Source organism: Folsomia candida, unplaced genomic scaffold, assembly GCF_002217175.1.
Source record: "Folsomia candida strain VU population unplaced genomic scaffold, ASM221717v1 Fcan01_Sc010, whole genome shotgun sequence".
NCBI classification, from domain to species: Eukaryota; Metazoa; Arthropoda; class Collembola; order Entomobryomorpha; family Isotomidae; genus Folsomia; species Folsomia candida.
Window position 1 is genome coordinate 1,199,391 of NW_019091202.1, and position 72,089 is coordinate 1,271,479.

The 72,089-nt window shown below is 36.5% G+C and overlaps 5 protein-coding genes and 1 long non-coding RNA gene across 8 annotated transcripts; 4 read left to right on the forward strand and 2 right to left on the reverse strand.

Annotated features, from left to right (window-relative positions):
* Window positions 1-1,144: 1,144 nt before the first annotated feature.
* On the reverse strand, window positions 1,145-5,826 carry LOC110854765 (ovochymase-2). Its single transcript, XM_035855435.1, has 8 exons — window positions 5,772-5,826; window positions 5,417-5,702; window positions 4,982-5,091; window positions 4,734-4,908; window positions 4,491-4,675; window positions 3,958-4,168; window positions 2,245-2,598; window positions 1,145-1,674 (listed from the first exon to the last, which is right to left on the reverse strand). Exons 1-8 carry the CDS (start codon window positions 5,824-5,826, stop codon window positions 1,560-1,562), a joined length of 1,491 nt encoding a protein of 496 aa, XP_035711328.1. The 3' UTR covers window positions 1,145-1,559.
* A 3,410-nt stretch (window positions 5,827-9,236) lies between these two features.
* Window positions 9,237-14,647, forward strand: LOC110854766 (zinc finger protein 271). Of its 2 annotated transcripts, none has more exons than XM_035855213.1 (9): window positions 9,237-9,572; window positions 9,651-9,944; window positions 10,299-10,587; window positions 11,418-11,771; window positions 12,282-12,403; window positions 12,733-12,886; window positions 12,976-13,101; window positions 13,520-13,858; window positions 14,282-14,647. In XM_035855213.1, exons 1-9 carry the CDS (start codon window positions 9,482-9,484, stop codon window positions 14,322-14,324), a joined length of 1,812 nt encoding a protein of 603 aa, XP_035711106.1. In that variant the 5' UTR covers window positions 9,237-9,481; the 3' UTR covers window positions 14,325-14,647. The 2 variants fall into 2 exon arrangements, with proteins under 2 accessions (XP_035711106.1, XP_021958905.1); XM_022103213.2 differs by having other exon boundaries at window positions 10,320-10,587.
* LOC118436692 lies at window positions 14,620-33,097 on the reverse strand. The gene is made up of 12 exons (XM_035855211.1): window positions 32,567-33,097; window positions 31,239-32,029; window positions 28,251-28,510; window positions 27,891-28,178; window positions 27,133-27,804; window positions 27,001-27,055; window positions 26,136-26,902; window positions 23,860-26,060; window positions 22,957-23,786; window positions 20,849-21,348; window positions 15,636-20,763; window positions 14,620-15,563 (listed from the first exon to the last, which is right to left on the reverse strand). Exons 1-12 carry the CDS (start codon window positions 32,749-32,751, stop codon window positions 15,220-15,222), a joined length of 12,021 nt encoding a protein of 4,006 aa, XP_035711104.1. The 5' UTR covers window positions 32,752-33,097; the 3' UTR covers window positions 14,620-15,219.
* Window positions 33,098-33,863: 766 nt separating this feature from the next.
* Window positions 33,864-37,355, forward strand: LOC110854640. 2 transcript variants are annotated; one of them, XM_022103105.2, is made up of 5 exons: window positions 33,864-33,995; window positions 34,411-34,509; window positions 36,269-36,544; window positions 36,761-36,853; window positions 36,930-37,355. In XM_022103105.2, the coding sequence occupies exons 2-5, from the start codon at window positions 34,443-34,445 to the stop codon at window positions 37,211-37,213; spliced, it is 720 nt and encodes a 239-aa protein (XP_021958797.1). In that variant the 5' UTR covers window positions 33,864-33,995; window positions 34,411-34,442; the 3' UTR covers window positions 37,214-37,355. The 2 variants fall into 2 exon arrangements, with proteins under 2 accessions (XP_021958797.1, XP_035711392.1); XM_035855499.1 differs by having other exon boundaries at window positions 33,872-33,995; window positions 34,437-34,509.
* Window positions 37,356-42,413: 5,058 nt separating this feature from the next.
* LOC110854708 lies at window positions 42,414-43,316 on the forward strand. Its single transcript, XR_002548353.2, has 3 exons — window positions 42,414-42,607; window positions 42,788-42,904; window positions 42,982-43,316. It is a non-coding gene; the product is annotated as an uncharacterized LOC110854708 (long non-coding RNA).
* Window positions 43,317-45,161: 1,845 nt separating this feature from the next.
* LOC110854590 lies at window positions 45,162-46,111 on the forward strand. The gene is made up of 4 exons (XM_022103049.2): window positions 45,162-45,338; window positions 45,402-45,462; window positions 45,570-45,592; window positions 45,666-46,111. Exons 1-4 carry the CDS (start codon window positions 45,266-45,268, stop codon window positions 45,926-45,928), a joined length of 420 nt encoding a protein of 139 aa, XP_021958741.1. The 5' UTR covers window positions 45,162-45,265; the 3' UTR covers window positions 45,929-46,111.
* Window positions 46,112-72,089: the final 25,978 nt, after the last annotated feature.

The window sequence follows — 72,089 nt, forward strand, 5'->3', positions numbered from 1 at the left end:
CATTACCTAATCGGTCTATATACTATTGTCGCGATCTGGATTATTTTTGTAGGAACGATTCTGACGAATTGGTACAAAACTTGGTTCACAATGGAGATGATTATCCCCACGATTTACCATTCTCCTTGGACGAGTGTTATGGATGTTGAGGGGGTTCATATTCTTATGCCTTTCTTCCTCCTTGACGCACAAGGTCGTGATATGCCGCCTAAATCAGATTATCTCCGTTACCAAAACTTCTACTATGAAATTTTCTTACAATGTGGGGATATAGAACGACAATTTACAGAATACAAACGCCTAGCTGGGTACAGGAAAATTGCTAAAAGTTTGTTTGAACTACTGGGGCATCATCTTGGTCAACGGTACAATTCAAAACTTAGAAAGGAGGGCATCCTTCCCGCATTGGCTAGCAACAAGAATCTGCCTTACAATAAAAGTGTATTACAGGATTTTCCCATTCAGCCAGTCGAATATAATAGAGGTGACAGTTATGGGGTAGTAAAAACTTTGTCGAGTTGTGGAAAAGTTGCTTTGATGGAGACGAAAGAAAATATAATCAAAATGACTAAGTATTTACAATGTAGTAAATGTTTTCTTAATGATAATGATAAAAGGATAAGATTTGTGAGTGGAGACGGCGACTCTTTCTTTTCTTCGTTTCCAGGTTGGACAATACTTTCGGTGAGGGATAGCTACGTAGAGAAACGTCTCAAAGTGATGATCTCGTCTGGAATTTGGTCGCATTGGGAATTTTTGTATAAGTTATGGAAACCTGAGAAGCTTCGGGATCACTTTGCTAATTGGACCAATCCAAGAGTGGAGAGGGTCTCAAAATTAGATTTTAGCTCGAAAGTTATAACGGGTTTCTATGTTTGGGGGATTTGCTTGATCATGTGCGTCTTAATTTTGAGTGCGGAAGTCCTGAAATATTGTATCATGTCAGGTCGTAATGACTGGATTCATAAACTGACCAAATTCTTAAAAAAGGGGCAAGGATTATGCTAAATTATGCTAATTTTTAAAATAGGAGCAAGGATTACATATGCTAAATTATGCTACATTCAAATTAGAGCGCATAATTATCTTATTTACGTTTAGATACAGAGTTGCAAATAGATAAATATGTAAAATTTTTGTCATTAAGAACCACTTTGCGATATAAGCTAAATAGATACATAATAATTTCTACAGAACCATCAGAGTATATTGATAAAATTAATTTACCAAATTTCTTGCCTAAATTTTCGTCGATTAATTATCGAAATTAATTATCATAAGACCTCCTGGGTAGTGTTTAAGATTTGAGAATGAGATACGTACCAATACAATAAATTCAACTTAAAAGGTTACAAAACTTATGACCGAAGTTTGAATAGTACTGAGCTTATTTTATGAATGTACCCGCGGCCCATTTAAATGAAAAGTGTAGTACGTACATGTCTATGTATCTTGGCATGCTTGGACAATAAAAGTTGTAGAAATCGAAATACAGCAGAATTTTAAATCCTTAATTATTTTACATTTAGCTCTAAATAATTTCATAACCCGTGTGGCCTTTAAACCCATTCAAAATCGAATCCCGTCCCAACAACAGAACTATCCGACTGAAAAGTAATCAAACCCACTCCAGATTCAAAAGTGGTCAATGGAGGCAGTGATGTTCCGCAAACTCTGAAAATACAACAAAATATTTTTAAGGGTTAATAGATATATCTATATCTATATCAATGTATGATGAGGTTTGAAAGGCTGGCAACAATGCAAAATTAGGCAGATGGGTAAATTGTGTTAATCATATAAATTACTAATTATACAGGGTGGTTAAAATGTCACGCTACAATGGAAAATTTTTCGATGGGAAAAATCCACAAATTTCCATTAGTTACCGAAATTTTGTCTCTAAAATGCAACATTTTAAGAATTTTGTCATCAGTTTTGATAATAATTTATAAAAATCTCAATCCCAAATCTTGTAACTAATGGAGATTTTGGGACTTTTCCCATTGAAAAATTTTCCATTGTGGCGTGACATTTTAACCACCCTGTATATACCAGAGCTGTAATCCCAAAACTAATCAAGAATAAGATAGACTGGTGTATGCTTGTTATTTGAAATTTTCAAAATTATATAGAAATATAGGGGTTCAACTTTTGTTACTAATGGATACTTGGGAACCCTTTCTTTTTGATATATTTTCCAATTTTGCCTTCTAACCTCGTAGTACAAGACTTGAACCTTACTTAGCAACTTGGACGTATTGGTTATTAAACCAGTTGTAAATCGTGACAGCGTCGTACTGACAAACGGAACCATATTCGACATCCATCCTGGTAAACATTACTGTCCGCTGGGCCGGAACAATGGGATTGATTACAAAGAGAGCATTTTCATTAAGTCTGTAATTCCCCCCACCAACGGGGTAAGAAATGTTGCCAATGTTCGTGTTAAGGGGTTGAAGACTTGTTAAGTCTTGTGAATCGGGAAACATGGAGGAGTAGAATTCTAAACGGAATCCGCGACTTGGAGCGTTTCCAACGTTAAGGGTGACAAGCGCGAAGCCTGAAGTGAGAAAATAGTCTTCGCCGATAGATGTCCTGTGTTCAAACATGTTCAAAAAATATTTATTCGTTCAAAGCCTTGGTAAAAAATATTCATTCATTATTCACTCATTCATAGTTTTTAAAAACAAAATCATTAATTACTCAAAATTTACTCATTGTTCATCATTCCTTCATTTTACTCAAAATTCAAAGGATTAAATAGATGAATTTCTCAACTTTCCTTATGTATACTGAGGGTTAGGCAAGATTATAGAACGTGTCGAAACTATTAATTTTTGGGCGAAATATTCGTTGCTGGATATTTTGAATGATTTCATCGTATTCCTCATCCATTTCTCATGAGGAATGAAGTTATCATTTCCAAAAAGCCGGGCTTTTAAAGCCGACAGCAGATTTTCTTTGAACCACTGTTCATCTAAAAGTTTGCAAAATGCATAAAAAAAATTTTATGTCCATTTGAAAAAAGTGTCGATCTGAAGTTTCAAATCAGAATTAAAGCACTGGAGGCACATAACCGGACGTAACTAGTTTATCTTTATGCAAAATAATTTAAATTCCAAATATTAAAAAAATAATGGCTGCGTACTGGGCGGTAATCCGAGCGCGGTCAGAAAAAAAGTTTCGTGTCAACCTCATATCTCCTGATTCTCGCTGACGTTGTGCATATCTTGATGATTAATTCAGTTCAGTGTACGCCCAGGGATCTGAGACTTCGTTGCCAGTTGATTTGGTATTGATAAAAAAATTATTGCCTTGTCCACATCAATTTTTCTCACGAGCGTCGGGTTTCTTACAGTTCGGGGAGCATGCGTTCGACGAGTGTGGCACCATCAAATTTCTTGCCTGGTTCCTTTTTTCAACTGAATCCTTTATTTCAGACATTGGGCCATTAGAAATGACAATTGTTTCGTCCTGGAGTTGGTTTAGTATTGTTTTGTACGTCATTATTGGTTGGCAAACTATTTTAACGGCATGGAGCTCTTTGGGGTCAATTTTTGGACCCATCTTTGACCCTCCAAATTTCACAATTGAGCTTTTTGGTAACGGTGCAGCTTGAACGAAGCTTCCAGAAAAGTTTCGAATATTTGGAATTAGCGCCATTGCTTAGCGTATATGGGCAAATAGCTACATGTTCTATAATCTTGCCTAACCCTCAGTAAAGCATTGAGTAAAAAATGCATGATGACAAAAAATATTCATTCAACAATCATTTATTCCAAAACAAGAATAAAATATTCATTCAATTTTCACTCAATTTTTGAATATAGAATGAATAATTTATTAATTCATCGTTAAATGAATTAATGTGAACATGCACATAGGCCTTTGTTGCCAACAAATGTTGAAATCAATTATTTTTATGTTAAAGGCTTTTTAGATTTGATGGCTTACATTCGCTCCTGATCGCCTGGTCGATTAAGAAAAAATTGAGTCAAGAAAAGTCCATCGTTTTCGCTAAGGCCGGAACTAGTAAGTCGGAATCGGAGGTAGGAATATGGAGCTGTTATGATCCAAACGCATCTCTGATCGGCACGGATGGATGAGCCGAGTTGGAACGAGATTTCGGCCGAGGTAGCGTTAATATGGCCACCACAAGTCGTAACTAAGCAATTATGTGAAATGTCAAAAGGTAAATTATATCTACAGGGTGGTTTAAATATCAGGCTGCAATGGAAGATTTTTCAATGGGAAAAATTCGCAAATCTCCATTAGTTACCGAAATGTTGCCTCTGAAATTCAATATTTTAAGAAGTTTGTCATCAGTGTTCCATAAGTTTTGATAAAAATTAATAAAAATCGCAATCCCAAATCCGTAACTAATGGAAATTTACGAATTTTTCCATTGAAAAATTGTAACCGGACATTTAAACCACCCTTTATGTGATACTGATTCCTAACATAAAAAGACCAAATGCACAACTTACTCGATTCGACGGGACTTGGATCCTCATAAACAGGAATCATATTGCTTCGAATCCACTGGCTAAATTGAGAAACCTTTGTATACACCCCGGGAAGATTTGGCCGGCCACAGCCCCGGTTCCAGGATACGATCCCGCATAAAGTTTGGTTATCTCCGCAAACGAGTGGACCACCAGTGTCTGAAGAGCGCAGAATTTGAATTTTGACAAATTCAACATTTGCTTTTCATAAATTAAAAAATGTACCTCCTTCGCATGCATCTTTTCCATCCTCGCCATAACAGCATCGATGGAACAATGACGCCGGCATGATTTGAATTACATTCCTCCTCATCTACCATTGGAACATCAACCTTCATCAAGTTGGATGCAGATGGACCACCCTCTGATAGGGAACCCCAGCCAGCGACGGTTGCTACAGCTGAGACGTATTTATGTGGTCAAAATTAATTAATCCTGCATGCATCCTTTGGTGTAATAAAACGATCGATTACCGGTTGGTGCAAAGTTGATGTCCGGAATAACGACGGGCTGCACGTACTCGTTAAATTCGAAAGGTGGAGAGACGTACAGGAGGGCGATATCGTTCTGGTTTGCCAAACCGCTAAATAGATAACCAAATTATGTTAAGGCTTGAGTCACATACTAACTTTATTATTTTATTCACATTATGTATATTAGGGGCCAGAGCTATTTTGGGGCATCAAGAGACATTTCGAACCATATAATCTGTTCGAATAATGAACGCGCTGAATTTAATATTCAGGACTGGTCTGCTTTAATTTTAACTAGATTAGTAGCCCGTCTAGACGGGTTTGGAGTAAGTCCGTCCGGGGCAATGTGAGACCCCATCGCGAGGTTCAACTGGTAACACACACACACCTCTGTACAATTCTAATTATGATCAATTTGAACATGAATAAACTTACGATTCAAAATCTGGATGAATTAAAAACCCAGCGACTTGACGCGTTTGTTCGGTGCCTTCAACCTCATCAAGGTTATGATCACCGGCGGTGATAGTACTATTGTAGGCCCATTGACCGCATTGTGCCGCCGTGACGACCCAGTCCTCCCTTATGATGGATCCCGCACAGCAATTGTCTCCGAGACGAAAGTGGACCAAAAATTTGAACTCGTGACGATCGGCTTCAATTCCACCAACAATCCTGCCATTGTTCAACTCATTCCGGGTTGTGTTTGGTTTAGGCGCGGCTATTTAAAGAAAATTAAAATTTAGCTAAAATTTAGTTATTTTTTTGCAATTGTTAATTGTGCATTTACCATCTGCTACAACGGCTAAGGTGTACGCCAAACTTAGTAATGATGCAATCCTCATTTTTGTATTGGTATGTATTATGTTAACGTAGATAAGTTACTCATCCAGGTTAGTTTTATATATATTTACGGACACTTGCGATAAGGTGATGGATGACGTGATAATTAATTAATTACTGATGCAATGGTGCTGCTTTATTTCAAAGTCCATTCCTACCTACACTCTAAATAATCTGGTTATTAAGCAGTAATTAAAATGTAACTATGGAAACGCCGGAATTTACGTATTCTCTGCAAATTATAAACGTCGCCCTTCTTCTCTTTTCTTAGGTATATTACTTTGCTTCAGGTATGCTGGTTGGGTAATAAATTATTACCAAGTACATACAGATGAATCTGAACATACGGTAACAGCATGAAACACAGTATGGAACATACGAATTCGATAAAAACCATGCCATTTCGTCGAAATGATTTCGATTTAGATTTTCACCCAGTGTTAAGGGCCTGGGGGAAGTTGCTTAGAAATCACGTCAACTTTGACGATAAAATTCAGCAATGCACAAGAGGACAGATTTTTCAAATTATGTTTAACTAGAGTAGAGGCCCGTTCAAGAACGGGTTCTAGGCCCCCAGAGGGGGGTGTGCCTATAGCGCAAAATCCCTAAACTTTAAATAATTTCCAGTAGAGACTTTGTCCCTTGTCATAGCGCATACATGGATCAAAGTGCCCAAGTCATGCTGTATTTCAATTTCCCTGGTTACGGAACAATCTGATTTCCCCCTGTGGGAGTGGCTGGATAGCTAACCACTTAAATTCTCACGTTCCACGCTCCCATTAACTTCCACAAACCCCGTTGACTTCCACAAACCCCGTTGACTTCCACAAACCCCGTTAACTTCCACAAACCCCGTTAACTTCCACAAACCCCGTTGACTTCCACAAACCCCGTTAACTTCCACAAACCCCGTTAACTTCCACAAACCCCGTTAGCTTCCACAATCCCCTTTAACTTCTACAATTAACGCCAAGCTATTGACGGCGTTGGATTCAGCGTCAAAAATACATTCGAATTGATATGCGACATCACGAATAAGCAATATTTGAACCCCACGGTCACGGGGGCCTCGCAGGTCAAAACCATGGACGGCGTTGGATTCAGCGTCAAAAATACATTCGAATTGATATGCGACATCACGAATAAGCAATATTTGAACCCCACGGTCACGGGAAGGTCACGGGGGCCTCGCAGGTCAAAACCATGGACGGCGTTGGATTCAGCGTCAAAAATACATTCGAATTGATATGCCACTCGCTGTGGGTGGAGTTTCTCAAACTAAAATAATTAATTAATAGTGTTTATCAAGATTACTTATCATGATAACCACTATTGATGAGTGACGTATGTATGTATGTATACTGCTCACTCACTCAATTTACTTGCACACTGTGTTTATATACAAAGGCATTTAATTTGAGTTTGATGGCAAGTGTACGTACGTGAAAGTCACGTGCAGGCGAAGTTCAGACTCATGCAGTAGGGAGCAGCATTTTCATGCATGCAATTCACTCCGCGTCCTTCTTTGTCTTCTCTACGGGGCAGCTTGCATCGCATCACTCCTCGGTCAGTCAGGCAGGCAGCGACTTAACACTAACGCTTTATGGAAGTTAGATGTGTTAATCATATCTTTAGGTTTTATTTTAAAAAAATTTGACGATCTGTCCTCTTGCGCGGTGGAGATATTTGGGTATAAAGTCAGCACAAATTGGTTTAGAATTACAAAATTGATGGCATGAATTGTATTGAGTAGCCATGGAACCCAAGAAAACAACTTTGTTTACAAAACTTGAGGGCAAAGTGACCAAAACCAAAGCTTATGAACGTGAACGTGCTATAGAAACGGTGTCAATTAATCGCGGTCGTAACCTTATGGAGGGATAAATAATCTTGGATCCCTAGAAATTATTGTTGCTAACATAAAATCAATTTTCTAAAAGCAAATCTTCCCCCGGCCCTTAATAAGAAAATATTAATGATCGGTGCAAAATTAATATCAAAATTATTAACTGTCCGGATTTCTAAGTAACTCCATTGCCATTGAATTACTTAGAGTGTACGTAATATTCGTTCCAGAATAATGTCATGATAATTATTGATTGATTAGTCACAAGTACATATGATGGCAAATTGAAAATTTGGACTTTCCATTTCGCAATCTGATTTCTCAAACAACACGAAGCACTCAATTAAGAGCTTGTTACACAAATTGATCTGTCATAGCAAGGCAGAATGCGCCTGATATCAACATATGTTGATACCGTTTTACATATTAGACAGCTTAATTAATTAAATTAAGTACAGATGAATGTAAATATGTAAATGTCAGGCGCATTCTACCTTGGAATGACAGACTAATTTGTGTTACATACTCTTTACTGAGTGCCTCGTGTTGTTTGAGAAATCAGATTGCGAAATGGAAAGCCCACTTTTTCAATTTGTCATCCTACTTCTAACTAATCAATCAATAATTATCATGAAATTGTTCTGGAAGTATCTGGAACAAATATGGTGTATGTACACGGCAGTTTTAATTATCCTCTGGATAGTTGATTTATTGGAATTTAACAGTTGGACCGGCTGGAGATGATAATGTAATTTTTTAAATCAAAACTGAATAAATATTAATTTATTTAATATTCATGAAGAATTAATGCATAATGGTATTCATTATTCATTTTACATTGTTCTTAATACACGAGGTATATTAAAAAGTCGGATTTGAATTTAAATGCTTATTTACCTCAAATTTTACATACATAAATAGCTAATTAATGAATGGGCAATTTTTCCCAAAATGCTTAAAAACCTGCGACGATTGTGGCGTCGAACTATTCCTCCTTGACGCACAGGGTCATGATATGCTTGATGACATGTTTTGAAACATATTTAAACAGAGATGTTGATAACATAATGTATTTGCTAACTTAAACGCTTGAATCGCGATTGAAGTGGAAGATTAAAATTTGAAGTTAGACTTAATTCAGTTAACGTAAAAAATTGAGATTAAACTTCTTGATTAAAATTACTGAATTTGTTGATTAAGATTATATCATATAATTTATATGCATGTAGATTAAGATTAATTAATCTTAACCATTTCAATAAAGATTTTCCCCAGTCTGCGTAAATATGTACATTGGTATGTGGAATGCAAAACACACACTGTCAAATTTTTATTGGCGGTCAGCTCATTTGAATATTTTGCCGCATTTAAGGAGAGCATAGAGTTTATGCAACTAAAGTAAAGCCCTATCGCGGAGGATGGATATAGTGAGATTTATGCAAGTGAGGTGACCGCGACACGCCTAAATACGAGGAGAGTACACAATTTCATGAAAATCCCATGAAAACTGACGCGAAGCAGCGTGCAGAGAAAATGCATGAAAAGAGACGACAAAGAGAGCGGCAATCCACCACGTCATCTGCTCTCGACTTTCACTCCATCAAAAGTTTGTTTATATTATGTATTATTGCAGAAAATTAAATAATTTGCACAAATATTTGCAACATTGTGTTGTCTGGGCTTATAAAAATTTAGCAGATCTTAGAAACCTCCCAGATTATGTAGCTGTTTAAGATACAAACTACTTTATTTACACAATAGACAACATTATTTAAGGAGTAAGTTAATTATTTAATCAATTTTTGTCGAAAATGGTGCAAATTTTTCCCTCAACTAATTTATCCCCTTACGTCCACCTCACTCGGGACGACCGGGTTGAAACAGCGGTGCAAAATTGGCTCAGTAAGTCAACCATTATTTTTAAATTACTTAAAACTAACTTGAAATTTAGCCATTAAATCCTTTTTATTTTGCAATTAGGACAAGAAAGTGAGAAACAAGATGCCAATTATTGTTTCCTTTGCTCATCTTTAATTCAAGATTCGAGATTGCCCTTCTCCGCATCCCTCGTCGCGGAACAGATTGCGCTTTGCAAAAATTTCCTGATAGAGCTTGACCTCGCCAATTATTCAAATGAGATCAACCCTGAATCAATATCGTGCCAAAATTGTATCCAAGAAGTTTGCAGAGTGTGGAATTTACACGAGGAAATATTAATTATAAGGAGACAAATCGCAGAAATTTTGTCCAGGTTGGTACAGCAGAGAAAATCAGGTAATTATGAATATGAACGGTTTACTATAGTCATGCAAATTTGTCTGTACATGTGAAATTTTACTTCTAACAATAAGAAATTAGAACTTTAAAATTATCAATTCAAACAGTCCTTGGGAACTTTGTAAATCCATGAATTTTGTAAAATTGCTATGTAAACTTTTGCAACCGCGATCGGTGTAAGCTTGCCAAAAATTGGTGAGCTATAGCTATTTGTAAGAAATGTAGGTAAAATTTTGTAAAAGTTCGTATGCCTGCGAATTTTACAAGGTTACAAAGGACTGCGTGGTGAATTGCATCATTGTCAAAAATTCCTTTTCTTCCTGAGAAATTTGTTCATACTATTTTTTGCAGATTTTCTTCCTTCCATTTCAGATTCCAATAATCCCGTCCCCCTAAATGCTAATCATGGCTCGGAAATAAGCGCGTTTGACGGTGCGATCCAATTTTTTGGGAGAGAAGTCGAGGCGACGAGGGTCGCAATAAATGGCCCGACCGGAAATGAAGACATTGTTCGCAGCGTTTTTACCGGTGGACCCCCTGCAACTCTTGGGAACGACACGGTATCAAATAACCTCGTCGTCACGGTGAAAGTAGAGCAGCCAGATTCAGAAGATGTGTTGGCAGTAGAAGTTGAACCTGGGTAAGGGAACATACATACATTACGTGGTCTAAACTACGCCCTGTTTTAGACCAACCACCCCTTCTATATCCTACGCCTGAGCTTAAGTTGATAAAGATAGACGATCAATTTAATAACCACCCACCCACATTTTTGATGTAATATATGGATGTTCCCCTGAAGAGAATTTGAAAAGTTATTTGGGCGGGCAATTCGTAGGCCTTAGTTGGTTGCATTGTAAAATCATCTTAGAAATCTTATTGTTTAAAAAAGTTCAAATTTTTGACAAAATTATTAGGTGTTATCTGGATTAGTAATACATATTCATTGAATTTAGTATTTATGTAAGAGATTCTTTAAAGGTGGTGATACTCGTATGCGACGATTAAGTTATGTTTGCGATTTTTGCCAAATGGGCACTTAAAATACATTTTAATAGTAGTGTTTTTACATAAATATACCATGGTTAATTTGGCATTATTATGCGAGGGGTGATCAATAAATTATGTCGCGCATAAATCGCAATTTTCTACACTCCCCCCCCCTCCCCGCCGTTAGCACGAGGGGACAGTTAACCGTTGACACGTGATATCGTACCTATCGTACCATGTGTCACATAGGCACGATATCATTGGAGCCTTAGACCTTCCCTACCCCCTCTCACGTAACGTAATTTATGGACGGTCCCCAATACTGCAACCCAAACAATAAAAAAAAATAGAAACGAGTCCGAACAATCAAGATTTTACCGTGATTTTTAAATTTCTAATTGTCAACGAACTAAAAATTTGTATTATGAAGATGTATAAAACAGTAAAACTTATGCAATATCGTTGCCAATTGATTTACAGCCCGGCTCCAAACGTACCGATGTTCAGGGACCCTCAAACTTGCACAAATTATTCTCGTCCTCGCCTCAAGAACAAGAACAAGATCAAGAACAAGAAGTGTGTCCACTGCGGGAAAGCGTTTTCTAACAACACCCTCCTATCCAAGCACACCCGTGCCTTCCACGATAAGGTCAAGTACCCCTGTTCTGTTTGTGGGAGGGAGTTGACCACCGCGCGGCGTTGCGCGGCGCATGAAGCCATCAAGTGTGGCGTGGTCCATTCCCCAGCCGAATTGAAAAGGGTGGGCCTCAAGCTATGGAGGTGTGAGTTGGCCTGCTGTGAATACGTCTCTGCTACGGAGGGCGACTTGAAATGGTGAGATGAGATCAGGGCTGGGCAAAATATTTTCATACAGTGGGCGTACTCACGACAACTGTAAATATTTCGCATCGAAATTAATTTAGGAAAATTGCGAAGATTAAAGTATTTCTGTGTTGAGGGGGTTAGCAAAATATGACTTCGAAAATCTACTAAAAACACCTATATATTTTGATTCGTTTCCTTGGATTTCTGTATTTTTTGCGGGTGATGTTGGGAATGACTTTGCGAAATACTTCATTTTGCAAAATAAAAACATGCCCAATTGCTGGGTAAATTTGCGAAAAATAGTCCACGGTTTTCCAGCAAAATTTTTGCGAAATCTCCCATAACTTTGTGAGTTACATAATATGTTGCTATGCTTAATTTGCGAGACATGCGCACGTTGATGTGAGAACGCTCAGTATTTCGGAACGAATTATTTTAGACTGTACAAAATATCCTTTTTCACGAAGCTAATATGCAAATTTATGCATTTTTTTAATGCAAACTTTTTACTTATTTCAGCCACGTCTTAACCATACATAAGAACGTCTTCAGGTGTTCCTCGTGTGATTGTAATTACACCTCCAGTCAAGAACTCGCCGTGCATGAGAAGCTGTGCAAAATTGTGGAGACACTTAAAACGGGTATGTTATCTGCATATTTATGTAAATTGTGACGTAAAGTGTCAACGACATCACAAAGATAACGTCCTATACTTGGAAATTTACATTAAGTAAATTGTATCAAATCCAGAATAAAGTTTATTATGGATTAAGCATAGTTTATTTAATCTGGGTGCATTTAAATAGTTCTCAAAAAGGCAACATTATTTTTAGAGTGTACGTAAGCCACTCTTCCATTTTCAGGAATACAATTTTAGAGTAAAATGTGAGATTTTTGTAAAGATTTCTAGTCCGAAATTGTACCCTCAATCAAAGAGCAAAACGGTTACACGATTCCTTCAACTTTTCAGGCAGTCAACCCATCAAGATCGAGACGGAATCGAGCCCCAACTTTTACGAAAGTACGGAATCCCCCTCCTCCGCCATTGATATAGTTCAAAGTATTCTTGTTGGGGAACGTATCGCTGAATTGCGGCGCAAATCTTCGACCTCTCAGTTAAACGGGTGAGTCAATTGCTTTGTTCTCATTTGGTAAAAATACTAAAAGCAAGTAATTATTATGCGTGTTTCTGTATTAATTTTAATGCATGTAGATGCACGCTACGCGAAAATACGGAATCCTCCGCCACCTCCTCGATTGATATAGTTCAAAGTGTCGTTGTTGGCCAACGTATGATCGCGGAATTGCTGCGTAAATCGTCCACGTCTCAGTTAACTGTGTAAGTCGAATGTTTTGTTATCATTCTGTAAAAAGTAATACCGAGTAACACTAGGCAGTTATTTATCTACCGTGTTAGGCATATTCCGGTAGATTAGATTGTTTCGTTGGTTTAGAAGTAATGTTTGATCGGCAAAATGTGGCATGCATAGAAAATGTAAATTTAATAGAACTAACGAAGTCTTGAACCATGATTCTCCAGAATTGAACTCACGAACTTTACATTGAATGATATTTAGAAAAACTCAAAAATATGGGTCAATCGTCTACTTATTACATATTTAGTCATTAACAAACTTATTTAAAATCCATTACCAAAGTTTCAGAGCAAGATTTAAATACTTTTCTGGATTTATGTTACCCATAAATACATACGTTGTACGTTGTCCCAGATTATAAACTACTTTTCTTATTTGCAGACCTGAAACCAGGAAGAGCGAAATCCCCAATACCCCCAGGGATGTCCCCCGTAGTCGGGTCAGTCTTCTGCAAAGGGGTGAAATGTGCGAAGAACTGAACACGTATTACGCCCAGCACAACCTTACCGATTACAGTCGGGCAGCATATTATAAAAAGAAGTGCCCCTGTTCCGTCTGTGGGATGTGGTTGTCGTCCCCGAAGGATTGTGCGGCTCATGAGGTCGTCATGTGTAAAGTGGCCCATCCTCCCGAGTTGTTGGAGAAAATGGACATTAATATAGTCACGTGCCCTCTGGTGGGTTGTGAAGAGTTGTTTTGGAGGGAAAATGACTTGGACAAGTGAGTGTTTTTTTTATCATATTGAGGGGAGGTCCATGAATTTTGAGAATTTCAGGATAGGATCGTGTCAATCAAAAATTTCCTCAATTTTTTTTGTAGAATTTATGCTGATAGAGTTCGGTAACTCAAGAAAGATCGAGTACTCAGATCTACCATAAAATGCGAATGAATATTTTCAATTGATAAGTAAAATAGTTATCATTAAGCTAAATAGAAATGCTACCTAAAAATCCCTGGCTTTCATTTTATGAATGATCCGAGTATTTTATTTTTTCACTGATAACCTAACCCTCCACGCACTTTCTCAAATCTTTCAAAAAGAGTTTAGGATTTTTTTACTGACATTACCTTATCTAGAAATTCTCTAAGGATACAGTCAATGTACCCTGATAGCGTGGTTGTTAATTATTTGTCTTTATACAGTCATGTCCTCACCAGCCACAAAAATAAGCAAGCGACGACCTAATTTCACCAGGAACTTAGACCTTTACACTTGAGTAAAATGCCGCAATCCGTCACTGTTCACAATCATGTATTCGATATAGAATTAATACATAAATAATTAATCCATTATCCAATAAATTGGTTAATAGTTAGGGAATAATTTTTTCAAGATTTTTGAATCAGTGAATATTGAATGGATTTATTTCATATTCATTAAGAATGAACGAATAATTATTATTTTCACCTAATGCTTATCGAATTTGAGATCAAATTATGTAATAGTAAATGAATATATTTACTTTAAAATTTTGAATAAATGAATAACGAATGAATAGTTTATTCATGGAAATTTCATTTCATTTTTCGTTTTCATTAAGTAAAATGTTATCCTACGCAAGATATATATACATATTTAAATACACATGAGTAAGCATGACAATATGTAATATTTTGCTGAATCAATTCAAAGTTAATAAGGCGCCGCGATAAATATTTAATTAACAATAATCGTAATGGTGGTTTAATGGCAATATTCTTCCTTGTAATTCACGTTGAAATATACATACGTACCTAAATCGCTTATCCTTAGTCGGACCAGGCATTGATTGTTAATTGGGTTTGTATTGAATTGGGCCCAAATTGTTTAGAAATTGTGGAACGACATTTTGAACCAGGGTGAACATTTGGATATGTGTACATATTTTTCCTTAAAGGTATTATCCGCACTGAAAATATTACTTATTTCTTACAGTTTACAGTTTATACATGTATGTAATACATATGTAGGTAATAACAACATGCCAAACCATATATTTAAATGTATTATCATTAAACATTGAAATTGAAAAAAAGTAATACAAATTTTCAACTTCCCGTCGAAGTTCCGCTTTAATTACTACGTTGCTATTAAAGTTTTATCACAATTTAAACGTCCTGGCAATATTAATGCCCAATATTTCCACATGATTTAAAAGCGAACTTGATTCATCATTCAAAATAAATGCAGCTTTTTCCTCCAACTCGGACCCCACAAATTTGCAATGATCTTGAATTTGTTCCCAATTTTCCTCCCATCTTGCAAAATAGTTGAATGTTCCTTTTACAGGTTCAGTATCCCAAATATTGTTGCGGACCTTGTTGTTTTCGTCATACCCATTCCTGTCATTCGTTTTAATTGCATAGTTATTATTTAGAGCCTTCCAAATAGACGATTTGGACGAGTCGGGTGAGTTTCCACCAATGGCAGAGTAGTTTGCCTGACCTAAAATATTAATTGAGACGCATTTAATATTTAAAACAAGTTAATACTGTTTTTTTTTAATTTTCCACTAACCCTTAAACCATCTATTGCATTTCCCATGCAACCATCGAGCCCCCACTTGTTTCATTGTGGGTTCTAAGGTTTCGTATTGAAAAGTTTTCAGTCCTTCCTCGACGATTTCAGAGTCCAAATTACTTGTATAAGTTTGGATAAAAGCTTCACATCTTGTTGGGTCCAGTTGTTCTGTGTGGGCTGAAACATGTTCCCTTTTTTTCTCCAAGACAACTGCCTCGTCTTCGAAATGTTTTGACAGCTTATTCATGTACTCTAAGGTGAATCTTTGGATAGTATTTTCCAAGCTATTGCTTAAGGATGAAAATAATGTCTTCAAGATGTTATAGAGCTGAAGCACCTTGTCAATGAACCCATGGCCTAAAGCTGCGCCTAGTTTTTCTGATACTTTACACGCATAGAAGCTAGCCACCTTCTGTAAAGAATTCTGAAGTTGATGGTAGATTAGAGATGTGGTGGAAGATGTACCAAACGCATTCTTGGCATTTATCACAATATTCTCAGCCTGGCCTTTTCTATAACTTGATTTATAGAGTTGGCCAAGGCTGTTTTTCAATCTTTCCTGTGCCCTAAAGAATGCCTGACTAGATGTCTTCCATATGTCGAACGTTGTTTTAGCCATGGTAATCACGGATCCACGCAGCATATCTAGTCCCTTTTCTATGGTCATATTTAAGAGGGAAGTACCCACGCCTTGTACAACGTAACGACCAACTGTCAGTACAGTCTTTTTAAAAATTTCTTCTGCTATTTCTAAAGCAATTATGGTTGCCCACGATCCGCCTGTTATTCCACCCAGTCCCCCCGTCGCCAATGAGCAAGCGACACTGAAAGCCTTATGAATTCCATAACTTTTCCAGGAAAATGTTCCACCCCATCCGGATTGTATAGCGAACATGAGGTCACTTCCTCCCTCACTAATCAACATCATTGATAAGTTAACTAATATCCCGCCCGACAAGACGCCAACTGTGACACCTGCAGCAATTTGTAATATGCCCAAAATTGAGACATAAAATGCTCCACTACTCCACCAAGGTATTTTCTCCCTAAGGCTGGGAATTCTGTCAAAATCTTCACTCATGAGATCAAATAATTCTGGAGGAAGGGAGGAACTTCCGGTGTAACATTCCGACAAATGTTTGTACTGTTTGTCAATCTTCATGTACTCCAAGGTTTTAATTTTTCCCACGGAATTTATTAGAAGGTCTGAGATTTGGTCAAGGTATTCTTGGAATTTGTCATTTATTTCGTCCTGAGTAATTTTTTCATCTGGGTCATTTAGGTGAAATTTATTAAACGTCTTTCGAAGGTCAGATATCAGTACAGAATCCTTATAGATTTTGATGAAATGAAGGGTAGTCGTTTTCCATTGGAATTCAGCTTTGATTTCATTCTGTCGTTTATCTTCCTTTTGAAAATGAGACGACAGAGACCAATTGACTTTAGGACGTTTTAGAATTCCACTTGAGATTAGGATATTAACAATATCACGGACTTCATTGTCTCTCGAGTTACTTTGTGGATTTATTTTTAGAAATTTCGAATCCAAATTGGGACAAATTTTTCCATCAATAACAACCCATGAGAACAAAATGGAATGAATAGGTTGAAGGGAAGGAGGGAGGCCGGTAAGTTTTTCATTATCTAGTTTTAACGAGTTGCAGGCATTTGCAGATATATTTCCCTTTATGTGAAACCGTTTAATTAAATACCCACCCTGAATCAAATTTTTATATAATCTCTTGGAGTCTTCTATTGATAAAAAATTTTGGAACTCCGTCAATATTTCCTCTTCAGGCACGGCTTGCATATTCTTTTCTCCAAGAATTTTCCCAATGTTTTTATAATGTTCATTTGTTTCTTTGAATTCAGAAACAAATCGAAAGTCGTCAAATCCTATTTCAATAAGAATGTACTCCTCGGTAATGCATAAAAATTCCGATTTCTTAATCATCTCGATGACTTCATCCCGCGTGACGATGACATCCTTCAACTGCTCAATTTCCAAAACTCGGGATGATGAATTTATCAATTCTTGTAGAAGCGGCGAAAGTTTTGGTTCCTCCAGACTCAGATCGAGCACCTTGAAATCCAAAGGGTTGTCACCAATATACAAGGTATTTTTACACATTCTTACTTTCATGCTGAGTCTGAGTGGTTTTATTATGGAAGGAGATACATGACGAAGTATCACTTCTAAAATGTCTCTACTCTCTGCCTCATCTTGATGAACCATTGGTATCATTTTAAACGTGTTGTCATCGAAACAGTGGCCTAACGATGGTCTCAGAAAATGGTCAATATGTTGCTCGTATAAATGAATTTCCGCTTCAATTTGGTTCCTAAACATTGGTACAATGTTCCTCGATTCTACTGAAGATTCATCGCTGCTACATAATTTTTGCATCATATCAAAGAAGCCTAAAAGTTCTTCCAAATTGCTGATTCGTTTCTCAATCCTTACTTCGGCCTGTTTCAAATCATGTCTTGCCTGCTGCCTGGTCATGACTAACTTTTTGCTGCAATCAAGCTTCAAGTATGAAATTCCTCGATAGTAGTACAATATTTCATTGAACTCCTTTTCGTTTTGCAACCCTTCCGTCAAGATGTCAATCGACTTGGTATCTTCCCCAATCTCGTCAAACACTTTCGAGACCTTTACAAAATCTGAGGGTGACTGACAAAGCGTTTCGTTAGTTTTCATAATCTTAAATAGATCCTGGGTAAAGTGGTCAAATTTTTCAGTAATCACTTGTTTCTTCTCGTCAGGATTATCGTGAAGAAGTTGTAATAGGGGCTGAATGGAATCAAGCCAGAACGCCCAGCGATTGATTATAATGTGCAGCTTTGTTTCGATTTCTTCATTCGATAATTTATTTGCAAATTTGAATAAGTATGCAAAGCCTGTTTTGAAGTGAGCGGGTTGTTGTAATTCGCTTTTAATCTGCTCGAGTTTCTTAGCAAAACGGGTGAATAGCTCTTCTTCAAATTGGATTTGTTGTAATTCTCGCTTCCTGATATTCCTCAAGCGCGAATCTTCTTTGACGCGCATTACTTCTTTATAATTTTCTATCTTGAATTCAAATTCAGTGTCCTTAAGATCCTCCACAAGCACAATATATTCAGTTGACCCGTTTTGCCCACCTCTCGCTGTTCGCCCGAAAGCTTGCTTCTCAACTCGAAGATTTGGTGGAATAAACGTTAAGACGACGTGAAGTCCTTTGGCATCGCAGTCCTTGGAGATGTACACGTCAGTTCCTCTCCCAGCTAAATTAGTGGATATTATTACGTCTCCATACGTAATGGCTATGGTTTCCATTCTTCTTCTAAACTCGTCATATTTTTCAGTTTCATAAATACAGAATAGATTTTCCTCTTTGACACATTTCTTCAGCATAGAATATAACTGCTTACAACTCTTTACGGTTTCACAAATGAAAAGAATTGGCTGTGTCGCTTTCCTCTTGGCGACTGATGCAAAAATAGCACACTCATATAATTTCCGTTCAGATGACTTAAAAAGCTGGGATGATTCTTTCTTGCACAGTTTCGCTTTAAATCTTGGCATCTTGTAAAAATCCACAGTGTATAAATCGCTCAACAATTTGGTCGCATTTTCCTCGCCGATTGTCCCTGTTATTCCAAAAATTCTACCCTTGAATCTTGAGAAGTAGCCTACATTGGAGACAAAGACCGCCTTAAGACTTTCCGATGATAACTTGTTGCCTTCTTTTAATTGTAGGAATTGGTGGAGGCCGTATGAGTATTGTGTCTGCTTTTGTTCAACGCCAGTATCACTGTCAATTATAGTAACCTTACCGTCGTCATCATTTCCCGATGCCAAAATGTACGGAATATTTTGCTTCATTTCTTTTGCTTTCCTAGCATTATTAATCCAAATTGGAATCCTGTCTTGGACAAATTTTAGCAGGAAGTGAGGGAAGTGTAGATGTTTTTTGCTAAGTGTATATTTCATTTTGATTTTTCGGCTAATAGCAGTATCCGCACTATCTGATGTGTTGGATACCATCCTCCAAATGTCAATAAAGATAATCCTAAGCCATCTCAATTCTGGAATGGTGTGAGAAATATATAATACATTGGATCCTTTATCAAGTAGCATGGAGTCGACTTCATCCACTATTAAGTAGTCAGCATTACTTCCCCCCTTATAGTTCTTTTGGAGATAAGAACAATTTAAGTGATCCGCCTCGAATGATGCTGCGTCGCCATAAAGGACTTGATTTTTGTAGAGTTTTTCAAGCATTTGCTCGGAGGAAGTGGTCCCTTTTCTCGCCTCTTTTGATGAAATATTTCCCACACCGATGTTAAATAGAGAATAAAATCCTGACATGTTCTGAAAACCATCCTCGGCTAGTACGGATGAACTTGTAACCAGGTAAACATTATTTCCATCCAAGGATAAGCAAACGGCGAGAACGGCAGATATTAAAGTTTTTCCTTCGCTAGTTGCAATTTCAGCAAATCTTCCAACATTTTGCAATTTTGCGTCGACAAACAACAGCACGGCGCAGAGTTGAGTGTCTCGCATAGTGAATTGGTCATCGTTATTGTGAATTCTTAAGGCACGGCAAATTACGGCAAGTAGTTCTGATTTTATGTCAGATTTTAATATACTTGTGTCTTTCTTGCGTAGCTTGACAATATTAACCCATTCAGTAATGTCTTCCCGGGTCCAATCTTGAATTTTTCGCTCTTTTCTTGCAAGCTCCTTGAGCTGTGATTTCTCGTGGAAGCTACGCCTCGCTTCTCGTAAATCTTGATGTAAACTTTCGAACTGTAATTTCGGATTCGATTGATTTATAGCAAGGTTTTTCATAGCAGTTATTAATGCCTTTCCCCTCACTTCTTTTAGTCGATATGAGTTGGTGAATTCTTCGAGATATTTTAATATGGAGATAGTATCATGTTTTGTGTTGAGATCTGAAATGAGCTTGGAATTTATGACGTAGTTTTTCTCCAAGATTTCGTTGGCGATAAGATGCATATCAAATTGGCATATATTTTGTTTGACAAAGTGAGATACTAAGGATTCAGTGTCGGACCTGAATTTCTGGTCGATCTCTAGCAGCTTAGTAATAAGCGTAGGTTCTGCACAGGAAATCTATAAATAAAATTAATACAATACTCAAAATTATCCATCGTCTATGAGACATTATTTATGCATAATCCAAAATTTTGCAATTTACCAATTCCGTATACACCTTGGCTCGGAACTGAATTTTCCATTTGTTAATTGGAAATGACGCCCATTTACTAATTATGAACGTCTTAGTTTCATTATCAGAGAAGTTTTGTTCGTCAAATATATCAAATAGTAGAGCCATAGATGGTCTCTTATTTGCCAATTCCTCGATTAATTTTTGGAGAAATTTATCCCAAATTTGAGTCTCTTCAGAATATATCAGTTTATCCAGTTTGTGAATGATTTCTTTGGAATATGTTTTATCATCACCCCGGCTGTTGATTATTTCTTCAAGATACTCTTCAGTTTTTGCCAGGATACTGTATTTCAAATAATTACAGGGAAGGTGCTTGCCAACTATGTTTTCCAACATTGAAAGTGGCAGGGTAAGGCATATTTCCAGGAACTCAGCTAGCTGCCTCAGAGGAATTGGCATCAGCTCAAGTGCTTGGGTCATTTTGAAGGTCGTGTTAACCCAGGTTTTGTAATAGTGCTGATTTTCACCTGGATTAAAAATTAATAGGATATTAGGCTTACTTTGGCTCGTCGGTGTCGCTGTTCTTATGCAACAATCTTTGGTGTGGTTATGTTAAGCCACTTTAACCAATCACGCCCCCATGACACTGTGAAATGCACGATTTGATTCCGGAGGTGCAACCGTTGAACAGGCTATGCAAATTCTTTTGCATGAATTTTTGACCAATAATTTGATGATTTTGAAGTTTGGGACGGGGATTTCTCACCATAAGTTTCACCTGTGGTAAACACTTGACTTGGTAAAGGTAAAGTCAAATCTAATAGCCATGGTGAATGGGCTTAGATGTAGAAAACTTTGAATCTCGGTTATGGGCTCATCGTAGGTAAAAATTACGTTTGTCTGTAAATATCTGCCCCCCAACTGCATTAAATTAATCAAATTGTGGGTCGAAACGTCATGCAAAAGTATTCGCTTCGTACTTGCAGATATTTATCCTGCGTGGATGACCCTCAACCGGCAACCAAGCCATGCGTGCATACTTTTCATCGCGGTAACTTGAATGGCGAAAGCTGCCCGACCCTGCCTACCCAACGATGGGTACATACATACATACAAAAAATATGTACATATTTACATATTTAAGAACAGTGTCACCTAAAGGGTGGGCAACTTAAAAGTGGTACAGCACATAGTCGCAAATTGTTTGGTTTAGAATGTCTTAAAATCAAAATGGCTGGACGAATTTGAATGAAATTTTCCACACTTATTAACAACTACCTAGTTAGTCTTGTGATAGCACCCAGTCCTCTATTTAGTTTGATTTGACAGTAGTTAGATACGGTTTGATAGCATGGTGAATTCTGCCCCATACAACTTTTCGCATACCTCAAATTAAATAGTTCCCGACTATCGTCCTCCGGGGATTACGCTTCATTTATTTCACATAGTACCTCCCCACATAAGTTTGTGTTAACCAGGAAAAATATTGACCCTGTGCGAATAAATTTACTGGGTGGAGGAAATTTTTTGTCAAAACATTAAAAACGTTGCCTTTTTCAAAGCTTTGACTACCTGGGGACGACTTTTGTTTTGTTTTTAATGCCGAACTCTCCAACGGGTTGCTTTCTAGGTAACTCATGTCAAATTAGCTAAATAACAATTCGTTTGGCCTTTCCAGGGTAAATAATTTTCAACTTTCCGTGTCACGTAAGCATGGATTTTAATTTTTCGTCAATTTTTTGGAGAAATGTAAATTTTTTCAAATTTGCTTTTCTGCATTTGATAGCTTAACTTATCTGAAAAATTACAAAAATAATAAAGAGTAGAAATCCTTATGCATGCCGAAGGAATCCAACTTCTTTCCACTACCTAAGACTTTCGACAAATATGAATTCCTCGCAATGTATAAACGATTTTGAGCCCTTTTTGTACCAGTCATTAACAATTCGTATGACATGTCTAAAAAATACAAAATGGTAGAAATCTTAGCAGCGATACCAGAAATATGGCCAAAACGCCACTGTACCACTTTTAAGTTGCCCACCCTTTACATGCCAAACTACACATTATACACATTAACCAAATTAACTACACATAACATGCATATAATAAATATGTATTAGATATTGACGTACCAGCGCAAAATTTTAGATTCCATTCATTCAGGATTTTTTCTAATTTCGATTTATCATCAGAACCAAAATGACCCACTAATTTAGCAAAGCAGGATTGAATGCATAAATGTTGTAATTCAGTTTCCCAACCCGGCAATGTTTTGAAAGTGGATGAAATTGTGATCATCTTGGTTGGAGGCAATAGGGATTGGAGCTTATCAAAGTAGACCACTTCCTCTTCGGATAAAATATTGCGAAATAATTGTGATTCTTGCTCATTGAGGGTTGTAGCGCGGTTTGTATCCATAAAAACACGGAACAAAAATTCCTTAATTTCAGTTGTCCTAAATTTAGATTTTTGGAGTCGAACGAGCATTTTTCTCATGGAATTTGATCTGTCTGGATTACTGAATTCCGTCGGAATTTCTTCAGATTGTGTTGCCAATAGAAATTTTTTCAAAAATTTGCAATAATCCTCTAATTTGTAGCTTTCGCCGGATTCTCCTATTTTCACTTGTAACAAAAAATCGTACCTTTTTCTCTTTGAAATGTCTAGGTAATCCAACATCTCTAATGTAAGCTCAATAGCTGGCCAAACTCTTGCGTCAGCATTTGCACACGATTCTTGTACATTTTTGAGTAGTTCTTCATCTGAGATGGTGCTGCTACTATCTTGAGGTAAGGTATCCTCACACATTTCCATTGCCTCTTCAACGATATTGTTTACGACCACAAATTCTTCGAGAGCTGATTGAAAATGTTTCTCATCCAATTCTAAGATACAATCCCATCGGCATTCAAATTGAAGATTCCATTCTCTAAAGTAGTATGTCACGGGGTTATTCTTGGTTCTAGAATAACAATTATACACTTGTTTATAGTTGTAAAACTTCGTATAATAAAACTGTACAACAATTAATTTACCTGAAACTTGCTACAACTAACTCAGTAATCCTTTCATTCCCTTTCTCCTCAAATGATGCAATGACAGATTCCACCTTTCCTTGTAATTTTGACACATGTGACGTGAATAATTTGATATGAGTAGCGTCAAAATGATTGCTTGTCATGCTTCTCACAGCCTGTAGGAATTCCATAATTCTTTTGTTTTTAATTTGTTTCTTGACAAACTGTATCATTTCTGTTAATCGTGAACTGAGAGCGTCGATTTGATCTTGAGTTATAGCGTCAAAGGGATTACTATTTTCCACGTCAAATTGGGATAAAGTTCCAATATTCTTCCAATTCCGTATCAGACCCATTTCTAGTTCTGTAAGCAAGTCGTCAAGTTCTGTGGGATTTTGGGCTGAAAGTTGTTTGATGAGTTTCTTGTAGTCCGCTTCATTAACAAAAGCAATAAGATTATGTACAATTTCACTTATCTCACAATTATCTTCATGAACTAGTAGACGGCTTAGCCAGACTTGCAGATCCTTTGACAGCTTCGCAAATATCTGGGCCCTACTTGACTTCAAATAAGTGTAATCTTGTAACTCCTCAAGAATATGACGAATTCGCTCAAGCTCGTCGCCATCATCGGCCTTTAACTGGAGTTCATCCAATTGTTTAATACTGCCATGCTTCAGCCCAGCAAAGTGGACCTGCTCTAGCTTAAGTTTCATAAAAAATTCAACCTGGTCAAGGTTGAGGATTTTGTTTGAAGCCAAAAGATCTTGGACATCATTAAAAACATTACTTTTCCAATCAGCAAACTTTTCATGATGATGGTTGCTTCGAATGTGCTTTCCTATAATATTAACAAATTGTCGCTTCCAAAAAGACGTGACGCATATATTAAAATCTTCAAGAACAGTGGGATATTTGGATGTATTTAATGTGTGGTGTATTGTTCTGAAACTCTCCTCAAATTTGAAGCCAAAACAGGAAGTAAGTAATTCGTCCGCCGAAAACTCCGAATTTTGTAGAATCATCTGTATATTTTTCACGGCGGATATTCTTTCAATAATTTTCTGCCCTGTAGTAAAATTATGAAAATATCTCGGTAGTTGGGACTTGTTGATCAGTGTATTTTTTAAGCCTGTCAATTTGGCATCCCACTGAAAATTCTCATTTTGCTTAATTTCCTGCAAAAGATTTTGCAGGTGAAATTTTCTTGTTTCAAATTTTTCAATTGAGTTCACGATCTGCACGAGTTCAAATTTTATCCGGTCCGCTTCCTCGTTATTCCCCACTTTGAATATTTGAGATAAAATGGGTTCCTGAAATTTATATTTATATGCCAGTTCAATTCCAGCCTTTAAGCGAATTGCGAAATCTCCACGTTGTTTCTTAATTAGTTTGCAATGTACACGGAATAACTTGTCTAACGTGGTGATGTCGTAGGTGTAATGTTTCGTCATAAATATCAACAGATCAAAGTATGAAACGAATTTCTTGGATTCCGACTTAAGGTTGGAAATTATTTCATCCATGTTTATCCCAATTTCTTGGTTTAGAAAATTCTGGAGTAACTCTCCTTGGTTTTTAAATAGGCTTTTGTGTGAGTCGTATTTCCCAAGGAAATCTTCAAACATTTTTAGAAGGTTAATTTCACTTAAATTGGTCGGCAAATCTTGCTGCCATTTAAGTAGTGTAACGGTAATTATTTTGAAGGCACAATCGTCCAGTACAATCTCCGTATCCTGATTCGTCCCTTGGATTTGATCCTTCGTCCAACTTGCCATTGATTTTGCCATTGAGAAAGGTTGAAAAATTGAGTAGGTTGTCTTACTTTTGTTGTTCCATGCATTTTTAAGCCTGGGAATCCACTGAGTGCAATAGAAAGGAACAAGAATTGCGCGAATGTTTGATTTTTGAACGGCGTTAAAATGTTGGCGTTTTGAAAGTTCTTCACATTGTGTCATAACGGAAGGGTCTAACGTTTGTCTGTTGATTACGAGATTGGAGATGAAGGAAAATGCATTATTATATTGTACGTTGTCGATTTTAGGAAGATTCTCAGCTTTAACTGACTTCAAGGTGTGATATGCCAAAGGGATTTGTTCCAATAGCTGCAACGGCTGAAAGATGGTAATTGTACTGATCTCTTCTTGTCCCATTTTTAGGACATTGTTAAGGAAACTCGCTGCCTCTAATTGAACTTGATCGTCTTCGTGAAGAAAATGCTGAAATTGTCAAGTGAAGTTATAAGGATAAGAACCTGGAAATTCGCATGAATCTCAATAAATAATTATAATTACCATTAAATATTTCTCTCCCTCAAGAAAGATTTCGTAACTATTGGCCTTTGTTAAAACTTGCTGGAAAAATTTGATCGTGGGGGACATGTTTCCAATAAAGCTGTCAGATATTCCATCCTTGAATAATTCTATAACTTCTAAATTGTTAACTTCATTTGTATTATCCATCCCCAAGAATGGGTTTGTTATCTTATGCATTTCCTGGTGATGGGTGTGAATACTTTTGTGTAGCTTGGTACGAATCTCTTTGAAATCTGTGTTTATATCCTCCCTGAATTTATCTAGTTCCGTGATACTTTTTGAGTTTGTCTTTTTCTCATTTTTGAAATTATCCAGACACCTTCTTTGTAACAATTCTCCTTCCTTTAAAGAATACACCAGGCGCCTCCGCTTTCCTAAATTAGATTCTAGTTCAGTTAGTTGTTTGCATTTTCCTGAAATTTGAGCATGCAGGATAGAGTGAGACTCAATGTTGTCGTCTGCTTCATTGTGATCTCGGACATTGATCAAACTGTTCTTTGCTGGATATTTAGCTCTGGCTTGGGATCGAGTCATTGTGGACTTTTCGTTTCTTCGTATTCCATTGATACCACAGATGCCTGACGGTTTAGCAGAGAATCTATCAACTGTGTATCCTTCTGCCCAGAAACCATCATGGTGATCCAGATTTATTTTTTCCTCTCCTTGCTTTCCGACAATTCTTTGCCATGGATCATGAGGCCATGCACTGTAGGTAATCCATGCAGCATCGATTCCAGGCTTCCCCCCTGGAAATTTTAATATTTGGTTGTTACATTTATATTGGGCATCTTGTATTTGAGGGTATTTTTATAATATTTTATTTTGTACTCTTTAACTTTGATACCTTTGCCTCCAGTCCCAGCAATGCCAGGTTCACCATCGTCGCCTGGTTTACCATCCTAAAAATGTCAGAATATAAGAATAAAATACTTCATATGAAATTCACGTATATACTTATATGTAACTATTCATGTACATTTCCTTTTTCTTGTAGGACTTGATCCCCCATTCTGGTTATTATGTAACCGCCAACACCACCCAAACCGCCGCTTCCAACTCTTCCGGAATCTCCTCCCCTTTCCCCCGGTAAACCGACCGTACCTTCCCTAAGTAAACGTTTACCAGATTTTGGTTTTTCATCCGGAAGTTTTCCATGAGTCCCATCCAATCCATTTTTACCATCTGAGCCATCTCCTCCATCCTGGCCACGCCCTCCATTTCCACCATTCGACTTGGTAATTAGTTTTGCTTCTCCAGTAATACTCTGGGTGCATATTAGAAAAATGTTTCCACCGGATTCCCCAACGTTTCCGTGCAAACCATCAGTCCCATTACAACCTGTCGCAGCTGGTTTTCGTGGTTTCGAAATTTTGTGTTGTTTGGCATTATTTCCACTGACATCTAAGGTTACAGTCCGTTTGGATTGGGGCTCGACAAAAATCTTGTTCGAATTAAAGGTGACATCTATTCCGTGAAAAATATTTTGGTCTAAATCCACATCTAACGTAAGGGTTTCAACGCCATGAAATTCAATGGAAATTTGACTTTGGGTGTAGTTTTCCCGAAATTGGTCGAGATAGTTTAATAACTTGGGATCCTTAAGGCATTCACTCAGGTAGAGATGAGTTCCATTAAATTTTAAACTTGTCTGCAACATTAAATACAATATTTTTTTTAACTGTTATGATAAGTACATTCGAAAATTTTCAAAATGTTATTTTTTATAATTCTTACAGAATGATTTTCTGGGTGGACAAAATTATGCTGGGTACATTGCTTTAACAACTCAACGAGTTCCGTTAAGGTCGCCTTCTCTATTGCATTTTTACTCAAGAGGATTTGAGGGATCAGATTGCTGTCAAAATTTTTCTTCAAGAAGGTGAGATCAGTAAAGTTTGAGGGGACTGAATAGCTTTTAGTTAAGCTTAATGATTTAGGTCTTGTTTTCAATAAACGTGGGCGAAGTTGATTCAGGGCCATGGCAACGCTCAATTTATTGATTTCGTCTTCAATTTTACGTTTCTATAAAAAATTATTTATTTAAAATTTTTGTTAAGTAGAAAAATAGAAAAATATTAAAATAATATTTAGTACCATTTCAGCGGACATATTTTCGTGAATTTTGAGCTCCTTCATTGAGTTTAATTTTTGTTTAATTGCATCTTGATATATTTGTTCAGCATCTTCTATAGTATGGGACAATTTCTGGTCCTCTTCGCACTGTTTTTCCCGTACAGCAAGGACTAGTTCCTGAACGGCCTGCTCCATATCTGCCAGCAAAATTTCCTTCATTTCGTACGTAATACTGCGACAATATTCCTGGGAAAGCCGGGAGAGTTCTTGGTTCACAAATTCTAAAGAAATTGAAATATACAAATAAACAGTGTAAATTTACCATGTGTATATGATTAAAAGTTACTCGCCCTATGTAGGCATAATTTAAAGAACACACAATCTTCATTTTTTGCAGCAATAGTGCAAAACATTCTGGAGTTGTGTGTGTTAAGTATTGATATATAACATTAACTTAATTTAAAACCTGTCAGTACAGCTTTGCTTAGCCCGAACCAGGACTTAGTACACCCATGTTTGTCAAAATGTTATACTATTTTTCACTAATTCGTGCATTAACTAACGTCACTTGCTAGTATTGCTTGGCACCAAATACCACAAGCAGTGGAGGCTGTTCGTATACAAATTTCGAAATTCAACCCTCCTAAATTATAATCTAAGTTATTTTTCGACTCAACACTAAATTTTAGCTGAATCTATAAACTCTTAGAAATCGGTATGGATACGCCTTTAGTGCCCCTCTGGTTACTTTTTGTTCATCTTTGATTTCATATAATTTCATGAGAAGCCATTAAGTATCACTGTCCCGAATTTCAGCTTTTTGCGACAAGTTATGAAAATCGGTTTGGGTCACCCAACGGGTCCCAGCGTATGAAAATTTCAGCTTTCTACGACAATTTTGAAATTTTGGTGCATAATACCCCACCCACTCCGATGACCTCCACCGGTCAACCACTTGACCGATTTCGCCCATCTTCGAACTCGTTTCCTACTTTGTCCAATATGCATATGGTAAAAATTTCAAGTCAATCGGTCAACTCGTTCGAGAGTTATCGAAAGACAGACAGACGGACATGACAATTACATAAGCCCTGGTTCGGGATAAAAAATTAAAAAGTCATATATTTCCATGGATGTACTCGCTCTATATAACTTTGCACGAAAGTTTGCATGAAATTGTACTAAAACTTACAGTATCTACATATTGCAAGTTTTGTTATGTGCCCTATTAATCTGTATTGCACTGTACGTTTTTGATGCTAAATACTGGATACCAAAATCGAACAGATTCAGTGCAGGGGTTCTGCAAAATTGATGAACTTTGTGCGAATTTTTGCAATCTTTCTTTTCATAATTTAATTAGGAACAGAAAGATTGCAAAAATTCGGTAAACTGGTATTACCAGTTTACATTATTAATTGTTGGCAACTAACAATGGGTACACCAGCCTTGTTCCTTTCAGATTTTTTTGCAGCATGGATAATGAAATTCAAAATTCTTCGTTCTAAAGACGGACGGACAACACGTCTCCATAAAGTGATTTCGCTTCGCTTCACCCCTTAACCACTTCACCCCTGAGAGACGAATATTTTCATACCTTTCACCCCTAGTAACGGCGAATTTTTTCTTCCCTTGACCCCGAAATTTTCACCTACTGCATGACGTTAATTACTGAGAGATGAATTGAAAAATGGTGTTCCCACCGGAATTATTCTGGACACTTTTTTATGAACGTTGATGCGAATAACCATTTGGGAACGGATTTTGAGTTGTAATTTGCCTTTGTGCATTTTTGCGAACGACTAATGTTTATAGCCGAAAATAGCCAACACGCCGAATTAAAAAAATGATTGTAATCGCATGGAAAGTTGCACAAACATTGATTATTACGTGCATAATAGTACATATATTTCCAAAAATCGATTATCGCGCGTCAAGGGCTATAGAAGCCGATTTTGGCGGGAAAATTAAACATAGCAAATATGGCTTTCAATTCATGACATTGGCTATAAATAATTTTGTAATCAGACTAAAATGTGTAAAAATTGCTTCTTGTACATTTAACATGCATAGAATTTACGCATACTTAGGGAGGGAAAACAAACGTTTTCTTACAGTGACTTTAAATTGGTAGCAGTGGTAGTGAATAATTATAGCATCAACTGTTCGAAACCATACTTTAGCGCATTTTGAATATAACTCAATTTTAACTGGAAAATTATATGCTACTTTCCGGACAATCTTTTAATTTTTCCGCCCAACGAGATTTCATCGGCTCCAGTGGTTAGTTTTCCCGCCAAAAATTTCGTTGGGGCGTTCTAAATCCGAGAAAAACAATTTCACTAATTTTATCTGAAAGCGCTGTTGAAATATGTGACGAAAATTCCATGCAACAGCAGTTTTCAAAACTGGGCGTGTTAGCTAGAAATAGCCAGTTAGCTATAAATTGTTTTTACCTCCCGCAATTCATCTTCCCGCCCAAATGGCGGATTGTTGACTGAAAACTATATTTGGAAGAGCAATGACCTAATTTTTTTTTCTGGATACGACACATAGTCGTATGCCGGTGTGAACGGAAAATACGCCACATAGTCGTTTCCGTTGTCAAGGGTCAATACGACACATCGTCGTATTTCGGAGCCAAGGGAACTTACGCCACATAGTCGTATTCGGCGTAAAGGTCAAATACGCCACATAGTCGTTATAGGGGCGAAGTGGGTAATAAAGTTGTGCAAGGTTTACCCAAGCCTAAGTAAAAACTGGGGATGACAACAATTGGGTACAATTTGTATAACGTTGTGCAAGCACCTGTCCAACTATTGTACACATTGTGCACAAGTGTTGCCCCCACTAAATATTTTAGTCAACCTTGAGTAGATTTTTCACAACTTTATTTAGAGTGTAGCTCTCATGCAATGCACGGTGACCTAAGTTATTATGCATTACCAACCCATCTCATTATCTCATCAATCATAAATAGATATGCGTAAATAGATATGTGATCATTACCATTTTTCTTAAACATTAGTTTCGGATCTTCACATTCAAGCAGGATTTGAAGCAGCCGACAGTAAGTAATATCTTGGCCGAGTAGTCCAACCCTTTCCAAACTCACAAAAATAGTCTCCGCTTCTAGTAGCCTCTTGCTCATTTCGATACACTTCTTTCGTACCTCAAATATTGACAAGGGCTCAAAGTTTGTTCGGAAGTGAGACTGGAAAATGGTGGAGGTTCGTAAATATTCGATAATTGATTGCGCCCTGGAATCGGGATCATCTTGAAATTGCGCACGATCAAGAATTAAGGAGAAAGTTTTTTCGAGCATATTTTTGTAGAGGAAGCAATGATCTGGATTTTCCTCACGTGCGGCGTAAAAGTCTTTTGTGGTTTGTACAATTTTGAGATCAATTTTGCTATGAAAATATGTCTCAGTCAGTTTTATTATTCTATTTTGTGTCTCCGGGCTGAAATCGGTTTCAAATTTGTCTTTCTCTGCTTCCACAGTTTCACAGATTGTCTCAAAAAAATTGGAATTTGTTACGGACCCGGATGGAATATTTTGGCGACGCTTAGATGTCAAATGGTGCCAGTTTTGTAGGGCAGAATTTAGTGGGAGGTCATCAATGTTGAGTTGCGTCTCATAATTTTTGGAGGCATGTTGAAGTAGTGAGACTACAAAGGACGTAAGATAGGCGACACTTCCGGTTTCAACCAAAACGAAACCAGCCTCGTATAAGTTTTCGAGCTCGGTTGGGCCATCCTCTGATTCTGTTGGACTGTCGGACAAAGTATTATCGACACTGAAATTGTCAGAAATACAGAATGATCTAATTTGAAATGGTCCACTTAATGTAAATGTAACATTAGATAAATTACTTTAAAAGGAGGCTTTATATTATATGCGATATATGAGGTGTGCATTTTATTCTGAGATTTATGTACATAAAGGGTGGTTTATATGTCAGGTCACAATGGAAAATTTTTCAATGGGAAAAATTCGGAAATAAATCTCCATTAGTTAATAACTATTAGTTATGGAATTGGGATTGAGATTTTTATTAATTTTTATCAAAAGTTATGGAACACTGATGACCAAATTCTTAAAATATTGAACTTCAAAGGCAAAATTTCGCTAACTAATGGAGATTTGCGAATTTTTCCCATTGACAAATTTTCCATTGTCACCTGACATTTAAACCACCCTGTATGTACATAAGTAATCTGCGCTACATACCCGTTATAAAAATGTAAAACTACGCCTGGACTAAATAAATAATTGGTTACGATAAAGATAAAACAATACCCACGTTCATTCATTTAACATTTGTACATATTACCTTCTTTGCTGAGGGCCAGGATTTAACTCTACTCCACCAATTATTAGCAAAATTGCTGCCACAGTTGCACATAATATTTTATAAAGTGTGCATTCACGTGTCTTAAATTTTGAAATTGTTTTTGACGTCTTCTTGAACTTAAATCCATCAATTCGGGATCTCCAGCTTACATCGGTGGTCTTCATTTTTTTATTTCTCGGAGGTGCGTGACCAATGCGTATTAACACTTAATTGTTGGGTAGGAAGTTCCCCTGCACATGACAACCACCGTTCCAATCGGCCCACGAAACTAATGCTAGAATGGGTATTCCAGCTTTACATAGTAGTTTGTTAACCTGAGTTAAATACTTCAGAACGAACGCTGGAAAATGAAATATTTGTAAAACGTAAGTGCAAATATGCTTATGTAACTGCAAACTGCAACGAACAAATTTTAATGAAACGTTTTGAGCGTAACTTATAAATAAGTTGCCTTTCATATCTATGAATTGAGGTCTTATTTAACAAGGCTGTCGATAAACGAAAATCATGCTATCAATAAATGAACAGAGATAAAACTGGAGTCTCTTCATATCTCTGTGATGTGCAGGTACAGTATGTCAAAAGACTGTACATACATATGTATACTGATTCCTCCCGGTTTATCTGGGTGAAAGAGAAGATGCAAATTTGAAATTTTGCATGGATAAATTTGTAGTGGTTAAGGTACTATTCGAATGTCAGGATAAGTCGTACAGGTCAAAGATCACAATTAATTTACCTTGGAACAACGAGCCTTTTGTTTGTTTTGCTAAAATGCTCGACTCATTTTGAGCATTTTGACCTGACGATTTCGTTACACACAAAAATTTGAAAAATGAAATTTTTAAATTTTGCTGCATTATATGATGCCAAGGAAAGTACAAGTGTAGCTGGTCGCCGGGTTTCCAGGTAAATAAACTGTGACCTTTGACATATGCGAAATATCTTCCAATTCGAACCCCAACAAGTAAAAATTTCAATTCTACCTGGAAAATTTCAAATTTGTATCTTTCACTCTTCCCAAGATTAACGGGGTTCATGTTGCATCACCAGTTTTTTAACATACTGTACAGAAATATTTACACGAAACGTATACAACTGTTTAATATACGAACCTTTCATATGTTTAACAAAGACATGGACAAGTTTACTGTGCACATTTGTACATAAGTACGGATACCTACATATCTTTCAACCAAAAAAGGTCCATCCATTATACATACCTTCACAGAAATATTCATTCCTCTCTACATAGTCACAACAACCAAGGACGTATGTAACCAGTTTATTCTGTGCTCCCTCACAAGCTTCTTCCCACACTGTCCAGTGCAATCTTAGAAAGTTAAATAACGAGGTCGTACATTACGTGTGTGATCGATTATCGGAGAATTTTGACCCATGCCCCTAGGTCTGAAATAAATACTAACTGATATAATTAAAATGGGACAGATTGAACCCCTACCCCTTTAAAATCGATCACATTCTTTTTGCACGGTCCCACATGTACTTATTTGTCTTTTAAGCGAATGTAAAACTAAACCGGCTAAGCTTCTCATACCTTTTCCCATCCTTCCAACTATAAAAGATAGCTCAACACTGCACAAACTGGAGCCTGGTTTTAGAGTGGCATACTGATAAAGTATAATTCTTCTGTAAACGTTTCTAGAGAATTGTATGAATGCAGAAGTTATATAACATTGTGTTGGTTGACTACGTCCTAAATTGTGGTGCAACGTTATATGCAGAGACCCATTCTTTAATTTGTGTCATTAGGACTCGGTTTAAAATTCGGTGCATGATTGATTTGGTTTTTTTATCGATAGATTTGCAAGTTTTTCATCAATTTTAGAAAAAAATGAACGGGGAACAGCAGGATACAAGGAAGAACGTTGAGAAGGCCGGGGCTTCGACTGCGACACAAAGTAAATATTTACAAAACAAAATAATATTCATATTTCACCACAAACAAATTCAGACTGAAATCATTACCTACGTGGGTATTAATGTGCTCTACTGTTTGGCAACGATTAAGAGGCCATTCATAAATTATGTATCGAAAAAATTGGGATTTTGTACACCCGCTGTCATAATCTTTAACCACTTCAACCCTAGGAGACGAGTTTTTTCATACCTTTCACCCCTAGTAACCGCGAATTTTTACCTCCCTTGACCCCGAAATTTTTATCTACTGCATGACGTTAATTCCTGGGCCATAAATTAAAAAATGGTGTTCCCACCGGAATTATTCTGGACACTTTTTTATGAAAATTGATGTGAATAACCTTTCAAGAAGGAATTTTGAGTTGTAATTTGCATTTTTGAGTTGTGGCGAACCACCCATGTTTATAGCCGAAAATAGCCAACACGCCGAATTTTAAAAATGATTGTAATTGCATGAAAAGTTAGACAAACATGGAGTAATACTTGCATAATAGTACGTAAACTCGCAAATATTGATTATAGCGCCTAAAGCGCCTTAGGAGCCGATTTTGGGCGGGAAAACCAAAAATCCTTACAATGACTTTAAATAGACAGCAATGACAATGAATAATTATCACGTGAGAGGAAATTGCTTGAAAATAGACTATGGCGCATCTGGTGAATAGAAATCAATTTTAAGCGGGAAAACTAAATTCTACTAATTCCTGGAAATCTCTCAATTTTTAATTTTCCCGCCCAAAAGATATTTCAGCGGCCCGATTTACCCGATACGTAATCATTAATTTTGACGTAGTTTACCCTACCGGCAAGATTATTTGTGGTATATAATTAAATCCATGCAATGATGCAATTCATCAAACTTTTAGTTTTCTCGCCCAAAACGCCGTTTGTGCTACATGCGAGCAAAACAGTTTCTCTAATCTTATCGTAAAGCGTTGTTGAATTAAATCTGTGTCGAAATTTCCTTGCAAAAACAGTTTTCACAACTCGGCGTGTTGGCTAGATATAGCCACTTGGCTATAAATTTATTTTGCATCCCTTTCTAATGTTATTTCCTAAGAGACAATTTATCTTCCCGCCTAAAGGGCGGGTTGTTGACTCATAACTCTTGCTTTGCTTTGCTTGGAGAGGCAATGACCTAATTTTTTTTTCTGGATACGACACATAGTCGTATGCCGGTGTGAACGGAAAATACGCCACATAGTCGTATCCGTTGTCAAGGGTCAATACGACACATCGTCGTATTCCGGTGCCAAGGGAACTTACGCCACATGGTCGTACTCGGCGTAATGGTCAAAAACGCCACATAGTCGTTATAGGGGCGAAGTGGTTAACATGTGTCACATTGACACGATTTTTCTGTAGCCTTAAACCTTCCTCCCCACACTGTCCGCGTTACACAATTTATGATCGGCCCCTAAGCATATATACGTTTTATCACCAAAGGCAAATATGTGAAAGACTCAAAGACTGACGAGATGTCGTTATTTAAAGAATTTACCATTTTTATAATCTTAACAAGGTTTTCTGCATGAAAATAAGTAACAACGTCACGTGTGTTTGGTAGATTAGTTTTCAATATATCCTACTACACGGTGGTAAAACCTCTCTGTACTCATTGCCCAAAACTCGAGCACTATCTATATGCAGTACCTACGCGGGTGGCAATTTGTCTCGAAGTTATTTAGATTACAGTAATTAATAGTAAATTTAAATTTAAAATTGTGCATCCACTTCCAGTGGAAACAAAAGAACATCAAGAAACTGCCACAGCTGCACAAAATGCTCAAGGAGCGTCATCCATGGGGACGCAATCCGCCGCTGCCATGGCAACTTCGTCTCGAGCGGCGGTCAATATTAATCTGGACAACGATCAAGCCACCAACGTTGCACGGTTCCAGAATGCTTTAACCCAGTGTGCCGACCAGTTTAGAGGTCTTGGCGGGTGGTTGGCGATTCAAATAGAAAACGCTGCCGAAATTGTGGGGATTCCCGTGCTTTTCCAGAAATTCAGTGGTATGTAGAAATAAACCAAATCTGCATGTAAATGCACTCTTAAGAATCGTATTAAACTTTCGATGAGTAAATATGTACTAAATCTAGAGAGACGTTAACATGAGAAAGATTAAAGTTCACGCTAGATTTAGCATAGTTTACACAGAATTTGCGTCGATGGACATTTTGACATTATTTTTAAGTGTGCATGGCTAATTCTGAATTTCCTGAATATAGAACTTCCAATCTACTTGAAAGTTTTGGTGATGATTTTAATCCTTGGGCTGGTTTGGTTGCTGAGAACACTTGTCTGGGATGGAGTTTCGTACAGTAAATGACAAAATAAATGTTTGCACCTTGCATATTAATTTGAGAAACTTAATTTTATATGAATTTACATATCTAGTTTGGCCACACATAATGAATTTCATCAACTCTTCGTATGGACAATCGTTTCTGAGTACGGCGACGAGCTGGTTGGAAGGCCTAAGTAGCAGCGGAATTTTTGCTAGATTTACACAAATGTTTTCCACAGCTGTAAATGAACAATCGCAAGATGCAGATGCTGAGCCGGCTTGTCTTTCTCTGAATGATTGGACAACATTGGCATCTACTTCGGCCTTCCCTATTATTGAACTTATAAGTTTGTTCTTCAATTATATGTCGGAAAATATGAATAATAACAAGTGATTGACTTTTAAGAGAAACAATGCATGGAATTTTAATAATTTAATCCATTGAATTATGCCCGACTTCCTTACAAGTGTTCTTATCCTTTTGTCCAATTATCCACTAAATGAGATTTACAAATAAAACAAAATGCAAGTAGTTACGTTTTGACAACATTTCGAATATTGATTATTTTTTATCAATATTATTGGCCACATTTTTTCTGTAAGTGGGGTTTATGTGACCAGTAGTGAAAAATTCGTGTTGGGATTTAGATTTTACTCACAATGGAACCTTTTCTTAAGATACACCGGGATTGACTAACGAGTTATATCAAAAAATTAAGCCACAAATTAGGAATCATACATACATATAGCGCTTATAATTCTGTTGAATGGCTCCTTTGAAGAAAATTATTTGTGGCAAAATTCAATTTTCGAGTTAATTTTCTCTCCCTTTTTCCACCACGGGGCGAAAACCAAGGCACAGGCGGGTCCTTTGACTCTTTACATAGTGGGGTCATAAGTTCTCGTGAATGCCTTTCCGTTGATAAATCCCAAAGTATTAGAGCTATCTGTTCGAAATTTTTATGGATTAAGAAGGTGTTAATATTGTTTAGAAATCATAACTTCTTTCTCAAGATTTCGTCCAAGGGCTTTTAGACCAGACATAACTCGTGACGCCCACTACTCGATTGTGGTACGCGCCAATTGTCGTGCCAAAAGTATTTCAGACTTTTCACCGTTGGCGAAATTTAATAGAAAAAACGGCCAGATATTTGTTCTACGAAAGTCTGACATCCGTTTAAGTATGCCGAAGTCAATACGAAGTCACCACCGAGGTGTGAATGGGAGCAAGTTGGCCGGAAAAACCAAATCTCTGTTTTTTACCGCAAAGGGTAAAAGTTGGAGCCAAGAATTATTTTCAAAGTGTCCTAGAGCTAAACGTTAATAATCTGAACCCTGGACCCTCCGAAAATCAACATTGGACCTTTCAACAAGACTCTGCTCCTGCGCAAGGTGCAAAATTGTCCAAAACTGGCTTTAGACGAATTTTCATGACCTTTTTTTATCCATAGAACGGCGCTCAGCATTTGCAGACCTTAATCCCCTAAATTATGACTGGTGGTCAAAATTATAGGTGCAAGTACGCTCTAAATCTCACCCAAGTGTGGAAGGACTGAGGTCACACTTACTAAAGATCTGGGCGCTTTTCCCTCGAAATCCGTGCGTGCCGCGATCGAGCAGTTTCCGCCATGACTTATCTCTTGTGTACAAGCCCGTGGAGGAAATTGTGAAAAAGAAGTTATGATTTCTAAACAAGATTAATACCTTGTTCATCCACAAAAATTTCTATCAGATAGCTCTAATACTTTGCGATTTATCACTGGAAATGCATTCACGGGAACTTATGGTCGGACTATGTATATTTTTCTGCAATGGGACCATTTAACGGAATGATAAGCGCAATGCGATTTCTAATTTTGGGCTTGGTTTTTTGATATAACTCGTTAGGAAATCCCGGTGTAGCTTGAAAAAGGTTCCATTTGTCAGAGCATTGTTTTTGACATATCATCTTCCTCAGATTGAGCTGGAGATCCCTATCGGACAACTAAATTTAGAAACCACCCCCTAGTGGGTGTGTTTTGCAGTATTTTTGTCTATTTCATATTAGCATAACCTACTGATGTGATATGTTGTTTGTCCATATTATGTTGTTTGCCGGTCTCTAATTATAGTTGGGTGCGTGACCCGCACTTTTGAATTTTAGCCCCGTCTATAAATAGAGTATATACGGTACTTACAATGGAGGTCTCCCAACGTATGCTCACAGATTTGGATCAAACTAGCGTCAATCGATCACAAATATTTTTAGTATGAAATTTGCAAATGGCACTATCTGCCAATACGCAGGTTTGGCGGAGATATTTGCATAAAAAAGGAGAAAACGCACCCACAAGGCTGGCAAATTTTTTATTTTCTAAATTTAATGCGCATTTTTCCCACTTTGGATGCAAATATCTCCGCAGAACCTGAGCATTGGCAGATAGTGACATTTGCAAATTTCATACTAATTATATTTGTGATCGATTGACGCTAGTTTGTTCAAAATCTGAGAGCATACGTTGGGAGACCTCCATTGTTAGTTCCTTAATGCATATACATAAATTCTGCATATGCACATGCACAAATCAGTTTTCAACCTTTAAAAACAGTCTGTATTTTATAAAGGCGGTTGTACTAAAACACACACGAAATGAAATGAATTACCTATCATAAAAATATGTAGGTGAGACAGTTAGAATATTAGTTTCAATATGCACAGGCCTCATACATATAATAAGTATTTGTTGTCAAGCATGTCAACAAAACTGTCCCAACTTGTGTCTACATCGCTTTGTTGCTCAGTAAGAAGCATATGTTTGGAAATTTGAGACAAATGTACGATACGAAGAATAGAGTGATGTTGGGCAAACTTACAATAGAGGTCTCCCAACGTATGCACAGATTTGGACTAAACCGGTGTCAATCGATCACAAATACAATTAGTATGAAATATGCAAATGAAACTATCTGCCAATGCGCAAGTTTTACGGAGATATTTGCACCCAAAGCGGGAAAATTGTGCAGTAAATTCGGAAAATGAAAAATTTGCTAGCCATGGGGGTGCGTTTTCTCCTCTTTTTATGCAAATATCTCCGCAAAACTTGAGCATTGGTAGATAGTTTCATTTGCATATTTCATACTAATTATGTTTGTGATCGATTGGTACTAGTTTCGTCCAAATCTGTGAGCATACGTTGGGAAACCTCCATTGTTAGATTTGCACAGTAATTTCGCACACCTCAAATCAACATGTAAATATGTATGTAGATACGGCACTGGAAATTTATACAGAATGTGTAAAATCTATGCAACCTTGTATTATTTCTTTAGGGCTTTTAGTACAAAGCATGAACCTTGCCGAGTATGTACATAATCTGGACAAAAAAAGTTATAACGTTGCTGCATATTGACGATTTATGTATGTACCTACTACTGCCATATATTCTGTCTCAAGCATTCCGCGCGCAAAAAACATCAGTAGCAGTTACGTTAGCCAGTTGTACTATTTTTTATTGAATTCCCCATGCAATTGTCTATCAGAAACCATCTTCCGAAATTTTTTGTGATACAAGGTGCTAAAATGACAGATCGGACAAATCGACGTGTTGCAATTTTTCAGAAACATTTTTGCAAACATAAAAATTCGGCATTTTTCAATAGATCATTAAAAATCGGAACTAATTGCAAGATGGTCGACCATACCATAAAATGATCCACTAACATTGGCAGTGTTGATAACCGAAAACCGAGTTGAAGGGAACGGTCAAAAAGGTCACAAAAAATCACGAAGGCGCACAAAACCTGAACTCGGCTGAATTCACGCCGGATCCTAAGAAAAATGTCCCTACAAATGAACGGTCCAAGTAAAACTACGTCCCAGGCCCCTAAACTCGACCTTGGACTTATGTTTTTAAGATGTGAAAAGAAACACTTGCTAACTTCACGCCAAGTAAAAATAGGACCCTTGAAAGCCGCGCACTGATCATGCGGTACGGGCTTGAAAAATGGAAATAGGTATTTTTCAAAGATAAGTAAACTTTCACAATAGAGGTCATATAAAATTAGCAAAAGCACTTTGTCCACACCCCACCAGTCCATATTATTCATAAAATTTTTTAAAATATTAGTCGGACCCACCATCCAGATTCTGTGATTTTTTTATTCGGCGTAGATTGGATTTGGTCAAAAAAGTGAATTGTCTTCCTCTGGGGGTGAAATTTCTTGTCAAAAAGTATTTTTTGAAGTTATCGAGCGAATGGAAGAACCACTGGACCACACTCTATTAAAAAATAGCTGCTAAGTATTCGAGCAGGGCTCAGGACCTGCTGATAAGGCCAAAATAGTAAAAATGGGGTAAAATTCCAAAATTTCTTACTCCATTTCGGATCAAGAATAAAATGCACTGTCGCCGAACCTCAACCTTCTGGAATACGATATGTGGTCCAAACTGAAGCTAGATACATGTGCTAAACACCACACAAGTTTGGAATCCGAGAAAAAATCTGTCGCTTAGAAATGAGACTAATATTCCTTGGAATGAGTGCGTACCGCGAGTGAGATGTGGATATCTAGACTTTGGGCTATTGTAGCTTCGAAAGGAGGAAATTTTGGAAAGTGCCCGGTATATTTTGTAGGGAATTTAATAGGCTTTCTCATGATATCGTTCGTTTTTTAAAATTCACTAAACTGAGTCCGCTACATTAATTTGTTTAGTGGTCAAAACTTATGGCAGTAGTAGGTACGTACAGAACCTTTATGACCTGACACCGGCTTTGTTCTGTATCTAAAGAAGAATATTCTTACACATTAGCAAAATGCATGGATAAAGAACGCAGCAGGTGTCAGGCAAAAAAGGTTCTGTAAAACTTCAATAACAACTTTATACTTCTTTTGTCCAGATTATTAAGAAGGGTTCAGCTTTTTCCCTTAAAGAAATAATACAATGTTGCGTAGATTTTATACATTTCAGAATTTAGTGAGGGTATTCATTTAACCTTGGTAAGGAATTTGTCTTAATTGCTGAGGAATTTTTTAGCATTGCTAAGGAATTTTATCCTCATATGTAGCTTCCACGGATACATCGGTTAATGTATTATACATACAGGGTGGTTTAAATGTCAGTTTACAATGGACAATTTTTCAATGGGAAAAATTCACAAATCTCAATTATGTAGTTACCGAAATTTTGCCTCTGAAATTCAATATTTTAAGAATGTTGTCATCACTGTTCCATAAGTTTTGATAACAATTAATAAAAATTTTAATCCCGAATCCGTAACTAATGGAGATTTGCGAATTTTTCCCATTGAAAAATTTTCCATTGTAACCTAACATTTAAACCACCCTGTATATACATAGGTGTATAAATGTGTCCTCCAAGACGTCGAGTATAATATTGATGAAATGGGTCAAAAAGGCATTGAAAAGGGCAAAAATGTAGTAAAAAGGCTGACTTGTTGTACGCTATGTAGGTAAAGAAGAAAAACAAGGTCAAGGTTCGTAAAAATTGTACAGCGTAGATATAGTTCACATACTTTCTATGTAACCAGTGGGTTTCCTCAGGAGAACAATGAGGCAGCCTGGCCTTCACCTTTTCGCCTTTGCTCTCGTTTCATACTTCCTCTCCGTAAGGTAATTTATTCCCGTCTAAACTCTTCTTCGAACAACACATAAAATTTGTGGTCTCTTTCTTTAATATTTTTAAGCCATTAATTAAAATCAAGCCCTACAAAATATCTTCTTATTTAACAAGATCCCCCTTGTTCAGCCCCAATCATCATTTAACTGGTCTATCGCAAGTTAGAATCTGGTAAGTTTCGCTTTATAATACCAAGATATTTAGTAGCTTATCAATTTGCAAGTTTTGAGACAAATCTTTTAACGGGTAGTGGCCAATGTTACAATTTTAAAACCACATTATTACGCAATTTATTTACATACTAGGTACGAAAGTGTAAATTTAAAATTTTGATACCATTTTTTTACCTAGAAAATTCATCCACCATGAAGATCGCATTCGTTTTTATTCTCGTCCTGACAGGGATGACTATCGCGCAGGGTGCAGGGTTACCAGAAGGGATCAATTTGGACGATATTAGTGCAAAAGGTGGCAAATTTACGACACAATTTAGAATAAATGCGACTTATTGATACATAAATTTATAATGCGACGATTTCTAACAGCTTTCTGCCCGTCGATGATAGCCGCCTGTAAAAATGGTGATGACGACGGTGTCGAATGCTTGGATTCGGGCCCTTCGAAATATGCTCATTGCGAGAATCCACCCAGTCGTGAGTTTGACGACGCTTGCCTGGAATATCCTAAAGGCTGCAAGGTCTCCATTAACGAAAATTTGCATGTATGTCAATGTTAATGTGGTATTGATCTGCGGTATGATTTGGTTACACAAATACATATTGAGTTTAGAAAGTAATATTGATGTTTTTTTATTACAAAATTGTGTGAAGATTCATGCGAAATAAAACACGGCATGGTGTGCTTGAATTATTTCTTGAAATTTCGTTTTATTTTATTTTTTCATTTTCATTTTATTTACTAGAGTTGCAGCTTTTTTCTGAGGCAATTTATGGGCAAATTGGGCAGTTAACGGAATGCATTCAAAGTTTAAATTGACCCGCTTAGAGCTTAGATAAGTAAATAACGCCCTCTTGGAGCTATTGAGAAAAGGCGAATAAAACGATGTTCGAGTTTGGTATGCATGCACGCATGTTTCTTGGATTAGTGGGTTTGGAGAACGTAAACCAATACAGGTACATACGGTTTGAAAAATTGTAAATAAAAAGTCCACTTTATGTAAATTCCCATAATTTTTGCTGTTTTAGTTAAAAAATGGTGCCCTTAAAATGCATCTGTTTTTTATGATGTTGATTCATGCCTAACTTTTCCAGGAACCTTTATTCACTGTCACATTGTGTTTTCTTAATCCTTGTGTTTTGTTAATTTTTAGGAATAGAATATTGGTCCACCAATTCTATAAGTTTCTTGCCTCAGTGTCTTTAACCTTGAATGTCAGTCTATTTAAGACACGTAAAGTTAGCATTAAATACATCCATAGATACATATTTAGATACTTGATAATTATTAGTTCTTGTTTTTTTTATTTATTGATCTGTTTTATAATTAGTATTTGGGAAGAATATAATTAATTTACGTTGAATATCATAATTACATAAATGATGTAAATTTTTATTCCGAATTATAAGCAGTTTCCATAACGAGATCATGCACACTAAAAATTTGTAATAAAATATTTCCATGCGGAGAATTTATCGCCGCATATTGTCAATGTTAGGTAAAATTTCATCACCGACTGGTAAAGTGGTAATAAAAGCACATGGTTTCCAGGTTCAATTCAGATAGCTATGTCTAACGAGATACAAAATCTTACCATGTGGGAGATAAAACAAGTTTGTCTCCACGAGCAAACGAATTATCACCCGTCGTTAGAAAACTGCTCGCGGAGAAGATTTTGCTGACGATTTTGTTTAGAGTGTATGTAAAATCACCATAACCAGCAAATTGGTGAAATTGAGGAGTTCCTAAAAAATTACGAAAGGCATTGTGCAGGTCTCATTAATCTTAAATACATATGTATCTACATGTGTGTATGTATGTATGAATGTACACTCAAAACAAAAATTTGTCAAATCAACACCGCCGGTGTCAATATATGACTTAACCGCCTTGGTTAAAATGTTGAATCCGAGTTATGATGATTTTGATACCGGTAGTATATCCGGTTATAATGTTATGACCGGACGGAAAAAATGCATTACTACTCGGAATCACAATTGTAACCAAGGCGGTTAAGTCATATATTGACACCGTTTTGTTTTGAGTGTATGTGTTTACGTATCAGGCGATAAAAATAATACAAATTTCTGTTTTAAACCTTCCGATTATGCTTTTTCGCTTTAGTTCAGGTACGAAGTTCAACAATAGAGTTCGTCTGAAATTGCGTCAAGCTTTAATCAGTCTAATCCGACGGCTCTCAATATTGATTACGAAATGTAAAGTAAACATTTAAATGCGTCAAACAATTCAAGTGCTGGATTTTATAAACATTTTATTTAACATAAATAAAGTTGTAAATTATTGCGCACATTTACAGATTCCGTAATATTTATTTACTTTTCGTGGAATGATGACGGTACAAAGCTATAAAGATTTCAGTTTGAATGTGAAGGGCAGTAAATTGTATGCTGATTTCGCTCAGTCCGTTTCGAGTGAATTGGTTTACTTTTATTGGGACTATCTTTCCTTTGGATTACCGACAGAATGGTGAGCTCATGATCAAGCTATACATCCATGTAGCATATTGACGATGATAACTATGATTTCTGGAGAGCTATAAAAGACCGACGGAGTGATTTCTTATTCATCTGCTACTTTAAACCTTCCAACTAACTCACAATTTGCAGAAACTTGACAAACCCAATACTGAAAATGCAAGTCTTCATTATCCTTGGCTTGTGCATTGCTGCTGCCTCCGCTGGAGTCGTTAGCCATACTCGATGCGGTGAGTTTGTTAAAAATATAGTTTCACATATCATAATTTCACTAAAATGCATTCAACTTGTAGGTGGCGTGGGAACGTTCAGGGAAATTCGAATTCAAAATTGCGAAGGAGCCATTGCCAACATGTAACTAATTACATTACATTAGCTACTACTAGTTATTACAATTATGATAATCAGGATATTTAATTATGATAATTATAATTACATAATTTCATTATTACGTTAACCAGGACACCCGGTAGCCCTTATCCCTGTAAGAAATTATGCATACAAATAATACTTTGTAAATGGCCTTTGTTAACATTTTGTATTTTTTCTACATAAAGGCGAAGGAGATATGGTAGCCAGCACTGCTGCTTGTGCACTCCGCCTTAAGGTCACCGCCACCTACCTCGGTTTTCCAGTATCTATCATTGACACTGTCCTGGAGAACTCTTCAGTCCAACCAGGTGTCCAATACACTGTTAGGTTCACAATAACCCCCAATGATATACTTTCCGGTAACTGCATACCAGTAAGAGTTGAGGTGAGCAATGAATGCACAGGTCTTGTCGAGTGCTGCTTCAGCGTGCAAGTATGTATCGACTAAGTTTCTTTATAAAAAATTCTTTAAATTATTTTGATCGTGAATTGTCAGAAATTCGAAAGAAAAAGTTTTTACTGTTAATTACAGTCTGTAATATGAATTCAGTTGTATGCACTTTATTCTATCACAATACATGTAAAAAATATCCGGGATAAATAATAAAATTAGTACAAATTGACATTTCAATTACTTTGTCGGGGTGCACGAAGTATAATATTTCCAGTTTACTTATACAATAACTTCACCGATAAGTAACTACGTTATATAAGTAAATATTTCTGTATTTATGTGCAAATATTTTGAAAAATTTTTCATGTTGCCTTTAATTTTTTAAGTACATAGTCTTACCATAAGAAGTGATAGTAGAGCGTAATTTTTGAACCGGTCAACATAAAATTAAAAGGTCAATTGCGGTTTGTGCATACAGTCAGTGCCTATCATTGGTGCTGACCGCTTTTACTTGGCGTCACTAGGTCAAAAGTTAGAGAAGCGTAGCTACACGCGCGCGGCAATAATTTTTCACTTTTTGCACGAGAAAAAAATGCACGATGTTTGACGTAGTGTAGCAGTCCAAGTACAACTACGATCTGGTTGCCAAAACTATTAAAGTAATCCTAGAGACAGTGTCTATCTTTGGTATAAAGGTTTCGGTGGTCCAAGGTCAAGAAAGACTACAGTGATGTCCGAAGCTGTAAATACCAGAATAGCACAAAATCTCTATCTGATGCCGGAGATTTTAGCCACACAAATGACCTTCCAACTTTAGAGATCAGATTAGCACTGAAAAGTGACTCTAAGATGAAGGTCTTTTAGATTAGAAGGCGCCACATGCTACAGATTTCCAAGGCCTAAGCTAGGGTAAAAAATCGACCTCTCTCCCCAAATGGTACGGTGAAAAAACCAAAAAAAACTAACCCGTTTTATGTCAAATAGTCTAAGCGTTAGCTGATTACAAAATAGAGGTCAAAATGTTATCTTATCAGGCTCCATTCATGGTTTTGGTGGGAATCGGCAGAATTGAGCAAAAACAGCCCAATTTCCTTGATTAAGTAGAGGAGATAGTTTAAAAAAATATTTCATAAATGTCCTGGTGAAGAATGAACACCCCCTCAACTAGTCCATATTGGGTGAAAAACCACCGACCTTTGTGAAGGTGTCCACAGTAGCATTTACAGCGAAATTGGTGAAAAACTGGATTAAAATCCATATTTCTGACTTCATTTGCACTTTAGGTTTAACGTTGGAATTTTCGAACCGCAGACAACTTCACCACCAAATATTGACTAAAATTGAGGAAAAGATCTGGTCTGAGCCCCATATAAGTGTGTGGGTCACAAAAAAATTTCTGACCCGGGAATGATACACTTTGTCAATTAATTTCGTGCGTATTTTTGATGGAGCTTTCTCTTTCGTGACCAATTTTTCATGGTCACAGGAGGAATATATTTTCAAGTTTAAGACATGTTTTCTGCTTGAAATTTAACTGGCTTTTCAATGGAATAAGAATAAATTTGAAATTCCTTAAAACTAACCTAATATGGTCGTCTACTCTACTATCACTTTTTAAGTTGAGACTATGTATATAAAACTGGGAGTTGGGGCTAATCTTCGTAATTTGTGTAATATTGGAGTTCAAGCGTCGAGTAAAATACTGGTGACTTTGTTCAAAGTAAAAAATACAAAGATCGAAACATTTTTTATTTGTGTGAAGCCTCATATTTTCACTATATAGCAGGATTTCCAACAATTAATTAAGTATTTTATCCAAATTCTTAATATCGAGCCCCGGCAAGGCAATCTATTATAACACAATGGCCTATTATTAGTATCCTATATATTTACCTATATGAATATGGCTTATATAAATCACTGATCCATATCTTAACGAGATAAATGACTCGACTTCGTTTACGTCGAGGGGACGGTATGATTATTTAATACAAAAATTCTGAATAACCAAAGGCGTTCTACAATCGATGCAGTTCGAGCTAAACTTTAACTTAGGTAGGGAACTACCCATCACCCACCTTCGTAGCAACCTGTGCCCTTCAAACCCTATGACCTTGTTCTTCAATCCATGAAGTGCCCTTTGCTACGTGATGTTGATGCCGGACACGAGCGTAAAATCAAGGCCGTTATTTATCTCAGCATTCACACCGATTAAAGGAAATACCAAAAATCCAGGCATTTGTGTATCCTTGTGATGATTGATGCAGACGTACTGCACAAATAGTTGAAGTTCACGCGTATAAATTCGCCACTACGGACACGATTCTATGCATGAGAAAGTGGTTGTATTATTTTTCAAAAATTTGAATTCGTTTATAGAGACGAATGTATGTAGCCATTCATATCTCGACTCCGTTCTACATTTGAGGAACCCATACGGGCAGCACTTTAGCTATACAGGTGGCCAATTAGACTTACTGCAGACTAAATAAATTATTATAATTTTTAAAATTACTGAAATTCGTCTCTTTCCTATTCCCGTGCCAACAATAAATTAATAGTATTGTCAGTAATCCTTCCCAAAAAGTTAAGAAAATAATCCATCTCAATCCCATTCTGCATCGTTTTTACGGAATTTACGAATTCCAAATTGATTGAGTTTGGCAGAATTGCTTTCAAAACTCTCCTCCTATATGGATTCCTACCATGAATCTCTACCATTTCTCTGACAAATCCTTTAGATGCTGTCGAAGACTTCGCCATAAAGCAGATTGCAAACAATTCATTTATAAATCCCACCAGGATTAAATTGAGGCAAAGTGAGACGACTAGAAGCGACACCTTTGTTTCCGAGGTGAACTGAAGTATCGTGTAATACAAGGAAATCGTACAGAATGCAACAGCGTAGAAGTGATGCAAACAAGTTGACACTTGTCGACGGGCAGATTCTCCCAAAATTAAGGTCATTACGCGCAAACTTTTATATATTTTGAAGCTCGATGCGAAGCTAAGGGTCCCCTTAAGCACACCATCTGACGGAGAGATGTACAACGTCCATAAGTAGAGGGCAGAAATTCCGTATGCATTCAGGTATAGGATTACTTGGTAGACGGCAATTATTATGTTTGCTGTAAGGAAACATATTATGCACAGGGTGATCTTGATAAGCAGAGGAAAGTTGTCATCGGTAAGGTTAAGGGTTGATAATATTCCAACGTAGAGTGGATTATAGGTTGGCAGGGATATGCCGATACAAACGGTTGGAACGAGATATTCGAAGGAGAATGCGATTAACCGGAGTGAACTGCGGATTGAGGCGGTTGCTGAGATTACCCGAGGGCCAGCTTTGATCCCGCTATTCTGGAGAATTGTACCTGAAACATGTACATACATGCATAAATACACTATGCGGATATTCAGGCAGTCATTGGTTTTACAACTTACTAACTTGCAAAATCTAGAAGTTTTGTAAATTATATTATAAACTTTTACACAAGAAAGAAACGGCCATCATCTGAGTAAGTTTACGATAGATAATATGTTGGCTAATTTCCCATGGAAACGGGAATAAGAGTATGTGAAAGTTGGCAAAATTTACGAATTTTACATACATTGTTACAAAGGACTGCACAAATTGCTTTAATAAGGTAAGATAGGCGATTGATTTTCGACACAAACTTTTTGACTTTTACCGAGATTGAAAATCAAGATTTTTATCCTAAATTACCCATACAACACTAAATTTAACACTAGCGTAATTTATCATAGTGTTAAAGCCATAACTTCGCAATCTATCACACAGTAGAAAATCATACCATATTGCAAATCCCGTTCCATTTTCAGAATTGCTTCAAATATTCCCGCCACCTCAGCCACACCTTCCTTGCACCCCAGCATGTAAAGGAACGGCACCGCAATCCAGTACCAGAATGTTGCAGCGAAGGTGAAACACACCAATACCAAATTCTCCATGTTATCGAGATTCGTCGTCTTGACGAGGACGTAGCAACGCCAGGCAAGGAATGGCTCAATCATGGTGATTATAGTAAGAACAAAAAGCTGAAATGTTCTATAGTGGCGTCCCCGCGAGAGGGGAATGATTCGTCCCCGCCCGAAATTGCCATCTTTATTCCATTCAAAACAGAATGCGAGGTGTAACGTATTTCGTTGCATGACTTGTACAGTCCGACGTAAAAGGCGGAGAGCCTCATTGTGAAATAACATGATTATTCAAAGTTATGTATTACTTGTAGAAGTGTTAGAGAGGAGCAACCTTTTGGTTAGACTTGCCCAGCATGACTAGGACATATTACACAAATATGTCCCAGTTATTCTTGCTACGGGTACACTCTTGCAAATAATGTTATCCTTTTGAAAATTAAGTGCAGTCGCAATTTAACATTAAGTGAACTATGTATTCTGAATACAAGGCAATGCAAACTTGAGACCAACTCTGGATTTAGTATAGTTTATTTAATACTAAATTCAGATTGCAATTAATTTTCAAAAGGATAACATTGTTTTTAAGAATATACATACAACAAATGGAATACTTTATGTATTATTCACATGTATGTACAGTCAATGGAAAAAGTATTGGCAACCCTCACGCCAGCTAGGGTTGCCGCGGGTAACGGGTCGGGTACCCGTTACCCGCATACCCGCACAATTCTTGCGGGTACCCGTTATCTGCGGGTAGCGAGAGCTACCCGCACGGGTAACGGGTAGTTCTGTTTTTATTTAATTTTCGGCATAAATCAGTTCACAAAGTAAGTTAGCAGCAAATTAGTCCATTTACCAACAAAAGCGTCAATTTATTATTTATCCATTTCAAAATTTGCCATTTTACAACAGCTAGGGTGTATAACGAGCTTGTCTTTTCGGAAGCCACAGAAGCCTACGGCAGTCTCAAATACTTTTCACGCCCCGAAAATGCGGAGAAATTATTGTTTCTCAACCATAATTTGCCTGCTCTAAAATATGAGTAATAATTTGACTTGAATTTTTGTGTAAGACTGATGAGATTTTAATTTATACTTTAAAGGTGAAAAACCTGAATCTGATTGAAAGCAATAATGTTATTTGTATACAATTTTGTAATGAAAACTTCATTTATACCAAAATTTTAAAAAATCAAACTATGGATTGAACCTTGATCAAGCTACACCAAGATTGTCTAACGAGTATACATATTAATAAGTCAAGCAACACATTAGGAATACTTTCCGTTGAATGATACTTTCCGTTGAATGTCCACTTTGAAGAAAAATATTGTCGGCAAAGTTCAATTTTTAAGTAAATGTTCTTCATGTTTTTCCTCCACTGGACGGAAACCATTGTGGACTTTGAACTCTGCCCCCAATAGTTTTCTTTAAACTGGCTATTTAAGGGAAATATAATCGATAATTCCTAATTTTGGGATTTATATTTTGATATAATACGCTAAGAAATTCCGATGTAGTTTGAAAAATGTTCCATTGTAAGCCAAAAAGTTTGGTTTCAGAAACATCTAGTGACATTCCCATACCAAAGTATGGCATGCGTTACTTGCGTAGCATTGTATCAAAATATATATCAACCAAAATGAGCCAATAATTAATTAAATCGAATTTATTCTGGTGGCTGGTGAGGTTTTAACTTAATTCTCATAACGGGTAGCGGGTAACGGGTACCCGCACGGGTACCCGTGCGGGTAAGGGTGGTTGTGCTGCGGGTAACGGGTCGGGTAACGGGTAGCATTTTCGCTACCCGCGGCAACCCTAACGCCAGCTAAATAAAATTGGCTGTAACCTTGGAATGCATTATACAATTGGCATGAAAATGTGTTCGCATTTAGCAAATATAATCTAGTTTTTGATTATAATCATTATTTATTAATTAAAATTAGATAAAGACAGTTTTTAAATAAGTTATTGGAAAATTTGCAAAATTAACCCGCAAAAAGTATTGGCAACATGTGGCCAAATTAATTATGCGAAACAATTTTCGTAATCACCTACCACGTTTCATTACGGTAAGTTAATTAGGTGACAAAATATGACGATAGCTACATTTTTAGTCAGCAGTTGTGTTGTCTGGAACCAAAATGGCGACACCAAACGAACTATATTTGGCGCGGCGAGAAATATTCGTTTCTTTTCCGCAAAAAAAACTTGCATATCGAAAAATCAATAAAAAACATACTTTTTCATATTTACAATTGGAAATGTAGCCAACAAATATAAAATGACAATTTTAGTTTCTGCTTTTCCATGATGCAGAAGAAAAAAAGTCACCTAGGCCCAAACGTAAATGATGAATCAAGCAACAAATTACTTGAAATCGGAAGATTTCAACACCCAAAACCAATTAGAATTTGAGAACCAACTGTGGAGTCAATATTTCATACAATTTGGTGATCAATAAAAAATCATGCCATGGGGTTTCAGGGTCCAGTTACCCCATAGAAGTGAAAGCCCCCGAAACGAACCAACTTAAGGTATTTAAATCAGCTAAATACCACCCTAAATAGACTTTCAATTGATGAAGAAGGGTCTAGTGGTCTCACATAAGTAAATTTAACTTATTCGGTGCGGGTGGGATGGTTAGAGTTTGGAGGATGCAAAATGAGGCTCTCAAAAATGAATGCTGCCGTCTGGGAGTCAAGATCGGAATAGGATCGATTATGGTTTGGGGCTAAATGACTAGGTCGTTGCGTAGTTAGCTGGTCACTATCGATGAAGTTATGACCAATGAGGTCTAAATAATCATTCCAAGAGATAATTTGAAAACATTTGGCAAAAACCTGAGCTAGGAAGGAATTTAATGTTCCAAAAATGCAGTGACCCCAAGTATGTAGCCAAATTAGCAATGCAAGTTCTTGGGGATCTACGAGGTTAAGCTTCTTTCGTTGGTTGCTCAGTCTTCCGATGTGAATCTGATTGTCTGGGTTGAGAAAGGAGAGACTGGTGGAAAACCACTCGTCAAAAAACGAGCTGGCCAAAATTTCGAGCTAAGATCAGGCAGCCATGTTAAAAAGCGTTATAAAAAGATTTTTCGAATCAATTCCAATGCGTATTTCTGCTCTTATTGCGTCGAGGGGAGGGGATATGTGTTACTAGAAGCAGTTCGTCACAATAAAATTGGCGTTTCTTTGATTTATAATTTTTTAAGTTAAGGGTTGCCAATACTATTTGTGGGTTAATTTTGCAAATTTTCCAACAAATTATTTAAAAACTGTGTTAATCTAATTTTAATCAATAAAACATGATTATAATCGAAAACTACATTATATTTTCTAAATGCGAACACATTTTTATGCCAATTGTATAATGCATTCCAAGGTTATAGCCAATGTTATTTGGCTAGCGTGGGGGTTGCCAATACTTTTTCCATTGACTGTATCTAGTCAAACCAAGTATCTCTGCATGTATTTACATGTATGGCATTCCTTTTTAATATCTACATATATACATATATGTATGTGTGTGTAGCTAAACTTTTAACCGTAACCGTAAGCTTGGTTTGATTATAATTTAAGGTATAACGTAGAATTTTAAGAAATCCCAAAGGCAAAAGAAATGTGTTCCTCGGTTTGTTCTAAATACATATGATTCATATGATATGAATATAATATTCAGAATATTCTATGCTTCCTTCTTCGTACATACATATGTATGTAAGTATGTATGTCCTAGCTTAATCAGTACAAGTCACAACCTCTTTCATGTTTTTAAAACTTCAAAGAGATTTGGATACTTTAGATTTATTAAGTAGTTTCAGTTACTTTATGCGAAGCATTTGTCCGTTTGTCTGTCTGACTGACTGTCTGTCTATAAGTAGGATAGTACTGGAACAAATAGAGACAATCAAAATCGGTTATCGACACCATATATATTTCGCCAGGAGGAAGATCTACGTTTGGGGCAAATCGGACCACCCCAGTTGGCGCCAAGGGGGTGTGGTCGGGGCAAAATGCGATTTTTACAAAAATTGGATATATCTATCGATGAAGTATAGTGAAATTAAGAGTGCCTACGTTAAGTGTGCCTACTAAGTGTACCACACCACCTGGTGCTTGGGGGAAATTGAGATTTTCATTTAAATTGAATTTATAGATGACATATGCAAAGTAAAATTGAGTGTTTTCGCTTTATGGGAGTGGTGCATCTAGTCTGAAGCTACTTCCCTACGTGCGTTTACGACGGTTTATTTCAGACTTTCTTACACATGACAACTTATTTATGTATACACTAGCCTATAAGCCCGTCCTGAAGACGGGCCACATGAAACTTTTTAACGCTGCAAAGTAATTTTGTCGACTTGCTAAGGAATTTTCTTGAAGTTGCTAAGGAAGTTTTTTATGTTGCTAGGGAATTTTTTTATGTTGCCAAGGAAATTTTTTTAGGTTGCCAAGGAAATTTTTTATATTGCTAAGGAAATTTTTTATGCTGCTAAGGACATTTTTTTATGTTGCTAAGGTAATTTTTTTATGTTGCCAAATGTTGCTAAGGAATTTTTTTTATGTTGCTATGGAAATTTTTTAACGTTGCTAGGGAAATTTTTTATGTTGCCAAGGAAATTTTTTTATGCTGCTAAGGAAATTTTTTAACGTTGCTAGGGAAATTTTTTTAACATTGGTAAGGTAATTTTTTTATGTTGCCAAGGAAATTTTTTTATGTTGCTAAGATAATTTTTTTAACGTTGCTAAGGAAATTTTTTTATGTTGCCGAGGAAATTTTTTAACGTTGCTAAGGAAATTTTTTAATGTTGCTAAGGTAATTTTTTTGTTGCCAAGGAATTTTTTTATGTTGCTATAGACATTTTTTTATGTTGTCAAGGAAACTTTTTAACGTTGGTAGGGAAATTTTTTAACGTTGCTAAGCAAATTTTTTTATGTTGCCGAGGAAATTTTTTAACGTTGCTAGGTGAATTTGCTTATGTTGCTAAGGAAATTTTTTTAAGTTCTAATCATAATCATAATCATAATCATAATCATAATCATAATCATAATCATAATTATAATCATAATCATAATCATAATTATAATTATAATCATAATTATAATCATAATCATAATTATAATCATAATTATAATCATAATCATAATTATAATCATAATCATAATCATAATCATAATCATAATCATAATCATAATTATAATCATAATCATAATCATAATTATAATCATAATCATAATCATAATCATAATCATAACTATAATCATAATCATAATTATAATCATAATCATAATCATAATCATAATTATAATCATAATCATGATCATAATTATAATCATAATCATGATCATAATCATCATTATAATCATAATCATAATCATAATTATAATCATAATCATAATCATAATCATAATCATAATCATAATCATAATTATAATCATAATCATAATCATAATTATAATCATAATCATAATCATAATCATAATCATAACTATAATCATAATCATAATCATAATTATAATCATAATCATAATCATAATCATAATCATAATTATAATCATAATCATGATCATAATCATCATTATAATCATAATCATAATCATAATTATAATCATAATCATAATCATAATCATCATTATAATCATAATTATAATTATAATCGTAATCATAATCATAATTATAATCATAATTCGTATCTGTTCCCTTATTGTTGGAGCAGGAAAACCAACAGCCAATCAGAATGGAGGAATGTCACGGAAAATTTCACGGGACGGACTTTTCGAAATTATAAAATAGATAGAGGTATGTAACTACATATACATACATGTACATACATATACGGGATTATGGATTTAGATATCCATATATATATATCCATATATCCATAAGTTAAGGAAGGCAAGCTTTAAAACCTTCACTTTAAATGTTTACGAAATGTGACGTGGCATTCATGTACAATATTAGTTTTAAGACTGTAATTTGTAATATGTTCTTTGTGGTTTTCATATGGTTTCCTATCAGTTTTTGGGAATATCATGCAGCATAATTCATAATTACTTTCAAATGAGGAGTATCAGACTGAAGGGTGAATATGTGTGAGTGCAATATTTGCCCACCCTTCACTCACTAAAGTTTTTTATACTACACACCTTTGCCATACGTTGCAGCATATACGTTAAGCATTTGCATAGATAAGAATATTTACATTTGAAATTCAAATTTTGAATGTAAAAATGGTAAAGGATACATTTTTATCGCAAAGGAATTCTTCCATCGAACGTTGTACAAAACCTGTTTCTTTGGACAATACACTTTGTATGTCACATGTAACTATACCTTTCGTGATCATAAACACATATAACTAAATAGCTCAAACTAAATAATTCAAAAACAAATATCTTGACCAATATGACATGCATGCATAACTATCTACGTATAATTCAACAGCAAAAGGATGTTCAATATTTAGAAATCAATAAGCTATTAAGACAAATGCTCAAAGCTGCCATAAAACATTCGATCGGTCAAGTGTAACATATCACCATCCCATAATAGCATACCTATTTAGATTTTGGTACAACTTTCTCCAGTTTATTCGTTCAGGATAGCAGCCAATAAAATTCCGAAATGCGAAACTCCTTGACTTTTCTCATTCTTCTTTACGTCAACCTTAGTAACGCTTTCTTGTCGAAATTAGCCGAAGAGTTGGGCCTGGCTCCGGACCCCTTACTTTCGACATTTGAATGCACCTTGCACTACCAGCAAACTGGAAATTTTGAGGGGGGTTTGTCCCTCCTTGGTGTTATACATGGTCGACTTGAGTCTTCCCCGGTCTCCTGGCTTGTCTACACTAAATTGCCTGTTACGGAAGAGGAAATTTCCAGTGGAACGTGGAAGGCTGCTACAATGCTGAGGAAACACAAATTCTGGTGTAGTGTAATTTTCTATTCCGATTTCACAGGGGACGCATTACAGGAAGAGTTTTACGACAGTATTTCCTTTCAAATCTATCGCATGGAGACAATCTTAATCTTAATTCGGGACACGGTAGTGAATGAGTTAATTCGCGACAAGCTATATGCTGTTCGGTGCCTGGTTTTTATCGAATTGTACAGAACTAAACGGTTCTATTACCTGGAGAGGGGCAAAGCAGGAATACTTTTTCGTTCAATGCCGCATACTTTTTCTGTGGTCTCAATCCTTGACAAGTTTCCTAGCCGTGACAACTCCTTGGGTCAATTCTTCCCAGGAATTGTTCCAACAGGATTTACTGATGACGAGATAGGTAAATGCGTATGCAAACTGTGACATAGAGCAATATACCCGATGGCATATCTAGATTAAGTAGTAGCTTCGTATGACTGTGTATTTGTGCTAGTTCAAATCCTGCCCAGCTCAATGTTTTTTTCTAATCCTGATACTTAAAATATTGCAACCTACCCTAGATAAACGTCCCTCTGGAGACGAGGGATTTGGAGTGAAGTTGATTGTATATGCAAATGCTTTAAATAACTTAAGCTTTGTTAATCGTGGTGAAAATAATGAAGCAATCAACCGAACAGTTGCCCTTGTAGATAGTTTGACACCTTCCTAACCTAAGCATAAAGCAAGTGTCACATGAGCCTTGTAATACTAGAGGGAAAGTTTTATTCGATGCAAATGTGCAGTGCAAATACAGAGGGTTATAATTTTGTATAGGCACAATAGCTAATTTGACCATGTAAATAAAACTGCTGCGCGAATTAAAAATGTTGTAAACAATTTTAAAACTATAATTCAAGTCGAACAAAGTTTCAATTTACTCCATTTTAAAATTTCGAAATCTGGGTCCGAAAATTGACCCCCAAATGTACCATACCGTTAAACCACTTTGCATACCTAAAATGACCCCCAAAAAAACTACCTATATACTTTATCAATACAATTAATATGGTTTTTGATAGAATTGAGTTCAATGCAAACAATTTTATTCAAAAATCAACCAGAAATACAAATCTCAGCTTTCCAGAGTCTCCTAACGCACCACCCTCAACAATTGCGAAACCAGATGCGCGTGACATACATTGATCGTACTCTCACAAAAATAATTTTTTTAGTACAAAATGAGTCGGGGAAGAAAGAACACGATCCCTAGTTTATAAAAAACTTCATTGTTTGGTATTTTGACAATATTTGAGGATATTACACTGAAAATAGTGTGAAACCACAAACTTTTTCAAAATCTGCACCGTAAGAATCACCGCTCACTATTCATCAATGTGGTTGAAGTACTCGGAATTATAATTATTTTGTACAAAGATGCATTAGTAACTTCAACTTATGCACCATTTGTGTTTTTTCAAAATGGGAACTTCAGGACGACACTTTAAAAAAAAGTGCCTAATTTTTCTTATTGATTTTGCAAACATTTGAATGGCGAGTGTAGGAAACTGACCTATGAAATGAGCCTTTAAATGTTTAATTTTTGAAAACGACGACTTTATTACGTATCAAAAAAGGATGAGGAAAACGTGGAAAATATCAAAAAAATTCGCCGACAAATATTTCGGACACAAAATTAATTTTATCAACTGTGTCTATACAAAATTATAACTCTCTGTACATCCCTCAGCAGCAGGCTACTTGAAAAGTACTAATCCTAAGCTATCTATATAAATTTTGAATCCCACAAACAGGGGGTGTGGCTTTCAGCGCTTTTGCCATTTTTTCGAGAAAGCATGTCGTGTGACATATCATTTTGACCAGAAACTTAACAGCAACCTAAAAATAGTATCGATGTTACCAAAACCACACCCCCAGTGGGTGTGGCTTTTAGCGCTTTTGCCATTTCTTCGAAAAAGCATGTCGTGTGACATATCATTTTGACCAGAAACTTAAGGGCAACTTAAAAATAGCGTCGAAGTTACCAAACCCACACCCCCAAGTGGGTGTGGCTTTTAGCGCTTTTGGCAGCAACTAATAAAATAGGTCATGCGATACGAATAATTTATCGGAATGGAATGGGGACCTCGATGGTTACCTCTTATCGCATACAAACCACACCCCAAAGTCGGTGTTGTTTCTACATATGCAATTACTCAAAAAATTTTTAAAATCTGATATAATTATGAAAGGCAGAATATATAAAGAAATCATAATTTCATAAAATTTCAAGTAATCCAAGGAATTCGGTACTATGATAAATGTGTACAAGTTTTAGACATGCCATAATTTAAAAAATTACAAATTGAACAACCTTTCACGATTTTACAATAACAAAAATTTTGGGTGAATAGTTTTTGTAAAAATTCGTGTTAATTGGAAAATTGATATTAATTTCCCAACGTTTTGATAAGTTTCTTTAAGCAATAATCGTCTACTTGTAATATATTTATATCCGCTAATAATAATATTGCCATTTAGAAATTTAACTTGAATCACATGTTTAAACCGGCAGGGATCAATCTCGCCGCTTGCATGCCGTAGTACTTAACGCGTCGCCGAAAAACCGTGCAAAATTGGCGCCGCCGGCAACTCAGTCCTGGTTGACCTCCTGAGAGGATCACATTAAAATTTATTTTCAAAAATTTGCTCTTAAGTCAATGCTATGGATTTCACGTACATACTACTGAAGTTAAACTCTTTGCGACATGTTATTCAGAAACGCGACACGAACCATAGACCTGGGGCCACGACGCGAAAAGTTTGTTTGAATGGGCCCCGCCCACAAAAGCATGCAAATTTACGAAAATTTACTTTTTCCTCTTTTTATCTCCGTAATGGATGGACAAAGTCGAGGACAAAATAGGAATCACAAATGAGTGAACAAATAATAATCATAACAATAATCAAACAAAATTTTGTAACTTTGTTAACATCCGGCCAATTTTGGGGTGTGGTTACTTGGAATTGGATGTGATCCTTTAGAACACTTTTTTTCTATCACGAATCATTTCATCCGTCAAATGAGGGATATAACACCACTATTCTTGAATACGTAGCACATATACTTACCTATATTTCTTGGTTACTTTTAATTTTTTTCTTACAGAAAACCAACCAATAAAATTCCAAAATGCGATACACATTGACATTTCTTACCCTCCTCTTCGTCAACCATAGTGACGCTTTCTTGTCAAAGTTCGCCGCAGAGTTAGACCTAGTTCCGGACCCGTTACTTCCGAAACTAGAATGCACATTGCACTACTATCAAAGTGGGGATTTTGATGGTGGTTTGTCCCTCCTTGGTGATATACATGGACGTCTGGAATCGTCCTCGATTTCCTGGGTTGTCTACACTGAATGGCCTGTTTGGCAAAATGAAATCTCCGATAGATTATGGGTATTGAAAAAACATCAACCCTGGTGTAGCATCATTTTCCATATCGATATCACTAGAACCGCGTTAGAAACCGAATTCTACGAGACGTTTTCCTACCACATTTATCGCATCGAGACAATTTTTATCTTAATCCGGGAGACTATAGGGGATGAGTTGCTGCAAGGAAAGCTATATACTGCACCGTGCTTAGTATTTATAGAGTTGTACAGAACGAAACGTTTCCTTTCCTTGGAAAGAGGCAGAGAAGGAACATCTTTTCGTGCAATGCCAGCTACCTTTTCGATCGTGCCAATTCTTGAAAAGTTTCCTTACCTTGACGACACATTAATTCAATTCCTTCCAGGATTTGGTCCGACTGGATTTATAGATGAAGATTTAGGTAACCTTTTAGCCGTTTGGAAAACTACTAACGTATGTACTTAGATATGGCTAAGATCAGATCATTATCTTAATATAATAAACAAATTTAAATCCTCAGAAGCGCTCCAACTTGAATTGTTTTGACGCCAGGATCACCCAAGATATCTGGACGTGGACAACGTGGTCAAGAACTTTATGCCCAGTAAATGCCGCCAGAATCACATTTCTTCAAAATGCACTTAATTTCACGGTATCAATTGGTTACTACGATTCGTTTCCTGCCCTGATAAAGTTTGAATACCGGACAGAATTGTATGAACCGTTTCTAATGAGATCATCAGATTGGACACCTTCAATAATTTATTGTCAAATTTACCCCCGTCTGCCACGCGGTTGGACTGTATGGTTGAGTCCGTTTGACCTTGAAGTTTGGGTAATGATGGGTTTAACTGGTGCAATTCTAGCATATTTCAAAAAGACGGGAAATTTTCATGTTTTTCTGCGGCGTTGTATCGAGAAAGTTTTAAAATTAGCCATGTTTCGTTTGGCTTGATGTGCGTAATTTTGTACGAAACGTACCAGACCTTATTTACAACTAACCTTATCGTTCCAGTCAGTCTGCCAGGATTTGAAAACGTGGGTGAATTCGTGAATCATTCTAAGAATAACAAGATAATCTGCACCGACGAGCTAAAATGCAATTATTTGTTCGAGATTAGCCACGATATTACGTCAAATCTTGCAAAGTATGGGGTTCTTGGGAAATTAGATAAATTTTTAAATGTTCTTCCCATCAGCAATTTGTGGCTGGAGCACATCGAAGAACTGAGTGTCATGATGGCAGACAAAAGCTTGAATAATAATACACTTGTTGGAGTTCTGATTGACTCAAATTATGCTAAACAAAATGCGGAATTATTAATTCATAAGTATTACCTTCCAGCTATATTAAAATTGAAATTTCAATTGAATTCTGCTTATGTTTCTAATTGTCACTTACTAAATGTTGGGACAACTTCGTATTACTATAGTTTTTTTGAAGTCCCATATTTTAATGAATTAAAGAGAGTTGAAACTTTTACGAGTGAGTTTGGCTTTCTGAAATTATGGGAAGCAAACTGGATGGCTCGATTTCAGCAGAGGATACAGAAAACGATTGTCCGGCCTGCCAATGTGTTGACCCAAGGGGATGATGTATTCGTAAATTTTACACATCTGGAACCTTTTTTTATTATTTTTGCAGTTCTAGTGGGAATGTGTGCAGGGGGGTTTTTAGTTGAAAATTTGAGCCAATCAAGCAGTAGGAGAAAATTGTATAACTGGTTTAGTGTTGTTGCAACATTTTTATGTTTGCAGTATTTTAAACTACTTTTAATGATAAATATGTACATATATATAAATCAGAAGTAAATTGTTTACGGTCGAGTATGTAAATTTAGTATATAGAATGACTGAAGATATGTAAATTTCAAATTAAAATTGCAATTTCTATTTAGTAAGCTAATTAACAACTGAATAAATACGCCTAATATTATCGATAGGAGGTAGGCGTTCAAGTACATACATAAGTATGCCTAGTTTAATCAATACATGACATTGTATAAGTCACAAATTTGTTCATGCTTATATGTACAAACTAAAGAAGGCTTCGATAACAAATATGAACTTTAGTCTTAATTGCTCACAAATAAAAACTTATTTATGTATGTATACAAAATGATGGATCGGTAAATATAGATAAATAAGTTGTTACCGAGGATTAGGCGTTAAGAAATTTACTTCAAACGCTTATGTAAGAGCTTTCAAATGACATGAATCATGCATGATTCATGTACATACATATATTTATATCCTTTACAAGATGTTTGCGCAAAAAAATACATATCTATGTGCATACGTAATATGTGAGCACTGTAATATAAACAGTTAAATATGTGCATAAGCATTGCTAAGACGGAGGAGGAAATATCCATTTTTGTAGCAGCGTAATCCTTCCATCGAATGTTCTGCAATATAATTTGTATGACATAAGTACGAGTGCTTTCGTGGTAGTAAATACGTATATAAATACATACATATGCAACTACATAGCACAAACTAGGGCTTCCCACAAGACGGGACAGTCTTGTCTTGTCTTGGCAAGACGGGATAACAAGACCGGACAAGACGGAAATTTACGTCCCGCGTTTGGGCAAGCAAGACGGGACACGGGACGGGACGAACAACGTCTTGTCCCGTCTTGTCTCGGCAAGACGGGACGTCTTGCGACCAATTAAATAATGAGGCAATTCACGCCCTCCTTCGTAACTACGTAAACAGCGTAAAATCCGTAAACTTACAAACCTTTACAAACCTTTACAAAAATTGCCAAGGAAAATCAGTTTACAAACTTTTGTAAACTTACACAGCTCACAGGCGTCTTTTAATTTTGTAAAGTATTTTGTAAACTCAATTTGGGGAAGAAAAAAATTGTTCGATCCAGAAATTTGGCATAGAGGTTGCTACTGGCTCCTAATGAAAGGATATGAAGTGAAATTGGACAATTTTTCAACCGGAGGTACCCGAGGGGGTGACCCATACCGATTTTTCAAAATCATCCAATCGAGCTGAAATTTGGTAGCGAGATTGCTTATGGGTCTTAATGGAAGAATATGAAGTGAAATTTGTAAAATTTTCACATCCGGGACCCGTTGGGGTGACCCATACCGATTTTCATAACTTGTTTCAAAAATCTGAAATTCGGAACGGTGATACTTAATAGCTTCTCATGAAAGAATATGAAGTCAAAGATGAACAAAAAATAACCAGATGGACAATAAGGAAGGGGTACCCATACCGATTTCTAAGAATTTATATATTCAGCTAAGATTTAGTGTTGAGTCGAAAAATAACTTAGGATTAGAATCTAGGAGGGTTGAATATCGAAATTTGTATAGGAACAGCCTCCACTGTTCATGGTATTTATTATATCAATAAATGCAGCTCCACAAATTTCTTCCATTAATTTCGGTTTTCTGGAAATGATCGGCATTTTGTTTCAATTATCAGATACATTTTTACGAAAATAATTACGAAAGTGAATTCACGGGAAGCTGTTTGTAAACGTTTGTAAGTTTACGGATTTTACGCTGTTTACGTAGTTACTAAGGGTGCGTGAATAACCTCAATATATTTTCGTCTCGGAATATCTAATTTGCATTTAGAAGTTGGCAAAACGGTGATATTTGTTCAATCGAATATAACTTGAATGAAATTATAATTCCCTCAAAATGGAAATTCTGTCGAAACGAATCATCGAATATTTTTTCAGATAGCTTTATCTCACCCGTCATCATGCATTAGAATTTAGAATTTTGTATACAATGCGAACATGAAGTCAGGTCTTGAGAACATAAATTTCTAAACAAGCGTTTTCCGATCAAACCAAAAAAGAGGTTTTCACGTTTTAGGGGTGGCAAGGATCTTTTTTCCACTACCCTGTGTAATGTGTTTTTACTAGCCGAAACCTTGGTTAAGCTATTCTTTAGTTAGCAAAAACAATTTGTATCATGTTTCCTCAAGCGAATTAAATTTTTCGAATAGATTTAAAATGTATCCCATTTAAAACATGCACGTCCCGCGTTGTCCTGTCTTGCACGAGACGGGCAAGACGGGACGCAAGACAAGACGGGACAGCTTGTCGTCCCGTCTTGTCTTGAAATTTCGTCCCGCAGATAGTAACAAGACGAGACAAGACGGAGAATCTTGTCTTGTCCCGTCTTGTGGGAAGCCCTAGCACAAACTAAATAATTCAAAAACTATTACATGTATTGACCAATAAGTATACTTATGTAGCTCTACGAGTAATTCAGCAACAAACTCACGGTCAGTATTTGGTAATTAAAAATTTATTATGTAAAATTCTTTTTACTGCCACGCTACATTTTCTCGAATGAAGGATATAGCAACACAATTCCAGCGTTCGTACTTACAAACGTTTCGTTGGTACTTTCTCCATTTATTTGCAAAAAACCTAACCAATAAAATTCCGAAATGCGATGCATATTTACCTTCTTGATCCTCCTCTTCGTCAAAAGTAGTGACGCTTTCCTGTTGAAATTCGCCTCCGACTTGGCCTAAATTCCGGTCCAGTTAACTCCAATATTTGAATGCACTTTGCACTACCATCAAATTGGGAATTTTGAAGGGGGCTTGTCTCTCCTTGGGGATATACATGGCCGCCTTATATGAATATTCTCGGGTTTCCTGGCTTGTCTATACCAAATGGCCAGTTGAGTATGGTGCTTCGGAAACCTCTGTGAGAATGTGGGATGGTGCCTCCGTGCTGAAAAGACATCAGTCCTGGTGCAACATCATTTTCTATTTCGACTTCGCCGGACCCACGTTAGAAAAGGAGTTCTACAACAGTTTTTACCATCATATTTATCGCACTGAGACAATTTTTATCTTAATTCGGGACACGTTCAGTGATGACTTGCTACATGTAACGCTCTATTCTGCACCCTGCCTTGTACTTATAGAATTCCACAGGACGAAACAGTTCTCTTACCTGGAACGGAACAAGGAAGGAGTTTTGTTTCGTTCAATGCCAACCACTTTTTCTGTTGTGGAAATTCTTGAAAAATTCCCTAGGCTTGACGAGGCCTACATTAAATTCCTTCCAGGGATTGTTCCAACTTTATTTACTGATGAGGATTTAGGTAAATGTGTATGCATTCTGTATCTTTAATCAGATTACAAGTAAAGGAACTTAGGGGTAGTGGTTGACTTATTTGGAGGTAACCTATGAGACTGACAAAAGAAATTTGCATGAAACTTCCTGACCTAGGTGTAAACAGATACTCACGATATAAGAATGTAAAATTTTATTGGATTCAAAGCTGCAAAAATGTACACACACAAATACTCAGTATCATAAAAATGTCCGTTATAGGCAAGTTATGGGGAAATTACTAACGTATGTAGCTGTCAATTTATTATATTGAACTCATTGTGCCTATTTTAGATACTTTTTAATACAGATTACATTATCAATTTAGTATATTGAACAAGTTTTGATATATTTTAGATCCTGAGCGGAACTACAACCACGACTGTTTCGATGCCACTATTTCTCAAAATTTCTCGACTTGGATATCCTCGTTAATGTCATGCCCCGTAAGCGCTGCCCGAATCATATTTCTTCAAAATGCACTCAATTTCACTGTGTTAACTGGTAAAGGCGATTCTTTCTCTGGCCTTATAACGTTTGAATACCACACAGAATCCAGGGTTCGCTACCCCGGGTTTTTGTGGGTTGGGGTTTTTGCGGGTTTTTGTGGGTTTTTGTGGGTTTTTCCGGGGTTTTTGTAGGATTTTGAGGCAGATTGAAATAAAATCCCTTAAACTACTACGTAGATCAATGCTAATTAACTTTTCTGCTTCATCTTGAAATTTTGAGAATTTTCATTTGCGACTTGAATTTCCAAAAATCATAGCATATTTCCAGGTTTACATGTCAAACAGGAATTTTGGATGTAACAGTCCAAATCAATGATAACGGTTAAAATTGCATGTTAAAATTGTATATTAAATTAGTTTTTCTCTAATAAATAATTTTAGGAATTCTGGTTCAACCTGCCCCAAAATCTACAAAAACCCACAAAAACCCACAAAAACTCAAAAACCCACAAAAACCCCGGAAAAACCCACAAGGTTGGGTTTTTCTACAAGAACCCCGGGGTTTTCCAAACCCTGGGTATGATCCCTTCGTTGTGCGATCTTCGGATTTGAAACCTTCAATAATTTATTGTCGAACTCACCCCCTTCGACCACAAGGGTGGACCGTTTGGCTAAGCCCGTTTACCTATGAAGTTTGGGCAATGATTAGTTTAGCTGGTGTGACAATTCTAGTTTTTCGTATATTTCTAAAACACGACAAAAGCCCAAGTTTTGAAACCAGCCGGACACTACATGTTTCGTTTGGCTTGATGTGCGTAATCTTGTACGAAACGTACGAAACGTTGTTCACTAGTAACCTCATAGTTCCGGTAGGGTTGCCTGGATTTGAGAACGTTGTACAATTCGTAAATAATTCTGATCACAGCGAGATAATCTGCATTGGGCACGTCAGATGTAATTTTTTGTTTAATGAAAGCAATGATATTACATCGAATTTTGCAAAGTATGGGGTTCTTGGGAAATTGCAGAAATTTCTAAATGTTCTTCACGTCTCAAATTTGTGGCTACAACATGCTAGAGAATTTAGTGGGTTAATGGCAAACAGAAGCATGGATAATAATACACTTGTTGGGGTTTTGGTTGACTCAAATCATGCCAAACAATATGCGGAATTAGTAATTTACAATGTTCTACTTAAAGCCATTATAAAATTTGATCCTCGTCTTGTGTCGAATTGTCATTTGCTCAATGTTGGAACAACATCGTATTTCTATAATTATTTTGGTATCCCGTATTTTAAAGACTTAGCGAAAATTGAAGCTTTAACGGATGAGTTTGGTTTTATGCGTTTGTGGGAAACAAATTGGATGACAGCAATTCAACAAGAGGTAAACAAACTACCCGAGGTGATAGACAACCGTGGCGAATTAAAGTCTGAATATCTTACATTGTCACATCTGGGACGTTTCTTTATTCTTTGCACAATTCTGGAGGGTACATTTTCAGCTGTAGTTTTAATTGAAAATATGAGCCAAAAAAGCAGGAGGAAGGAATTTTATCGGTGGTTCGGAGTTGTCTCAACATTAATGCGTTTACAGTGTTTTAAGGTGCTGCTAAGAATAAATCGGATCAGATATGTAACTCAAAAGTTAATTGGCAATATTCGATAGTAAAATATATGTATAGTTTAGACTAGAAGTATCACCAATGTAAAACATATGTATATCTAATAAGGGATAAAGGGAGAACATATACGCATGTATTTTCTGAAACTAACAATCCAGGTCGTTTACGTGTAAAACTCAGATCTCTACCTATGGGCAGTGGGTGTCCATAAGGATGTGTGTGGTCGTGTCCACTGGTCTGACGGGAACGGGATCCGGTCACACTAATATCGTGATAATATTTATTAAAACTGAACAAAACTAAAGCATGCATTTGCACATCGAAACTGTCGATATGCAAATATAGATCTCAGTTTTTAATTTTTCGCAGCGATTACGATTTTACACCTCAATCCTGTATTTAGTGAAAAAATTCTGTAGTCGCCAGAAAAATTGTACACAATTAATACGATAGCTCAATTTTCTTTTTTAAGTGTACATTTGTCACATTTGATAAAAAATATTGCAGACTTCAAAAATCGTAGAAACGAATTTTTTACGCCTAAAATTTGTTTAGCAAAATGTTTCCACAACTAGTTTGGATCTGGGAGTGACTTTAAAACTCACAAGAAGGGACATTTCCTGCATATACTTTTGATCCTTACGCTTCGTATTCGATGTTTTCAAATGTTAAAATGACGGTATCATGTATTAACAATAATTTTTAACGTCAAGTTTTGTCTTTTGTAATTTATGCAAATAAATTCGTGTAAAAAAAATTCCGGCCGGACTTATGAAAATTCCCGGGCCCTACCACTCCTATGATACCCACTTCCTATGAGCCAAAACCTCGGATTTTTTAAATTCCCCTGCGTTTAGAATTTTAGCGTAAAAGATTCTCTTCAGAGTGACTTATGATAAATCCAACTGTCGCGAAATTAAAATTTCAGAATTTTTTGCTTGCACTTGAAATTAAAAAAAATGACGAACCCTTGTAAACTTTTATATTGTCTAGAAATTTTACAATTGGATTTTTAATACATCAAGTAAGTCCATCTGAAGAGACATGTTTTGGAATTTTTTAATTCCCGCTATAATTCGCAAAATTAGGGAATTTTTGAAAACCGAGGTTTTGCCGGGAAATTGTGTAAAATTCGTTCCACGCGCTCAAATTGGCGCAATATGAAAAATGGAAAAATAGAGCGTAGGCTTATTTTTTGTGCTGAACAAAATAAAATTTGTCCGAATTTTTAACCGCTTCTAATGATAAATAGACACATATTTGTAAATCAGAAGTAAATTGTTTACGGTCGAGTATCTACATTTAGTATATAGAATGACGGAAGATATTGAAATTTTAAATTACAATTAAAATCACAATTTCTATTTAGTAACCTACATAAACAACAACTGAATACATTTGTCAATATCGGTAGGTGGTATGTAGGCGCTGAAGTACTTGCAGAAATTGTATAAACTTTATTACAAGCCTTATTTATGATGTCATTTACTTTAAAACAATTTATTATTAATTTACATATTTATAATTAATTTACTAGATTGGTATGCATGTTAGAATGTTATGCATGTAACCACTGAAACAATCTGGACCGTATGTAGCAATAAATATTGTAAGTTTGTCATTACAAATTTTCGGAATAAAGGGTTGAGATTCCCCTTAAATATATTAAACATAAAAAATACATTATACTTATGTACACACCCATTAACTTACAATCAAGAGGAGTAAGGTGCTTATCTGCTATGCTTTTGACAAGACTACATAATTTTAAACTCTTAGCGCTCATAAATAAGGGGTCCCATATTTAAAAACATATATATTTGTAGAAGTATTCTAATGTTTTAGGAATTTTGCAAGACCGTCCCCCCAAAATTGGTCCCCTGCTTCATGCAATAGCTTGACGAGCATGTAAAATTGTTTCCTAGGCAGAAACATGTACAGTTTTTCGAATCAAATGGAATCATATTTATTCCGAGTCGAGTCGTGGTTCTGGTCCAGGTGGGCAACTTGCTATACTCGAATCCGCTGTCGGCCCCTCGGCAGACCAGAACGAACGGATTGTTCGCCTCGCACCATTCCTTGCAGCAATTCCGGATGTACGGATTACACAATGATTCACCTATTTCTACAGGTGGGAAATGCATATATTGAGTGTTAGGGGCCGGTCATAAATTACATAACGCGAAAAATTCTAGACCCTCCTCCTCCCCTTGAACATGTGGAACATAGGCACGATATGATTGGAGCCTTAGACCTCCTACCACCTCTCGCGTTACGTAATTTATGGACGACCCATTACACACAAAATAAAATTTGTGGAAAATTCACCTATTTAAGGTTGGGTAGTGGAAAAAGAGGATGGCACAACAACTGACAATGGAGATCTCCCAACGTATGCTCACAGATTTGGACCAAACTAGCGTCAATCGATCACATATATAATTAGTATGAAATTTGCAAATGAAAATATCTGCCAATGCGCAGGTTTGGCGGAGATGTTTGCATCCAACGAGGGAAAAATTGGCAGCAAATTTGAAAAATACAGAATTTTCAAGCCTTTGGGTTGCATTTTCCCCTCATTTTATGCAAATATCTCCGCTAAGCTTAAGCATTGGCAGATAGTTCCATTTGCAAATTTCATAGTAATTACATTTGTGATCGATTAACGCTAGTTTGGTCCAAAGATGTGAGCATACGTTGGGAGATCTCCATTGTGAGTAAAACTTGCCCAACCGTAGATAGTGTAAATTTTCCCCAATTGTTGTGTACATAATTCCGTTCTTTTTCTTTCTCAACCTTGGGTAAATTTTTTACAATTTTTGTTTAGTGTGTAATAGCATCTTTAAGAGCGATCAATTTAGATTTAACAATCCAAATACTAGTTGGGGGACGTCCATAAATTATTTCACGCTTGAGACGGTGGGATGGCCAAAGTTCCGCGTGACTGACAAGGAGATTTTCCCCACATTTCAAAAAGGAGTGTAATTCATGACGTGCAGTACGAAATCGGCATTTTCCGTGAAGTAAATTATGAATGTTCCCTTAGGATTAGTGAAATAAGGAGGCCACTTAAATACATACTAGTTGTTTTTATAGTATTTAACAAAGAAAACAATTACCTTCTCCTGTACCGGCAATCAAATTCAGTAACGAAACAATGACCATGAACAAGGTGCCTAAAATTATTACTATAATTAAACAACAACATGTTGTCTGACACTTGGGGAGCGTCCATAAATCACGTGATCGATTTGAGGGGGGGAGGGGGTCTGAAATTTGTCACCAATTATCACCGAGCGGGGGGGGGGGGGGGGTAGATGGTCAGATGTCACGTGACATGAGTAACGTTTTTTTTAACTTTTGTATATGCCAATAAATGTCTTGAGAGTTATATATAAACTCTCTTGACATACCACACGCACGTTATATAAATTTGATTTTCATTTTGCATATTTAGAAACTTGCTACGACTTAAAATTCTTGTCTGACTGGCGTATTAAATAGTTATTTACACATGTGTGAAGCGTAGCTCTAATTTGATTAATGATTTAAAAAATATCATTATTCCAGACAACATGATTTAATTTGAGCATCATCTCCTGTCACGTGACCGATGGGGGGGGGTAGTGAAATTATCACCACCGGTCACCAAGGGGGGGGAGGGGGTCAAAATTGTCCAAAAATCGATCACGTGATTTATGAACGCTCCCTTGGTGAGTTGTGGCTCGGGCCTGGGTGTGGTGGGGTCCATTTTCAACAAATGTCTGTGAATGAAGCTGATTCACTTCTAGCCCTCCTTGACAAATTGTATTGCTTAATTAGACTTGCTGTGAATGCAAAGATGACGACTAAACTCCAGGGATTATTCTAAAACGCTGAAGGGGCCGTTCATAAATTAAGAACATAGTATGAGAGGTGAGGAGTGGGGGGGGGGTCTAAGGCTGCAATAATATCGTGTCTATGTGACACACGTTAAAGGGGAGCAGATCGGGTCTAGGAAATCGCAAATTTTTCGTTACCTACTTTATGAATGGCCCCAAAGTGTATAGAATCGAATAATCCAAATATTTATAGCGATAAGAGTTTTGCACAATATACATGTATGTTTTTAAATTGACGATCACTGCATGGAGTATGGACTGACTCAACGATACCTTTAAAAACTAGGAGTATTTATGTATGTTCCTGTAGTAGAGAAAGTAAACAAGTGGTGGAGAAAGTAGGGGAAAGATTTGGGACAGATGTTTATTCCATGCGCTTGCTTACTCACAGCAGCGACGGATTTGGGGAAGGAGACTGTGCATACAAAGGGTGAAGGGTTGAATGGAAGTTGTCATGTGCATTTCATGGAACTCCAGACCCATGCATTCATGTTTACATATTTACGTACATATTTGCACTGTTAATAATCTGGCAAAGTCACATATTTACATATGTATTTAAATACATTTGTATGTATGTATGTACTCCATACTGGTGTTGATTTCACTCTTAATAATCCGGTAAAGTCACACAGGTAATGGTTTCTCGGTAATAAATTTGGTAATTGCCAGGTTTAAAGATTGCCCGGTTAACAAGCGGGTATTAACATAAATTTCAGTGGAACGTTACACATGCTTCAGACATTTATTATGTTGTGACATATTTTATTGCTAAAACTTATCTCAGAGCTGGGAAAATCTTGACTAAAATGATCAAGATTAAGATTGAGATTAATTACTATTAATCTATAATCGTAATCAAGACATTTGGTCTTATTAATCAATGATTTTAATCTCAATCTCGAGTTCGGTCTCAGACGTGAAGCGAG

Bases quoted from the DNA above. Each gene is read 5' to 3' on its own strand.
- LOC110854765 (XM_035855435.1), bottom strand. From the start codon at position 5,826: ATGAGGATTGCATCATTACTAAGTTTGGCGTACACCTTAGCCGTTGTA. The intron at 2,599-3,957 runs GTAAGCCATCAA...GTTTGAACACAG, and splicing joins CCAGGCGATCAGGAGCGAAT to GACATCTATCGGCGAAGACT. The intron at 1,675-2,244 runs GTAAGGTTCAAG...TTGTATTTTCAG, and splicing joins CAATACGTCCAAGTTGCTAA to AGTTTGCGGAACATCACTGC.
- LOC110854766 (XM_035855213.1), top strand. From the start codon at position 9,482: ATGGTGCAAATTTTTCCCTCAACTAATTTATCCCCTTACGTCCACCTC. The intron at 9,573-9,650 runs GTAAGTCAACCA...TTTTGCAATTAG, and splicing joins AGCGGTGCAAAATTGGCTCA to GACAAGAAAGTGAGAAACAA. The intron at 11,772-12,281 runs GTGAGATGAGAT...TACTTATTTCAG, and splicing joins ACGGAGGGCGACTTGAAATG to CCACGTCTTAACCATACATA.
- LOC118436692 (XM_035855211.1), bottom strand. From the start codon at position 32,751: ATGAAGACCACCGATGTAAGCTGGAGATCCCGAATTGATGGATTTAAG. The intron at 26,061-26,135 runs GTAATTATAATT...TGACAATTTCAG, and splicing joins AGGGAGAGAAATATTTAATG to CATTTTCTTCACGAAGACGA. The intron at 15,564-15,635 runs GTTAGTGGAAAA...TTAATATTTTAG, and splicing joins ATGCAATAGATGGTTTAAGG to GTCAGGCAAACTACTCTGCC.
- LOC110854640 (XM_022103105.2), top strand. From the start codon at position 34,443: ATGAACGGGGAACAGCAGGATACAAGGAAGAACGTTGAGAAGGCCGGG. The intron at 34,510-36,268 runs GTAAATATTTAC...ATCCACTTCCAG, and splicing joins GGCTTCGACTGCGACACAAA to TGGAAACAAAAGAACATCAA. The intron at 36,854-36,929 runs GTAAATGACAAA...TTACATATCTAG, and splicing joins CTGGGATGGAGTTTCGTACA to TTTGGCCACACATAATGAAT.
- LOC110854590 (XM_022103049.2), top strand. From the start codon at position 45,266: ATGCAAGTCTTCATTATCCTTGGCTTGTGCATTGCTGCTGCCTCCGCT. The intron at 45,339-45,401 runs GTGAGTTTGTTA...TTCAACTTGTAG, and splicing joins CGTTAGCCATACTCGATGCG to GTGGCGTGGGAACGTTCAGG. The intron at 45,593-45,665 runs GTAAGAAATTAT...TTCTACATAAAG, and splicing joins ACCCGGTAGCCCTTATCCCT to GCGAAGGAGATATGGTAGCC.